The sequence below is a fragment of the Ziziphus jujuba genome, chromosome 5, assembly GCF_031755915.1.
Source record: "Ziziphus jujuba cultivar Dongzao chromosome 5, ASM3175591v1".
NCBI classification, from domain to species: Eukaryota; Viridiplantae; Streptophyta; class Magnoliopsida; order Rosales; family Rhamnaceae; genus Ziziphus; species Ziziphus jujuba.
Window position 1 is genome coordinate 16,552,679 of NC_083383.1, and position 72,089 is coordinate 16,624,767.

General features: G+C 30.1%; 7 protein-coding genes and 1 non-coding gene across 10 annotated transcripts; 5 read left to right on the forward strand and 3 right to left on the reverse strand.

Moving 5' to 3' along the window:
• Nucleotides 1-2,721: 2,721 nt before the first annotated feature.
• Nucleotides 2,722-3,641, forward strand: LOC107421197 (uncharacterized). The gene has a single exon (XM_016030380.3). The coding sequence runs from the start codon at nt 2,722-2,724 to the stop codon at nt 3,562-3,564; it is 843 nt and encodes a 280-aa protein (XP_015885866.2). The 3' UTR covers nt 3,565-3,641.
• Nucleotides 3,642-8,304: 4,663 nt separating this feature from the next.
• Nucleotides 8,305-11,306, forward strand: LOC107421198 (probable L-type lectin-domain containing receptor kinase S.5). The gene is made up of 3 exons (XM_060817287.1): nt 8,305-8,599; nt 9,224-9,928; nt 10,495-11,306. Exons 1-3 carry the CDS (start codon nt 8,305-8,307, stop codon nt 11,304-11,306), a joined length of 1,812 nt encoding a protein of 603 aa, XP_060673270.1.
• An 875-nt stretch (nt 11,307-12,181) lies between these two features.
• On the reverse strand, nt 12,182-12,253 carry TRNAG-UCC (transfer RNA glycine (anticodon UCC)). Its single transcript has one exon. It is a non-coding gene; the product is annotated as a tRNA-Gly (tRNA).
• A 1,667-nt stretch (nt 12,254-13,920) lies between these two features.
• LOC107421213 (uncharacterized) lies at nt 13,921-25,446 on the forward strand. Of its 2 annotated transcripts, XR_007241528.2 has the most exons (28): nt 13,921-14,268; nt 15,465-15,705; nt 15,943-16,104; nt 17,376-17,541; nt 17,672-17,788; nt 17,893-18,026; nt 18,138-18,288; nt 18,697-18,758; nt 19,207-19,293; nt 19,391-19,506; nt 20,016-20,190; nt 20,280-20,390; nt 20,495-20,573; nt 20,709-20,852; nt 20,961-21,074; nt 21,714-21,835; nt 21,920-22,002; nt 22,089-22,213; nt 22,297-22,417; nt 22,550-22,687; nt 23,079-23,175; nt 23,278-23,403; nt 23,887-23,979; nt 24,059-24,164; nt 24,282-24,424; nt 24,506-24,589; nt 24,730-25,055; nt 25,186-25,446. XR_007241528.2 is itself a non-coding variant. In XM_016030401.4 (27 exons), the coding sequence occupies exons 2-27, from the start codon at nt 15,550-15,552 to the stop codon at nt 24,856-24,858; spliced, it is 3,141 nt and encodes a 1,046-aa protein (XP_015885887.2). In that variant the 5' UTR covers nt 13,921-14,268; nt 15,465-15,549; the 3' UTR covers nt 24,859-25,446. The 2 variants fall into 2 exon arrangements, 1 of the variants encoding a protein (XP_015885887.2); XM_016030401.4 differs by having other exon boundaries at nt 24,730-25,446.
• A 17,230-nt stretch (nt 25,447-42,676) lies between these two features.
• LOC107421203 (probable sugar phosphate/phosphate translocator At5g25400) lies at nt 42,677-44,378 on the forward strand. The gene has a single exon (XM_016030386.4). It carries the CDS (start codon nt 42,921-42,923, stop codon nt 43,968-43,970), a length of 1,050 nt encoding a protein of 349 aa, XP_015885872.2. The 5' UTR covers nt 42,677-42,920; the 3' UTR covers nt 43,971-44,378.
• Nucleotides 44,379-49,470: 5,092 nt separating this feature from the next.
• Nucleotides 49,471-51,931, reverse strand: LOC107421208 (pentatricopeptide repeat-containing protein At4g21065-like). Its single transcript, XM_048476637.2, has 2 exons — nt 50,086-51,931; nt 49,471-49,990 (listed from the first exon to the last, which is right to left on the reverse strand). The coding sequence occupies exons 1-2, from the start codon at nt 51,838-51,840 to the stop codon at nt 49,967-49,969; spliced, it is 1,779 nt and encodes a 592-aa protein (XP_048332594.2). The 5' UTR covers nt 51,841-51,931; the 3' UTR covers nt 49,471-49,966.
• Nucleotides 51,932-55,609: 3,678 nt separating this feature from the next.
• Nucleotides 55,610-63,713, forward strand: LOC107421201 (uncharacterized). Of its 2 annotated transcripts, none has more exons than XR_007241617.2 (14): nt 55,610-55,872; nt 55,990-56,126; nt 56,228-56,370; nt 56,931-57,076; nt 57,340-57,419; nt 57,578-57,835; nt 58,575-58,685; nt 58,944-59,066; nt 59,938-60,059; nt 60,133-60,202; nt 60,806-60,898; nt 61,536-61,596; nt 62,158-62,299; nt 63,242-63,383. XR_007241617.2 is itself a non-coding variant. In XM_048476227.2 (14 exons), exons 1-14 carry the CDS (start codon nt 55,734-55,736, stop codon nt 63,359-63,361), a joined length of 1,812 nt encoding a protein of 603 aa, XP_048332184.2. In that variant the 5' UTR covers nt 55,613-55,733; the 3' UTR covers nt 63,362-63,713. The 2 variants fall into 2 exon arrangements, 1 of the variants encoding a protein (XP_048332184.2); XM_048476227.2 differs by having other exon boundaries at nt 55,613-55,872; nt 61,469-61,596; nt 63,242-63,713.
• Nucleotides 63,714-64,376: 663 nt separating this feature from the next.
• Nucleotides 64,377-65,940, reverse strand: LOC125423105 (EG45-like domain containing protein). The gene is made up of 3 exons (XM_048476506.2): nt 65,756-65,940; nt 64,858-65,137; nt 64,377-64,752 (listed from the first exon to the last, which is right to left on the reverse strand). The coding sequence occupies exons 1-3, from the start codon at nt 65,889-65,891 to the stop codon at nt 64,746-64,748; spliced, it is 423 nt and encodes a 140-aa protein (XP_048332463.2). The 5' UTR covers nt 65,892-65,940; the 3' UTR covers nt 64,377-64,745.
• Between the last annotated feature and the right edge of the window lie 6,149 nt (nt 65,941-72,089).

Genomic DNA, 72,089 nt, shown 5'->3' on the forward strand with positions numbered 1-72,089 from the left:
CCCTTTATTTTCATTTCTGTTTGCTTTGCCAGAATTAGTACTATTTCATTCAACATTTAATTAACATGACAAAATATTAAATCTAATGCATTGCTTCTCAACTAGGCATAATTAACTATTAATATAATTCATCTGGGCTAGACTGACGTAAGGAAGTTACTATATATAGAACTACAATTAGAATAAGTAAATTACCATTTAAGCCAATATACACTCTTTAATTTAATTAAAAGAAGCAACTACAGATAACAATAGAGTGATTTTTTTTAGTAATAACAACAGAGCGATGTTGTTATATATGTTTGAATTAGTTTTAAAATAGTCTTACTTATTTAATAAATATTATCACATCTCTTACATCCATTTTTTTCTTTTTCTTTTTTTCTTTTTTTCTTTTTTTCTAAAATAAAAATTGATATATTACTTATGTTTTATTAGTTTAATCATATACGTAGTTATAGAAAGTATACTCTTTTCCTGGCTACTACGCACGTTGCTCCCTAGAATTCTTGTAAAGAAGCTAATTTTGACAGGCTTTATCTTATTTTCTGAGCATTTTCTATCAAAATATTATTTGTTAGACTAAATAAAGATTTTTCACCATGATTGTTCGCCCTTATTACTTTAGTCCATGAATTATTTTTTGACATTACCTAAACTTTAAGAATGGTACTTTTCACTATATCTATATATATATATATATTATGGTCCTTAACACTTATTATTAGTGGTTTGGAATCTTTTTTTTATTTTTTTTATTTTATATGGGCTAGAAATTGTAGTGAAGGGTTTCAATTTCAAGAAAAATAGTTCATTGATTGAAGTGCAAATTTAAGAGAAATTCATGAGGCAATTATGTAAAAAAGCTCCTAAAGAATATTATAGTAGTATCATATTAATGCTATTACCATTGTATATAACTTTTTCAAATGCCATTTGAATTATATTAATGTTGGTATTTTTCCTATATATAAAATATTTGTTTTCTATGTGCGCGTGTATAGCAGGGTCGTACACAATGTCATGGACATAACCATTTAAAAATGAATTTAGACAAAATTATAAATCTAACACAAAATAAAATGGAACATAAAAAATTTATATGGTTCAGTCAAAAAAGTTCCAGCATCATCTATATACGAAGATGATGAAAAAATTCCGCTATAATTAAACGGATAATACAAAAGAATTAATAAACTCTCACAAATCCAAATCGCATATACACCCAAAATACTCTTTCGCACAAATAAAAAAGGATGAAACATCCAAAAACAAAAAAGAAAACCAAAAGAAAAGTATAAAAATATTTTTTCTATTTCCAAAAGGATGCAACAAAGAAAAGCTTCACAGCTGTTCAACGGAAGTCTTCACAAAGAGCTTTAAAAGGATTTCTTTAGCTCCACAAAGGAAAGAATGATGGTGCCAAAGGCTAAAAGACTTTTCTTTTGTGAGATTAGGTAAGTTGGCATTTAAGCTATATGTGCAATACCAAATCAATATACTGTTATACATATATTTTAGGCCACAACAGTATGATAAAATAAAATTCTGTTTAAATGTTACCAAAAGAAAATAAAATTCTATTTAAAGTTACCCCATACATGCTTAAATGAAATTGAAGATTCTCCTAAAACATCGGAAGTGAGAAATAATCATTGCATTCGTTTCGAACAAGATATGACAATTAAATTTCTTGACACCAAAAATATGTAAAACATAATTATAATAATAATAAAAAATGAAAAAAATGGAAAAAAAAAAAAAAAAAAAAGCTAGTTCCCCAAGTTTGTTTTGTGATAATAATTAGGGGAAAAGGGTTATATGGTACATGACTACTACTGCTATTGTACAATTCAAAATTTAAGAGGCATTATTAGAATTATTCCCCCAATAAAAGAAAATGAACATGAAGGTTTAATAGAAGATCATTCACCAAGTTTGAAATCCAACATTGTTCAAAATCAAAATCTCTACTAGGCAAAATATAGGGAATTTTTGTCATTTCCAATAGAGCTAACTAGGTTCATTAATTCACTTGAGGCAAATAAAAAAACCAAAGTTAGGATGTCATTAATTCAAAACCAAGACATTGAAGCGGTTTTGTGCATTTAAGAGACTATAAACATAAACAGGAAATTTCCAAGAAGCAAGTAATTAAAGGCTATTTTTCAAAAATATAAAATATAAAATAAAAAGCTAGAGAAGAATGAGTTGTCCTTCTAATCCACTCCTTCACTTTGCTCTTCTGACAAACTATAAACCATAGTGTATCAGCTAAAGCCACGTTAACAACATGTAAAACAAAGTACATGGTAATTATATCTCTTTGGAGCATAAATAATATCAATAATAATAAAATAAAAATAAAAAAAATTCACCGTTGCCTTCTTCAACTTGTCTTTTAGCTACAGAAACATCTTCTTGCTTACTGCTGAAACTGAAATAGAACCTACTAATACCACCTCCTAATACCACCTTTCTCAAACTTTCTAATTTCCAAAGTTTCGAATCCATATATATAATAATATAATATTATATATATATATATGACGCTATTTTCGGTTATATATGTGTATATATATATATATGACATACATAGTCTTATTCCTCAGTGTCATTGCCAAACAACAGCAACAATCTTCTTATTTCATATCTTGATTTTCTCATTCTTCTCTAGCCTCTCTCTCTCTCTCTCTCTCTCTGTTCATTTTTTTCTCAAAAATGGTGAGTATCAGCCTTGAAGAGCTCCATCTTTACCACAAAATAGACCGTGAAATCTTCTCCCGACTTGTCATTCACTTCATGAGAGACCCTGCAGAATCTTTGCTTGTCATGGCTCTCTGGCTATGGCTTGAAGAAAAGGGTTACCCTAACATTATCATGAGAATGATTGGGTTGCCGGATCCGATAGTGAACGCGTTGGCCGACGAAGCTGTTCGATGTTTGAAGTGCTTGGAATCCACCAACTTTCGAATATTACAAAACGGTGGTGGTCTTCCATTAACGGCAAGAATTCTTCAAACTCAAATCTCACTGCACATTTTCAATCAGCATAGATTTACAGCCATCAGTGGGATAAAGATCTTCCTCAACAACGTTTGCGCTAGGGTTTTTGCCGATATCTTAGAAGCCGTTTTGGCTGGTTCATCTTCCCAAACGGGTACAAACCAGCCTATTGTGGTTCCAGGGTTTCCACACCCTATGTTTGGTGCAGTCAATGTGATGACTCAGCCAATGGATTATGATTTTCCAACGGAGGAGCTATGGGGTTGGCGTGCCATCGGGGAGGTTTCTGAGGATGATCGGACCATGTTCTTGACGTTTTCGAGGGGGTTTCCGGTGTCGGAAGCCGAAGTGAGGGAGCTGTTTACAGGGATGTTTGGGAATTGTGTGGAGAGCGTGTATATGGGAAATGGGACGTCTAATAATGACCAACCTTTATATGCCAGAATGGTTTTGAATTCTGTCGTAACGGTTGATCGGATTTTGGATGGAATGCACATTTCCAAGTTTAGAATCAATGGAAAGCATATTTGGGCTCGGAAGTACGAACGCCGAGAATAGATTTCCGATCACTACAGAAAGGAGTTCGTAAATTAATTCCATAATTTCTTAGATATATATAGATGAGATGCCTCTCTCTCTCTCTCTCTCTTTTAGTTTCTTAAGAATTAGGAATGTAGAGAGCTCTATATGTATTGAGTGGTACGTAGGTAACAACGAAGCTCTAACTGGATGGAGGTTTAGACATGGATACATCTTTGATCTTTGTATTAGGGCATAACTTGCATCTACCCTCCATGGATAAATGGATATAGGTATATAAATATAACATAAAGTATGGCATTACTACTAATCTGTGGGTTTTATAAATTCATGACTTGGAACATCCCTTGTATAAACTTTGGCATACTTTTTGTTACCTTACATCTTAGTTGTCACTTTTAACTGCAAATGAGGAAAAAAAAAAAAAAAAAAAAAAAGATAAGGGAAGAATTTATGTGAGATTGTAGATTTAAATAATCAGAAGAGATAGAATTGCTGGATAAGTTCCAAAAAATACAGAGTAGAGGACATTTTTATGAGATTGGGATATTATACTTGAAAGTGAAATTGTACATTTAAATAATAATGTTTAATAGTACTGAACAATTTGCTATCTATATAGGATTCCCCCTCCCCCCCCCCCCCCCCCCCCGATTGAGGGCTTCTATAATGCTTTCTTTCATTGCAGCCCTTTAATTTTCAATTTGATTTAGTGCAGGTCAAATTGCCAAATTTGTTAGCTGAATCTAATGAAATCCTAACTCCCACCATCATTATTATTATCTCCCTTCTCCCACCTTCCTTTGTCACACTATTACAACTATAAAGTTTAACAGCAGATTTGCAAAACATAGGTCAACCTAGATAGAACTAAGAAAATCCTACCTTATACGACAACACTATAAACTGCATGATATTATTAGGGTTTAGGTTCATAACATTACCAACACGTACGGTAAGATAGTTAATGGGTTGTTAACAGTAAATTATAATAATAACCCATTAACATAATAAGAAAAATATTTTTGGAATATATATTATATTTATTACTTGCTAATATTATACAATATTATTTTCTTATACGAAATATTTTAATTCATCCATATAATATTTAAATTTTTAATTACAATTATTTTTTTTGTAAAACTAATTATTAATTAAGTATAATCTTGTATCAATTTTGGAATTCATTTTATATTTATTTAAATATTTTGTCATAACATATATTTTTTATTTTTAAAAAAATAAATATTATAATTGAGTTAATTGTGTTATGAATTATACTATAATTTAATAAATAGATTTAGATTTATATATTCCAACTCTGATACATTGTCAAAGTACAAAGAAGACGTCCAAGTGCCACCACATCCTCTTGTATTACTATATTAATTGTCTGATGACATTGAGGATCTAAACGGTCTAGATTCGACAAATCATGGTAGCATAGTGATAAACGAAAGAGACGAAAAGGAGCAACAACACAAATGGGTGTAATTAGAGTTTTCACGACCAATTTGTTTATTTGCAATATAATGAATTTAGGATGACAATTAGGTCCATTGGACCTGATCTTCATCTATGAGCCGGTTGAGGTGGGCCCGGGGTGAGAATGTTTGCTCCAAATCGGAGCCAAGTCGGTGTTGGGAAATGGAGCCCCGATTCTGAGTTCACCCAGGTATATTTTAATATTTTATTACTATCTAACAGAAAGTATAATTAATGTTTTATACACTTTTAATATATTTTTTGTTTTATTACTGTTTTACCAATAAAAAAACAAAACAAAATAAAACATATATTTAATGTTGTATACATTTTAATATTGTTTTTTTGTTTACTACAGTTTAAAAAAATGAATTTACCCTAAAATAAAAAGAAAGAGAGGAGAAACTCTATCTCAATCTTTGCCCAAAAAACTGCTATCCGGTGTTGCTTATATTCATCGTCTTCACGCTTTGGAGGTAGGAAGCTGTTCTTAAAGATCTCAAGAGAGAAGAGGCATATCTGAAATTTTTACTCATAAAAAGCCCTTTTGAATCTGTGTTTTCTTTTTTCTTTTTTTTTTTCCTTCTTTAATCAGAGTGATTCAGACATCTCAATATCATCTTCATGCTCTCTCTCCCCTTTTTTTTTTTTTTTTTTTTTTTTTTTAATCTTCACTTTTGGATTGAGCGATGTTATTATCATAGGGAAGCCCCACTACCTTGGCTATATTTATGGTTGTCAAACAGCGAAATTGAAAAAATAAAATAAAAAAAATGTAAATGGGGCTGCAGGAGGCAGGGAATTAGGTTTCACCGTCCCCTCCTTAGGGGCAGGGATTAAATTGGAAATTGGATGTTTAATGTCCCGGGGCAAGGACGGGAATGGAAAACCGCCTGTCCAACCCCATTGCAATTCCTATATTGAATGAAAATACAAATCAGAGGGTTTCAACTGAAAAAAAAAATAAAATAAAAATTAGAGGGCTTCAAATGAAATTGAACGAAACTAGAAGGTATAAAGTAGTTCTGGTTAAGTATTGTTTTGAATTTTATATATATAGTACTATGTTTATATAAAATTTAGTTAAATCAAATATGATTTTTTAAATTTTTATGTAAAAATAAATAAATCTGAATTTATTCAAACAGTTATTATATTACTCACCACCTAATCTGCTAACATATTAAAAATTTATATAAATTAAAAATTTAAATTTGATATAGCATTTAAATAATAAAATAAATTTTTTTATTAAAAAAATTTATAAAGAAATTTATTTGTTTTTAGATTTTTTAAAATTAAAATAAAAAGGAACAAATTTATACATATTTAACAATAAATTATTAATAATAAATTAAATAACTTTAATATTATAAAATTTATATAATTACAAAAATATCTGTTATTAATGGATTTAATGGATTTATCGTATATTATCGTGTTTTATCCATTAAAATTCGTTAATTTATTAGATCTTATTAAGAGAGGAAAATTATCTTCTTCTGTTTTTCCCCTTTTCAGTGAAGGTATAAAAAAAATGTTAATTTGATGAGAGGGTGCCCATGATATTAATCTTTTATATACCATTAAAATGCGATTATATAATTGCTTTCTTATTCCGTAAATTTTATTTTTTCATTGTTTTTTAATGTCAATAATATGTTTATAATTTTTCCAGGTTTTGCGCACCATTGAGAATAAACTTTTAAATCTAATATTTAAATCTTGATCAAGATGATAATCTTTTCTTTCTCAAATTGTAATAAAGAATGTTTATAATTTTTCCATTATTTTTTTTTCACTGTGTATTAGTATGTATCCTCTAGTTTTAGAATTGCACTTTTGGCTTTCTAACTTAATAAATTGCATTTGAGACCATCAAATTGCAATTAATTTGTAGATTTTAAGAATCCAAAAAATAACATAGTATTAAAAAAAATAAAATAAACAAAAAAAGAGAAAGTTTGATAGTTCAAACACTCATTTTATGGATACGATACCTATTATAGTGAAAGATATCTATGTTTATTTGAATAAGATGTATTGCTGGAAGGTTAAGCAAGTGCCTGAGAGCATAACAAAGATGCTGAAAAGGTTAGTAAAGCTATTTGAAGTAAAAATCTTTTAGGTGGATGGTACATTGTTTTACCTAATGTTTTTAGAAATATTTTATTAATTATCTTTAATGGTCTGATGTCTTTTGATTCACTTTAATAAAAGTATTATTTTTTCGAGAAAAAAAAAAACCTTTATAAATTGACCCAAAAAGAATGTTAAAAAAAAAAAATCTTACCTTTTCTGACATATATATATATATATATTTTTTTTTTTTTGGGGGGACCTAAGTTAAATTAGGTAGAAATTTGACCATTTATAACATATTTTAGGAGAATTATAATTAGTGTCATTGACAAGAATATATAACTTAATTACAATATAATTTCAGTTCCCAAAAAAAAAAAAAAAGAATATAATTCATTGAAAACAAAACAATATAATTAAATATTTTGTGGTTTCGTGTTTTTTCCCCCTCAGCATATACATATACATATATATATCAAATCTACACCTAAAATTCAGATTTAGGCCTCAATTTTACATCTTTACCAATTTGAAAAGAATTCAAATTAACTTAGCCACATATAAAGTTGCCTATGATGATACCTATGGCCAATTGTTTGAATCCTCTAATTCATCTCCCACCTACTTTATTTGGAAAAAAAATAAAAAATAAAAATAAAAATAAAAATAAAAATAAAAAAGAAGGATCTTTGATATTTGATTTGTCCTTTTGCAATCCATGCATTGTAGTGGGCCGTTGCGAATAAAAAAGCTTTCTAAAGGGCCAAACAAAACGACAAGAAGTTGCACATATAGTTAATAATTTGTATGTCATACTCGTAGGTCCTCAAGCTAAAAAACCTACAAAAGATGGAATATGGATTTCCTACAATTGCCCAAAACTCTGGATTAATGATATTCTACCTGTTAAACACAACGTAAACTTCAAAGGAGGGAGGCAGAATAACAATTTAACTTATATTTTCCATACAGACACACACACACACACACACACACATATATATATATATATATGTATGTATGTATGTATACTGTTCTTGAATCTACTACGCAATGTTTTGTCTTCTATTATTATTCCTCTCTTCCTTTGTTAGCCAAGCTCAAAGTACAAGCTCCTTATTCCATCCCACCACCTTTTCCTTCCCTTCGTTCAACATTGAGAGTTGTAACAATGGTGAGCTCATTTGCATGGGGTCTGTGATTGCAGGCAATGGCCATTTGAATCTTACGCCCGAGCCGGAGGATAACAATTCGAGTACTTCATCACTATCAGCGTTCAATAAAGTTGGCCGTGTTTTGTACCGCTATCCGGTGCTTGCATGGCCGGCGATGATCACCACCACTTTCACAGTTAGGATTTCCACCTTCCCTAATGCAACTGGGTCAGGAGATGGGATGGCATTTGTTATAGCACAGGATAATCATCCTTCTCCTCCTGATAGCTATGGTTCATACCTTGGACTTCTTGACCGCTCAACTCAAGGTGTGTACATATGTATATATATTTTATTTCTCACGAAAAAATGAAGTTCTAAATTTCTTGTATCTTTCAATGTTATGGTTGATTTCATTTTAATATCTTTGCTATCTTTAGTTTTGGCAAATTGCACTTTAACCATCAATTTAAACTTTTTGGTCTTCTGATTTCAATTTATTGTATTTTAGTTTGATTAAAGTTTTGGACTAACAGTGATTAACAGTTCCATATCATGTGACTTCATCTGACCAATATTAAAATTCAATTTGGTTTAATTTGGTGAAATTTATAATTTAAATTTTAATTTATTACTATGTAAATTCTTTATTTTTTAAGATTTGCATTTTAATATCCTTCAACCTTCAACTATCAAATTGGATCAACATATAATAAATTGGAAATTTGAGATTTCAAAATGTAATTTACTGAAACTAAAAGGTATTAAAATTCAATAAACGCTTAACTCTACTTCCTTCTTCTTTTTTCTTCTTTTTTCGTGAGAAAAAGAGAAAAGGAAGTTACCCAATTTTGCCAAGAAAAATATTGATGTGGGAAATTGATTGGTTAAAAATATATATATATATATATATATTGCAGGTGGTGTGATTCAGCAATTGGCTGTGGAACTAGATACTTTCATGAACGAATTCGATATAGATGGGAATCACATTGGCATTGACACAACAAGCACAATTAACACCGTAGCATCAAAAAGCCTCAACAGTACCAGAATTGACCTCAAAAGTGGAAGAGATATTAAGCTCAAAATTGACTATGATGGTCTAAACCAAATGCTCTATGTATATGTAAGTTATAGCTCTCAGAATCCACCATTAACGAGCTTTCTGAACCATAAGATTGTCATGTCTCATACAGTTCCACAATGGGTTTACGTGGGATTTACTGCCTCAACTGGGACTCTCCCTGAAAGCCATCAGCTTCTTGATTGGGTTTTCACCTCAGTGCCATTGCCATTGCCAACGCCATTTCCACATAGCAAGACAGATTCTCATAAAGAAAACAAGATGATCAAGACCATATTAGTTATTGCTATTCCTCTTTTCTTGGGTTTGTTAATCCTACTTGTTTATTTGCATTTAAGAGGTTTATGTAGAAATGAGAGGAATGAACATGGAGATGATATAGAAAGCAGGTCGAGGATTGCTGCAAGTGTCCCGAAGTTGTTTACTTACAAACAGCTTTCCAAAGCCACAAATAAGTTCAACAAAGAGAATTTGTTGGGGAAAGGTGGATTTGGAAGTGTCTACAAAGGCATCATATCAGATCCTCCACAAACCATTGCTGTTAAGAAGATTTCTGCAACTTCTGAACAAGGTCTATCTTCTTTTCCTTGCTTTCTGTCTCACTTGTTGTTATCGCACTGAACAGTTCATTTGGGATACACTGAACTAGATTGGACTGGATCCCCAACCAACCTTAAGGACACAAATTGCAAGGATTATAAAAAACATAATAGGTTAACTAGTTGCAATTTAGTACATTTTAGGCCGAGAAAGTTTTACTTTCAGCCTTTTAGCTTTTTTGTATTTTTTAGAAACAAAGGTTAATAGTTAAGATATTAAAATGTAATTTTTAAAATAAAATTCTAAATAGGACTTAAAATTGTGACAAACTAAAATTAAAAACTGTAAACTGCAATAAATTTTATTTGAATATTGATTATGTGGGACAGTTTTAGTCAAAAATTTCAATCAGAATAAAATGTAACAAATTGAAATTTAAATACTTAAATTGCAATATTTTAGAAGTAAGAATCGAAAATATTAAGTTTCTAAAACTAGAAGGTGCTAAAGTACAATTAACACAAAAATAATGTCTTCTAACATATTTATTTTCTGAATCTACATTGATAACAATTTTCATGTGCAATCCTTTCACAGGAGAAAGGGAGTATTTGGCAGAAATATGCACCATAGGGCGACTGAGGCACAAAAACATAGTGAAACTCCTTGGCTGGTGCAACCAAGGCAAACACCTTCTCTTAGTCTACGAATACATGCCTAATGGAAGCCTTGACAAATATATAGGAAAAGTACTTCTGGATTGGAAAACCAGGTACAAAATACTAACAGGTTTAGCAACAGCTTTACTCTATCTCCACGAAGATTGTGGAAGCCCTGTGGTTCACCGAGACATAAAACCAAACAACATAATGCTAGATTCCGATTATAATGCTCATCTTGGAGATTTTGGATTGGCAAGGTTGCTCCAAAATGATAAGGAAAGTGCCACAACCATGCTAGCTGGGACACCAGGATATTTAGCTCCAGAAGTGGGATTCACAGGGAAAGCCACGCCGGAATCCGATGTCTATAGCTTCGGAATGGTGGTCCTGGAAGTGGTATGTGGGAAAAGATCAACTGGTATGATGGAAGAAAATAGTTTGGTGGACCATGTGTGGATTTTACATGAGAAAAATAGTTTGGTGGAGTGTGTGGATAAAATGATGGAGGGAAAATTTGAGGAGAAACAAGTGAAGAGGTTGTTAGTTGTTGGGCTTGCATGTTTGCTTCCAGACTCCATGGCCAGACCAAAGATCAGGAAAGTTTTGCAAATTCTTCTGAACCCAAATGAGCCTTTGATGGATTTACCAGAGACTAGGCCTAGTTCAGTTTGTATTGCAGTGACTCCTTCTGCTTCCACAATTACAGATTTAGGGCCTAAAAGTGGCTCTGTAATATTTGGCCAATGAAAAAAAAAAAACAAAATTAAAGTGTCAGAAATTATTGTGGATTGTAATTATTATGATTATTTTTTGAGGAGTTCTTTTTGCAATGCAAAATAAATTTTATACAGTCCCATAAAATTTTAAATGATCAAAATATCCCTATTTACATATTTATTTATTTATTTTTATTTTTTCTTCCTCATCCTCTACGTCTTCCTCATTTTTCATCATTCTCTCTCCCTCCTAATCACCATTTCTCTACTTTTTCACACTGAATTTTTCATAAACCCAATTAACTCTCTAAAACCACCATTAATACTTTTGATTGATCAAGCAAAATTTCCATTAAGAGGCATAAACTAAAAATTGCAACAAAATGATTTAGCACTCCTTGCCCAATCAAAATAATTCAAGAAAACATTTTTATTTGGGCTTTTCGTTAAATTTTGTTGAACATCTCCCACATCACATGCACATACTTTGCACGGAAACAATGGAAACACCACCTTACGTTCAGTAAAAGGAAGGATAAGTTTGAGAACCACCATTAATACTTGAAGAAGAAGAAGAATAGAGCAAAAATGGAATTTTGTCCATTTAATGGAGGAATTGATGATGAGGAGAGAAATCTCCTCGACCAACGGAAAAGCAAGTGAAGATGGAAGATGGGAGATATGTGAAGTAGAAGGGAAAATGAGTCTACAGTGGTAGGGAGATAATTGAAAAAACGTGATTCCACAATTAATAAGGGTATTATAGAAATTTAAAAGATATGAAACTGTATAAAGTATTTTCTACAGTGCATCTAGCATCTCTCTTATTATTATTTTTTTTAATGTTGTTCCCTGTGTAAAATGTACATCTTTGATTTTTGGAAATATTTATCAAAAATGATTAAATGCGTTTGCCGGGAGTCGAACCCGGGTCTATTGCTTGGAAGGCAATTATCCTAACCGTTGGACTACAAACGCTAAGTGGTTGCTTAGTTTTGTTATTTATAATTTATCTAAGAAAGCAAATACCACTTGAAATTTGTAAACTATAATTATTGATAAGCATATTTGTTTGATAATAGTGTTATGAATATATTCGTAACGTTACAATTACATTGAATCATTGTAATTGTATTGCCTCTTTTTAATTAAAACATTTTTTATTTTTTATTTTTTGGAATATGTAACATTTGTAATCTCTTTCCAGATCCATTGATTTTGGTGTAACCTTTAAGTACTACGTGTGAGCTTATATACAGAAGTTGGTGACATGAAGATAAAATATAAGCAGGTTATTGCTTTAATGTAATATAGTTTGTTTGGTTAAAATTTCGAATAAGAGTAAACTTAACAGATTTAATGAAATTTTACTTTTTATCTCATAAAGATTTCGATACATTCATCCTTGTACTTTTTAATTAAATAAGAGTTTTATGCACAAAATAAATAAATAAATAAGTAAGAGTTCAAAATTAAAAGGAATTTTCATGTAAATCCTTTTAAATTTATAGTAATTTCAATTTAGTCTTTTAAATTTTAAAAATTACAATTAACATTTTTATAGTATAAATAAAATTATTTTGAAAGGTATGAATTAAATAATATGGAAGAAAAATAAAGATTGTTTGCAATCTAAACGAAGATAAATAATATTTTTAATACTTTAAAAATTAAATTAAAATTAATGTAAATCTAAATGAGTTGGAAGAAGATATAGTTTAAAATATCGAAATTTTTTGAGAAAATTTTCACTTTTCAAACACATCAAAAGAAAATTTACATTTTAAATAAAAATGGATATAATTTTCATAATATCCATTAAAATTTTCAATATTTTTCCATAACTTCCATAACAGATTTCATCATAATATCCACAATAAATTTTTCATAATTTGGTTTAAAAATCCATAATTTCCATGAAAATTTTCATAAATTTTCATACAAATTTTGAAAATATCTATAATTTTTTTATAAATATTATTAATATTTAGTAAAAAAATTTATCAAATTAATATTATTTATAGTTTTTTTACCTTTTAATTGTCTTTCAATAATTAAAAAAATAAAAACAAAAAAATTCATATTTAATAAACAATATTCAAAATTATATTAAGTTTACCTATCATATTCTTAGAAAAAATTAATATTATAAATTACAAATTTAACTATCTATTATTATTATTTTTTTACAATAATAAATTTAATATTTGTATAAATATTATAAAGTAAAAAAAAAATTAGAACATAGATAAAAATTAAAAAATATACTAGAAATATATTTTCTGCAATAATAACAGTTTTTATGTGCCTGTTGGCTTTATCTTTTCTTAAAAATATGTATGTGCGAAGTTCAAATCAATATAATATATATTTTAATAATTATTTTTTATATTTTATATTTTAAATATTTATATTGATGTAAACTATTAAAATTTATTATGAACCGATTGATTAAAAAAAATTATATTTATTTGATATTTTTATAATTTTAATAGTTAATTTAATAATTAATTAATTAATTAAATTAATAATAAAATTGTTATTTTTAAAATAAACTTTTATTAATTTTTATAAATTTTATCAATAATTGTTTTCATATTTTAGACGTTTGATACACTTTCAGTGAAGATTTCCCAAAATAAAAATATTCTTTTGGAAACATATTTCTGTCTGACTCTGACCGCTTTCTCGTCTCCTCTTATAACCCTAAAGCTGGGGTTTTAGCGGCACACTGTACAGCTCAGACTTAAGGGTTTAAAGCGGGGTTTTAAGCGAGACGCTTGTCTGATAGCCGCCCTTCTCTCGCCATTGACGCCGGTTTGCATAGGACTGAATAAGCCAAGTTTTCCACTGTTTTCTTCAACAACGAAGAGCGGACAAGGAGAGATCCATCTCTCATCTGCACCTACCCGTCTCTACGGCTAGTCTCACCTCCACCGTCTCACCGTTGCCGTCGCCGTCTCAGCTGCCGATTGCTGTTTTCTTCTAAACAGGTCAAGATCCTTCTGTCATCGTTTTTTATTCTTCTTCTTCCTTTTTTTTTTTTGTTTTTTTTTTTCCGAACCACGCACCTCCATCTCTCATTCTGAGACTACGCCATTGTCCCCTATTTTCTTCTAAAACTCAATTTCGTTTTGTTTTCACTCCATAAATGTTGGTTTTCTAATGTCGTGGTTTTTTGTTCCATTTTTAAAAAAATGTCATCTTTTTGGAAACTTTTCATTCCTATTTGACAGATAAATTGGAAATTTCCTTCTATGAGGAAATTGCATGAAAAAAAAAAAAAACACACACACACACATATATATAGTGCTCCAACATTAATTCATCTTTTTTTTTTTTTTTGTGTGTGTGTGTGTGTGTGTTTGTGTGCCTGTAGTAGAGAACTCAGAAATAGTTGTTTTCGTAATTTGTTGAACAATTGGGTATTTTTGTATTTTTACATAGTAGGAGTATCTGGCCAGAAACTTAGGAATGGGATTTCAGTGATTGCCATGTTCTTGCCTCAGTTTATGGTCTTCAGTATTTGAAAGAAATCAGATTTATAAGGATCAACACGTGAAGCCCCAATTTGGTTACCCTTTTGGTCTTTGCCTTAATTTTCATTTTGGATAATATGGTGGTCCTTCATGTTTGTCTTATGTGTACCCTTCAATCTTATCTTTTTCTTACTGGGATCTACTTTTGTTTCTGGTGAAATTCTCTTAAGTAATTATGATGAAGACATGGTCCAAATATATCAAATGGTTTGAGGGATTCTTTCTATCTCTAGGCGTGTGTATAAATTAAATTTTCATATTTTGCCTCAGAATATATTGTACTCATTTACATGACTAGACTTGTAGACTTTATTTTGTTGAAATTATTGAACGTATCTACGACTAGATCAGATAATTGCTGAAAGAACTGCGTTAATTGCAATTTCATATTACCCAAAAAATAAAAATAAATAAAAAACACTGGTTAACGAAAGCGGAAAAAAAATATATTTTCGGAAATTAAATTGCTCGGTATGGATATCTCCTCATATTTTGATTGGTTAGGTACATTAACGAGATATGTTTCTGAAAATTGACCCTTTTTTTATATATATTTAAATGTTATATATTAGTTTATGTTTATTTGGCTTCCATTTGTTTTAATGATATTGATGATATGCAACAATTTGTTGAATTGAATATTTTAACAGTTATTGCGAAAGAGGGGAAATCGGCCACATTAAAATTACCTTCTGGGGAGGTTTGTTTGCCTAAAGAAGTTATAGTGGCAAACCGATGGATTCTTATTCATCTTCAGATCCAATGGACCTCAAAGTGAGGGAGCTCTTAAAAGAGGTCCAACTGGATTACTCTCCTACATTCACCAAGCTTGTTGACAACACGGTTTCAGCCATTCAAGAGGCCATCGATAAAATCCCTGAAGACCTCCAGGTTAGTTTGTTTCCACACTTCTGTTTCCAACAAACCCTTATCGTCAGTTTGTTTGCCTATAAATAGTGGTAATTTAAATTTGCTAGTGTTTGTTTTGGTTCATGAAGTGAAACTAGAAAATTTTTTGCCACATTTCAACACTGGGAAATTTTAAATGTGTTGAAAATTTAAGACCATCAGTTTTAATTATTGCTTGAACTCATTTATGTGCTGGTTGTTAAATTCAAAATTGGGCAGATTGAAGCGGATTTAGCTCTGGGCTTTGTCAGAGACATTGGAGCAGACAAAGTAGAATTCAAGTTTAAGAAGCCAAAATCAATACAAATTGGTGGGAGTTATGCCATAAAATGCATTGTAAAGCCTTACATCAACGTGGATCTCTTTGTTCGGTTGCCCAAGGTATCCAAATAGTAAATCTCCTTTTTCCATTTCTTATGTTGGGTTGAGAACCAATAGAAATTATTACCTTGCATTACAGGCCTTTATGAATATGGTTAGCAAATTGTCTATACAAAACAGAAGATGGCGTTGAAGTTGTCTTAGCATAGTGGTAAAGCATTTGTGGGGTTATTAATATCATTAGGAATTTTGCTCTTGGTCTAGAAATAATTTGATTTCAAGGATAGTTGATCACAATAACTAGATTGGCATATATGATCCAAAAAAAAAAAAAGGGACAGTCATTTGCAATAACTAGATTGGCATATATGCCTACTTTAGATTTCAGTATCTGGGTACTTACCTGAGAAAGATTGTTTACATTATGCAGACAATCAGACCACATGCACAGAAAACTATACATATAACATTCAGGGGTGGAGCCAGGACTCCATCTTTGGGAGGAGCCAAGTTGCAATTTTTTTCTTTCTTTTTTTTGTTTTTGAATGTTCAAATTAAGTTACAATTTTTTTATTTATTTACGTTTTTTTGAATGTTCAAATTGGTATTGATGATATATTTTTTCTATTATATTTATAATCCCTAAAAAAATTGATAACTAATTTTTATAAAATTTCATGTAATTTATTATTTTAACATCTAGATAAGTGTATTAGAAAATTTGATTCGGTTTGTTCAAGAAAAAAAAAAATGTCTATTAGAATAATATGGGAGAATATACCTAGTGAACACAATTGATAACATACAAAAACTAAAATATTTGTTTTAAAAATATGATAATCAAATAAAAATATAATTTAACAAGTAAAATGTGAATAATAAACTATAAAACAGGAGCAATAAAAGATGAAAATATTACAAAATACTACTTAAAATAAATATTAATTATGAAAGGAAATAACATTAATACTTTCCATTAGACCATAGGTATACCATGAATGAAAAATAATATCAAAATTTTCATTACTTTAACTAAATTTTCTAATTATAATGTTAAAAAAAACAAAAAAAAAAAAAAAAAAACCCAAAGATTGTAATTTGGAATAAAAAAATAATTTATATAGATATTGTAATTCAATTTTATGGGGCCAAATATATTATGTAAGACACTTATACAGTTATTATGCTAAAAAAATATTCAAAAAACCATATATATTAAAAAAAAAAAAATTTAAAACCTTAGGGGGGCCATAGGGTAGTTCCGCCACTGATAACATTGTTCAGAGTCTTCATATTTTTAGACTTATTCTTTAAAATTCTCTCTTTTGTAGGAATGTTTCCATGAGAAAGACTATTTGAATTACCGATACCATGCCAAAAGATGTCTTTACCTGTGCATAATTAAAAAGTATTTGACATCTTCTTCATTAGTTCATAAGGTTGAATGGTCCACCCTACAGAATGAGGCACGGAAACCTGTACTAATAGTCCATCCAGGTAGATTTTCCGTATAACTATTTATTAAGTGTTGGAGTTAATTGCTTCTATTCTGCTTGCTTTTTCACATGACAAATTTAAACCTTTTTCTTTTTGTTTTGTTTTTTTTTTTAAACTGTTCTTATTATAGCTGCAAAAGTTGTTGAAATTCCTGGATTTTCTGTAAGAATTATTCCTATAGCAACATCCCTGTTTAACATTTCAAAACTGAACCTGGAGCGAAATAATGTCCGTGCTTTGAATCAAGGTAACATGTAGCCTCAGTTCAACTATGCTATTTTATTGATTAATTGTCCTTTATTATTTTTTATTTTTAGCAGGAAGTTTATATATTTTGTAATTTTTTTTAAGGGGGCACTTCTTGTGCTACACCTATATATAATAGCAGTATATTGGAAGACATGTTGATAGAGGATAATGTGGAATTTGTCAATAAAATTTTTCTTGGATGGAAGGAATTACGGGAAGCGTTGATCCTGTTAAAGGTATATTAAAATATGGCATTTCTACTTTAATTCTTAACTGAATAGCTTGGTAACAATTTCTCAATATAAAATAATAGCTTGGTAACAAAGTTTCTCTTATGGTTTGTGTAGGTTTGGGCTCAGCAGCGAACTTCAATATATGCTCATGATTGTTTGAATGGATTTCTACTTTCTGTTATATTGTCATACCTCGTGAATAAAAAACAGATCAACAAGTCTATGAAAGCACTGAAGATATTCCATGTTACATTGCGCTCCATTGGTATTTTCCTTTCACCCTTTTTTATACTTAAAATAAAAAAATAAAAAAATACATAATTAGAAGTTGGAATTCATCAAACTAGTTAGAAGATTGGACTCCTCATTCAGCCTCCTGTTTATTTTTATTATTTTTATTGTTATTATTTTCTTGTTTGGGGGGTTTGGGGTGGCGGGGGGCATGTTTAAGGACAACTGTATGGAGAGAGGGAAATGAGTTAAAAAGTTTGAGTATGAAAACATGAAGTTTATAGTTTGGTAAAACATATGGGATTTTACTTGTAGTTGATATATTTATGGTAAGGTGGCACTATAATAGTTCAAGTCAAAAGGAGTATGTTTTGGGCTTAACATTATTTGATGATACATTTTATTATAATGATATGTACTTACTATGGCTATTCATTTGCAGCAAATTTAAAGTTTTGGGAAAACGGTCTTTACTTTCAGCAGGAGGAAAAAACTATTTTAAAGGTGTGCTGTTTATTGTTTGCTTAAGTTTTTAATGTATGATTTTCACAAGTTGTTGTATGTTCTTGACATCTTGTTACATTTATGTCTTTTTCCCCTCCAAATCAGTGGCCATAAAGAAAAAGGAAAAATAAAAACTAAAAGTAAATTAGCAGTGCGAAACTGAGATCAAGGAATATACGTGTTTGTGAATTTCACTTTTAGCCAAATCTTTACTGTCAGCCTGGTGACCTAGTTGTTGATGCTTGACAGACTTGGTGCTTATTGGAGAAGTCCAGCAACCTCTCTCGTCTGTTGAATATGTTTCAATATAACTTTTTTAACTGCTGAAAGAAGTTCCAAGTGTTTTACTAGCATTATCCATGGACTTTTATCTCAAAAATTGTGAAAATTGTTCTTCCTTTTGTTGAATTATTGTGGATATCTATTCATTACGTGCTTTGAATTGCAGTATAAAGAAATATTTCCTGTTGTTATATGTGATCAATCTGCCAATATCAATCTGGCATTTCGAATGACAGCCACTGGATTCAGTGAGGTACCAATTGGAAGCAATTAGCTTTTGATTAATGTTACTATTATGTAGCAAAAATTACACCACAAGTTAAGAAATAACATTGTTCTCAATATTTCAGCTCCAAGATGAGTCTGCTCTGGCACTTAAATGCATTGAGGAATGTAGAGATGGTGGATTTGAGGAAATTTTTATGACTAGGGTTGACTATCCTGCAAAATATGATAATTGCATAAGGTATTAGCATCATCATCATCGTCATATTTGTACATGACCAGTGCTAATATACCAGTGCTAATATATTTAGAATAATGTTTTCCCACCATTTGATGACAAGCAAAAAATTGATTCCTGGAAATATATTTAGAGAAATATATATCGATGCCTCATGCGAACCTACCTTTAAAATTTATAAAGAATTGTGTAAACTGGTAGTTGATAAAATATATTATGTTAGGGTTATAAAGAGTTAAGTACAAGGATAAATATATAGCTTTGTGGAGGGGATGGATTTTAAATTATGTGACCTTGTGACCGGTGCATAAAGTACACATTTGCCAAGTATATTGTTAGCTGACTAGAAAAAAAATGCATCTTTAGGCTCCTGTATCACGATAAGAGGGATTTTCATTCTGCAATTTCTTTGTTATTTATTGCAGTCTTGGAATCAATTTTATGAGCTTTTTCAATTTTTTGAGTCATAACATATCTTTATTGCTTTATCTTTTGCAAATTATCTCTTTTAGATTGAACTTGAAGGGAAACAGAGAGGTTTATGCATCGGGATTTTGCTTGGATAATGAATGTTGGAGGTTGTATGAGCAGAAGGTGCATAATGTTCTAACTCAAGGACTCGGTGATAGGGTGAAGTCTGTTCGTGTTACTTGGAGAAACACGCCTTCAGAATGCATTATCGAAGATGTATGGGATAAAGCATTGAACTGTATATTTTTGTCTAAAATGTTTTTTATGTACTTATACTTTGTTCCAATATTGGTTCATGACTACAGGGCTTGTCAACATTTAATTCTGAGCCATTGATTATTGGAATTTCACTGAGCTCTTTAGAGAAGGCTTTTAGGTTGGTTGATTATGGGCCACATCCTGAAAATAAAGAGGAGGTATATGAGTACCAATTTTGGATTATATGTCAACTAAGTCTTTTGGAGATAGTATTTATTTACAATTGTGGAGATAGTATTTATTTACAATTGGTATGCATTAGGCTCTCAAATACAGGAAGTTTTGGGGGGACAAGGCAGAGCTTAGGAGATTCAAAGATGGTAAAATCACAGAGAGCACAGGTGAGGCATATGCTTCTGTTGACTGCTGCATTGAGCTTGGTTGTGTCATGATGATTAAAGTTTTATTCTTGATTTGCTTTGCTAAGATCAAGTATCAAAATGTCAACACTTTTCATTTTTTGTCCGATTTCTTAGTTTGGAAATGTGAGCAATGGGAAAAACATCTCATTCTAAGAAGAATTGCTGAGTATGTGCTTCTGCGGCATCTTTCTCTATCGAATGAGAATATCACATATATTGTTGACCAACTTGATTTCGCTTTGGTTCATGGTGTGGGAGGTAGATATATAGCAATTAGTTACTGTTTAGCTTTTTTGATCTCATTTTTAGTCTCTTCTGCTCTTGAGTGCTATACAATGCTGAGCTAAAACAACATTATTTTCTCAGATCCTATATCATCTTCTGGAAGCTTGCTGAGTGCATTTGAAGTTCTATCAAATCACCTACGACTTATCCAAGATATACCCTTGAAGGTTTTTGCTGTGCAGCCTTTGGACTCAGGTTTTCCTTTTCAGTTTTCTTAGTTGGAAATTTTTCCTACGTTTAAGCACAATATATACATATCTATATATGCACAAATATATTTGTCTCTTGAATTTCATATCATAGCATGGTACCCTGACTTAACATATCTAAGGAAGACACCAAAGGTTACCCTGTGGAGGGTCTTCCTTTTATCCGTGCAGGAATAATATTATAATATATTTCATCCCCAATGAAAAATATTGTTGGCTCTTATGTTTCTTTTAATGCTCTTATATCCATCTCAAGATGTATTTATTTTTTTGTGCCTTATGATAGTTGAATGAGACCCTACTTCTAGTCATATCTTTCTTGTGAAAAAATGGTTATCTTATCGTATTCTTCCTTTTTCCTTGTCTGTTTCATCAATCATTATATTTTTTGGATACATATATCTTTTTAGAAATTTAGCTGGACAACAAACTCTTATATTATGGTTTTTTACACAATGTTTTCTTCATGTGCATATCCATTCACCCTCACACATTTTGATCTGAAATGACAGGTTATAAGTGCAGTCATTTTACTGTTTTCTGCAATTAAGGTCTTTAGTTGAGATAGAGTTTTCAAATTAATTCTTCTTAACATGTCTCGTTGTGTGCTTATTTTTGTATACAGCTTTCAGATTTACATCTGTCTTCCCACCTGAACCTCATCCACTGGCTAATAAAAAGGGTGGTGTTCTAAGACTACATAAGTTCACGCCATCTTGCATTCAGCCTTTGGAAGTTTTGATCCAGGCATGTACTTGGCTTTCTAGTCATGCTCAATTGAAGCATTTTTATATTGTTAATGTCTAAAGATTTTTACTTGTTCCATTTCAGTTGGAAGGTTCTGGAAGCTGGCCAATGGATGATGTAGCAATCGAGAAAACAAAATCTGCATTTCTTCTTAAAATTGGAGAGAGGTGAGTCAATCTGGGATTCAAATTCATGAAACTATTGTACTCCCTTGAAAAGTTTATTTGATGATACAGTCATACTTTAATGGCAGTCTCCAGAAAAATTGGGGGATGATATGTACTGCTACTGAGGATAATGTGGATGTTTTTGTGTCTGGATATGCATTTCGTCTTAAAATTTTGCATGAAAGAGGCCTCAGCTTGTTGAGGAAGGAAAGTAAGAACTCTAACTCACATATATGCATAGCTTGTTTGTCAAATTGTTTGATGATAAACTTATAAACCCATTTTCATTCGCAGCTGGAAGTTATCAAGTGAAGAGGGTCTCTTCTACTGACAAGGAACTTTTCTTTCGTGGTCAGCATGCTAGCATGATTAATGGATTACAGCATCGTTATCCAATATATGGGCCAGTTGTTAGGTCAGCATTCGCTAGAACTCATGAAAAAAGCTCGGGGGTTCACCCCTGAAAATAATGTGGTGTTGGATTTGTATTTTGATTATATTTTGAAATAATATCTGACTTTGATAACTTGTTTGGTTTTATGTGAAGGCTTGCAAAACGATGGGTTGCTTCTCATATGTTATCAGCGTGCTTGGTGGAGGAAGCAATTGAGCTTGTGGTTGCATATCTTTTCCTTAAGCCTTTACCATGTTCTGCTCCATCCTCACGAATCACTGGATTTTTAAGGTTGAAGTTCCATTTCCTATTTCAAGGCATAATGAATAGATGTACTTCTGCAAGAAGATATCAAAATAATAAGAAAGCATAGCATGCTTGTTATGACATTCAAGATGAATGTATAAGCTCTATTTCCTCATTAATTAGTAATTATAGTTGAAATCATGTGTGACATTGGTAGTGGTGGTGGTAGTTGAGGCTCCTGCAGCATTTGTGTGAGAATAAATATATATGCGTCAATGGCTGGACCAAAAACAATTAATTTTGTTATATAGAATAATTCGCTTCTGTTGGTTTCTTAAACAATCCGTTCAGTATATAGTGGGGAATTTCATATCTGGGATCCATTTTATATTCTTGAGCTAACAGTAATTCTTGTGCATGACAAATTCATTAACAGGTTCCTGCGGCTGCTATCCGACTATAATTGGACATTTTCACCCTTAATTGTAGACATAAATAATGATTTGAGTCCAGAAGATGTGAAAGAGATAAATGTAAGTGTTACTGTTAAGGAAACTGAAAGATCTTGACCAATTTTGGTCCTTTTTCTTTGTGAATTTGTTTTGATTGCTACTAATTGTAAAAGAACTTTGCAGGACAACTTTATGTTGAGTAGAAAAGATTATGAAGCAAATGGACAAACTGTCAACTCACTGATATTCTTAGCTACAGCATATGACAAGTTGTCTGAAGCATGGAGTAGATACTCACCAAACTCATCAGTTAGTAGTTCCTTTTGGTTAAATTTTACTGCATTATTTTCCATTAAAGAGATGTTCATGCTTGGAAAATTTTGCTATTTTTCCAGTTTATGGGACCCTATTCACTGACATTTTATTATTTTTATAGCAAAATTCTTTTTATTTTCTTATCCCAGAATATCACACTTTTGAAATTTACTTCACATGCAAACATTACTGACATCATTGGAAACTCTTTTTTGTTTCATCTAGTTTTTGTGTGCTGTCCAGTAGTATTAAATGAGATGTTCAGTGAAACGATTATGTGGAAACTTAGACGCAGAAAATTACCAACAGATTTTCTAAATGTTTCGTATTGGAAATTAGCTGTTTTTGCTGGCAATCTGGAATATAGATAACTCTACCAAATGCTGTAAATCTCATTTATAAAGGTGCCATGTAAAGGATTTATACCAAAATATTCCTTCTCATTTTCTTATATATTTGATTTTGATAAATCTAAAGGAGCTTAAAAGGCTGGTGGCTTATGCTCAAAGTAGTGCAAACTTGTTGACAAAACTCATATTGGAGGATCATGTTGATTCTTATAGATGGGAGGTGAGTTTGAACACATTTGTCAGGTTCTGTCAACTTGATTTTTTCCAGGAACATTTACAGCACAATTTTTCTCTTGCAGTGCCTTTATCGAACCCCTTTGAGTAACTTTGATGCAGTGATTCTTCTACATAGGGATAAATTACCTTACCCCCAGCGTCTTCTTTTCCCATCTGAACTAAACCAAGGTATGTTTTGGTACCAGAAATTGGCATGGTTACTGGCTGTCTAGCACTAACTTTTTCTGTTTCCCTTCTCAAAGAAAAAGGTTTTTGTTATGGAAATTTATTTGCTGTATTGGACAGGGATACGTGTGGCACAGGGAAATGCTAGCGAAGCTTTTCATCCGTTCCTGTTACCTGGAGACTTGAAACAAAGCTCAGATGAACTAAGAAATAAGTTATTGATAAATTTTGATCCATTAAGGTGCTTTCTTGGGGATCTAAAGGTGCGTATTCTAATGGACTGCCTTGATATTGAACTTGATAGCAATTCCTTTTTTTCCTTATATTTTCTCTCTCGTATGTAGGAAGAATTCTCCAACACATTCAAGATTTGGTATGATTCTCTGGGTGGTGATGCTGTTGGCCTAACATGGGGTGCATGTTCAAAGGTATAACTTAGAATATTATACCAAATTAGCAATGAAAATACAATGTACCATTACGTGTTAAGATTTTTTTTTTTTTTTTTTTTTGGGGAAAAATCCCAATTAACTTGAATCTTTGATGTTGTAATTTTACTTCCTTGCAGAAACGGGACCGGGAAGAAGCAATTGAGGAAGTAAAAAATCCTATTGACATGCTACGAGGAGTTGGTGAAATTGGAAAAGGGTTTGTGAGAAGTATTTATTGTCTCAAAGCCCCGAGGCTAGCAGGATAGTCGTTCATATTTTCAGAAGGTCCAAATGTTCCAGGGTTGGGAAGTTTTTGCTAATGAGTTAATTGTATCATTTCGGTTCCATTGGGGTATCTGAACCCCATCTTAACAGGTTACAACGCCACAGTTTTGAGGAGGTTTTTCCATTCAAATTTGGATTTTTCGGAGAAGACACCTGTTATGTCATTTCACCATTATGGGTACCTTAAGCCTCTTTCTTCACATATATATATATATATATATATTTTTTTTTTTTAGGTCCAAAATGTAATCAAGCACATTTGGGAGCTTAGGGAGAATTAGTAAAATGTTCACTGATAAAATTTGCAGGTGATTACAAATCAAGCAAAAAAGGGGAACCTTTTGTATAGTCTTACGACTGTTGCCATAAGTTGATGATCTGAAAGTACGTTATGATTCTAAACTGGAATGAGCCAGTGAGATGTACAAGGGAAATTAAATATTATTTAAGTGTAGGATGCAACTTTTTCAAGTCCATGCAAAGAGTAAACCATTGTTTTATTTCTGTTGTAAACTTAATAGTCGATTCTGATTTGATATTTAAAATTCTCTTACTGTATTTGATCTTCAGGCAAGCTCTTGTTCTTATGTTATGATATATATCACAATAACTGGTTACATTACGTATGCACAATGAGATTCTACTGGTACAAACCTAAAGCCAAGTTTCATTAACCAAATTGAGTGGTCTCATTGAAGTGCATCTAAGTCGCTATAACTCGTTGCAATATTTGCAGTCCAATCGATTTTCTTAGTACAGATTGATAATCAAGTTTGCTGACCATGAACTGACTATTTGCATGGAGATGCAGAGCTGAAAATTTTTGTACTTCTTCTCACACACTTGAAATTATTTGTTAATGTTGCTGGTTCCAAAATCCCAAAATGAAAGATTTGGAATTCATGACCTTTTCAAAGGAAAAGTTTTCATTGTTGAAGGTTGTAATAAGACCCTTGTTGAGACCGGTCAACAAACAGGAATATTTGAGTTCGTGAGTGGTTTAACCTCAATTGTTGTTATATTGAAAATGAATTATTGTAGGGTCCGTTGTCCATGACTAAGAAACAGCATTATTCGTTGATTTTGATTGTGTGCCAAACTCTGTTTTGTTGTTTTTCTTTTAACATGCTAGTTTGTCGTCCATCAGATGCACATATTGGCGGTGACACAGAGTCTTTTTGGTGAAAAGTTGATATTAATGTTTCCTAACCTTTTGAGCATTTTATACTCGTGCAAGTTAATTTCGTCACCATGGATAAATTGGTTTTCAAACATGGAATGCTACAGGAAACTGAAAATAAAAATAGAGAGTAAAAAAATAAAATAACATCCTTGTATTTTGGTAAAGCTGGTAATACATGTCAAATTTGGTATTTTAAAGAGGTCACTACTCCACTGACTAGTCTGACATCTAAAAAGCTTTTGAAAAATTCTGATGATTTAAAAAACAAAAACAACTCAAATAAACAATTCAAATGGTTAAAAAACAATAGTTTGAAAGATGTGAAGCTACAAATAACAAATATTATGTTTAACCATTGCATTATCGAAGATGATAGTTTAGTAGAAGGAAACGTTCAGTTAAAAAATTATGATGATTTTAAAAACAAAAACAACTCAAATAAACAATTCACATGGTTAAAAGAATTTTTCAATTGGTGAAAAAGCAGTGTTCGACAAATATCTTGTTTAGCCTAGGCAATGAATGCAATCATGAGGCTCTTTTTTTTTTTTTTTTTTTTTGGTATATTTGTTGAATTCAAAGATGGGTATTATTACTCACATACAATAGTCACGTTATCTATTTTAATCCAATTTATTATATTTTCAATTTTCTTGATGTTCTTTCTTTTTTTGCTTTTTCTTTTTTATTTTATTTCTGGTTAAGAAATTTATTGGTTAGAAGCTGTGCATGCAATTTTTGGACCTGAAGTTATCGACCCAGTAACCCTAACCTGGCCCATTCTATCTCTTTTTTTCTTTTTTTTTGGTTTTATTTATTTATTTTTTCCTTGTGACTTGAAAGTGGAAAAGCTTTTTAGATACTTCATTCACCCAAATGCACATTAAAAAAAAAAAGCCACAGGATAAAGAAACAGCAATTCAGTGGGAAAGACAAAAAGAAAAAGCACTTTACGAAAGGTAAAACAGCCAAAAGGAAACTTTATAACTTGATGTTGTCAAAAACCCATTATTCATAGTAGGAGGCCAACATTACTAGGAGAGAAAGTTGGATTGCCCAAAACCAACACATGTTTGAATAAAAGCTTTCTCAGTGGAAATCTGATATTAAATCCAATGATGGACCTGCCACATTAATTATAAGCTACCCAAAAAAAAAAGGGGTTAAAATTGGTCCAAATACTTACTTTTTGTGTCTTGGTACCAAAAATAACCAAAAAATTTCATCATTTTAAACATATTGAGCTGTAGAGGGTCATGGGATTCTTGCATCCTCCATTGGTTGCCTTTCTATCTACCAATTTATTTCTAAAGTTTTAACTTCATTAATTTCATTTTGTCAGCTTCACAAATCTCATTGCTTTGCTACACTTGCTTAACTGTTAATCAAAGATAAAGCATTTTCTCCATGTGTCTGTTTTTCCTTGTTTTTTACACAAAGTAAACTCAAGGTTTTTGGAGTTATAATGTGTGTCTGTATATTTTAAAATATAAACATTAACAGTTACTAAAATTACCTTTCTTTTTTCTTTCCTTTTTTTTTTTTTTGAGATTTTAATATGGTTTTTTAGATAAATGCAATTTCCGTTTCTAACTGTGTGTTTAAGAATTTTTTTTGTTTTTTTTTTTTTGTTTTAGTATTTCCAAAATTAAAAATAAGAAGAAAAAAAATCAGTGGAATACAACTCATCCAATAATTTAATTGGCATTTGCTATGAGCTTTTAACTTTTCACCTAAAAATTATAAATCCCAAATACCAAAAGAAAGAATTTAAAAATGACCATTGAAATGGGAGCAAATTCTTCCTTGTACAGGGATTGGTATCTAATTAAGTAATGAAAAAGAGGAGGAAACCCTAATTAATAACAAAATGAAAGAATCCAAGTCAAAGACAGTAATGAACAATTTAAATCTTCTAATTCCCAAGTGAAAATTATTTCTACTAGGCTATCCTCGAAGGGATGACTTGTTTGGTTCTAACGTATTATTATATACAAACAAAACAGAGTATAATTATGTCAAATTGAATAATGCTATATATTTTAATATATAGTAATACGTTATTTTCATATTTCATGTTTAGTTTTTGATGCACTAAAATTATGGATCGGTTTTTATAATCATTGATACTGTGTATGGTAGGCATGACATAAAAATTAAATTTTTGGCTACCTACTCAACAACAATCATGTTATCACCAACATAGTAACGTAATGGTGATTTAGTTTACATTGTTTTAGAAATTAGATTCTTATCAAAAGTTATAAATATATAAGTAATCTTTCTCCATTATGAAAAATTTTAGTTATTAGCAAAAAAAAAAAATAATAAATAAATAAATTGACTTTATTAATAAACACAAAATGTAACAATGTTAAAAGATTGTAAAATTTATCTAAATTTTTTTATATTTTAATTCAAATAACAATTATCAATGTATTAAATAATTAAATACTTATTGGGGAGTCAGGATAAGACAATTATTGTACACAATCATGTTCAATTTTTTTTTTTTATTCAATTGAATGCCTCAATTTCACTTTGTTTTCAATTTAATTTCTCTATTTTCAATCGAGATACTCAATTTTAATTTTCTTTTTTCAATATAGATAAAAAAAGAAGAAGAATATTTTGATCAAATATAATATCTTATTATAAGTATTAATTTTTTATTAACATAAAATATTAAAAAATTGAAAATAACATTTCCTACGATAAAGTTCACTATATGCAATGCCCAGGAGAAATAAAAGTAAAATTGATTTCAATTGGTAAAAATTAAAATTAAGGGCTTAAATTGAAACCAAAATGAAAATAGAATCACTCAATTAAAATTGAGAGCAAACTAGAGGGTCTAAGTTGCCCCCCACCCCAACCCAAAAACCTTCAAATAAAATAACATAAAAAAACCTAACTAACTACAGGGTCTAAAAATATAGTTAACCCAAAGTTTTTTTTTTTTTTTTCAATTGATGAATAAGAATTTCATGCATTGCAAAAATTACAAAGAATAGATAGACAATGTACAACCTTCAAAACAGAGAGTTTTTCTTAAGCTGGTGGGAAAATCAAAACAATAAATATAATCTTCACCTATAATATCCCTCAAACCCCATTTATAAAGCTCATTAGCTACAAAATTTATCTGATCTTGGAATGATAAGAACTTACAAGACTAAAAAACAAAAAGCAAGATTTCTAATATAATCAATAAACCCTTCACATTCCCAAATATTGCAACTTTGTGTCCCACATAAAGACTTAATAATAGATTGAGCATCAGATTTACAATTCACAAACAATTCTAGTTCATCCTTTACTTCTTACAACTATCAAATCTTTAAAGGTTGCAAAAAATTCAGCCACCATAGGTTCATTTGTATCAACTATAAAAGTTCACATCCCAACAATTTCTCCGTTCTCATCACGAGTCACAACACCAGCCACCCATGCATTAAGTGAGTATTCTTATTTTTAAATTTAATACTTAAGATATATTTTATTTAGTTTTTACTAGAACTTTTGGCATTTCATTTGAAGTTTTTAATTTTTAATTTTTTAATTACTCATTAATTAATGGATTTTTGTTATCAGTGGAGTTTTTATTTTATTCATATTTGTTGTGCTCTTTTTCTTATTGAACTTTTTGTACCTTAATATTTGATATTTGTGGATGTCTTCCATTTAGTTAAATAAATATATTTTATAACATAATATATAAAAAATAAAAAAAAATTCTCTAATGTTATTGTTATTTCTATTTTAATACTCTGTCCAAAAATAAAATGATTATGATGTCTTAAAAAAAAAATACCATCTTTTTTTTTTTTTTTTAAGGTAAAGAATCATACAAAATTTGGGTGTATTTAAACTTTTTATTTTTTATTTTTGGTGGATTATAACATGGTCCCTCTTATGGATATTCCTGGCTCCACCCCTACTGGGAGCATCCAAACTTGTTGTACAGAAAATACGAAACACATTCTACCATGATTTGGAATTTCAAAAATGTTCTAAAATTTCCCAAAAACGATTTAAAAATTTAAAAATTTCATCATTAACATTCATCTCATGTTTTTAAATGGACAACTTCATTTTGAAAATGCTAAATGTAATGCCCCTACTTTTTTATTTCATCGATATTATCCTTCATTTAGCGACAACATTTCAGATGGTATGAAATTTTTGTTCAAACTTTTTCTTTAGAGGTCGCTCGTAATCCTTTCAAATCGTGAAAACAACTCTTCTAAAAAAGATTTTAGTGTATATTTTATATTTGAACATCATCATTTCACACCGAAATGATATGAGAATTGAACACCAGGTGGTCTTTACTAGTAAGATAGCCTATCGGTGTCTCATCCCTGCCCATACTTGTCCTGTTAACATTACATGGGTTAACCCATGATCATCACTATCCATCCAATGTATTATCCATTGATTTGCCTCTTCTTACCTCGCATTTATCATGGTTCACAAATCTTATCCTAAACTTGATAAATCAAAATTGTACCGCATAATGAAAAATTTAAACATGATAATCTCACCTCTATGTTATCAAAATTAGGAAAAATAATAAACTTTCCTAAGTCCATGGAATTTTGGAATCTAAAAGAGTCAATTCTAACTCTCCATGGACTATCAAACCAAAGAGGTTAGAGGACAAAAAAAAAAAAAAATATATATATATATATATATATATATATATATATATATATATATATATATATATATATGTAATCTATTTTTCTCTCTTTCACCACAAACAGCATAATATCGATTAATAGGCATATTGCCTTTAAGAAAAGGAGAATTAGATATCAAACTCCAAAAATAATCTTCAGCCGCTCATCAATTTTACCCAAAGTTTTATAATAAAGAGAGTATTACAAATAATATTATTTAAACCTTGCAATATTATCAACATTGCCATTTGGTTAAATGTCAAATCCAACCTTAAGTTCTTCTCAAACAAAATTATTGAGGGAAAAAGACAACTAGAGAAAGAAAGGTTTTGGTTGGTAGCCACTAAGAAGTTTTGGCATAGACTATGTCAATGTCTACATCTATACATAATAAAAAATTATGGATGGAAATGTATGCGTGAATGACAAAATAGAAATGGTTGGGGTTTGGTATTAAAGTGGGGCTACTTTTCTATTCTCTGTCTTGCATGTTCTTCATTTAATCTTCCATTAATTTGACAACTAATTTTAACATTAAATAAATACTTTTTGATTTTCACAAAATAACTAAATAAATAAGTATACCTTTCGATTTGTCATTATACAGACTTTTTTAAAATTAATAAATGTAAGATACAAAGCAAAATGCTATATCACCATCTACTAGCAAGTCAAATGTCTCCATATAACAAAACAAGACCACATCTACATAATGCTTAGTAGTCATTTACTTGGCCAGCTCTCTACCTACTTTAAAGATACTTTTTATTATTATTAAAATATTGAAAAAAAAAAGTTTGGTCAATCTAATTTAATATTTTGTCTAGATAATGGTTTGAAATTTAATGACATATTATTCTAATTTAAATATGAACCATCTGATTTTACTAATTAAAATCAATTATAGTGATTCCCCCCCCCCCCCCCAAAAAAAAAAAAAAAAAAACAGATTTATATAAATGGTGAGCAATATGACAGTTAACATGTGAATTTTATAAATATAAGCATACGGAAAACTAGTGTAGATTTTATCGATAATAAACAAATGCAATTATGTCTTAAATATGATTAAAATATCTATAGAATATAGAGGTGCGCAAGTTCATATAATACAGGCCCTCCCTGGTGTATAGTATAGTTTAATGGGAATGGTCCTGGAACTTAGCAAAATAAATTGTTTGGTAGATTCTTAGTAAAACAAATAAATAAAAGCAATTTGTTTGGTAAATTATAAATAAATTAAGAAATTTTATTTGCAGCTATCCTCTCGTTTTGACAGTGTCTCGTTTAGTATGCTTTATAATATATGGTAACGTGTATGAGATGTCTTTCTTTTCATTATTTTTTTAAAATATTAAAGTTAACTAAATTTAATTCCTTCAATCTCCATTTAAATTCTGTTTTTGATGAGTTCAAGAGTAATACTAAAGGAAGTAGCTAAATTTATCAACATGTATATAAAGTATTACGTATTAATATTTTATTAGTTAATATATTAATATAGTTGAGTTATGTATGAATAAAAACCCATAAAAAAAATATAACTCAAAATAAAACTAATCAAATATTAACAGGTGATACTTATATACATCTTAATGAATTTATTTTATAGCTCTAGCATTATTCCTATAAACTTCGATTAATTGGTGCCCTGTTTGCCATATGATGGTTTGACTTGGCTTTCCTCTCAATTAATTAGTAGGCCAATAGTATGCCAAATTGGAAGTTTGTTAAGATAAATTACAAAACTTCACTACTTTTGAGTTATATTTTATTTTACTTTGGAATATGAGGATTTGGATTTATAATTATTAATTACGTAAACAATGGTTTTGTCACTAAAATCCACCTTCGAGTTTGTCTCAATTTTCAATTTTTTCAAAGTTTTAATCGAAATGCTTTCATTGAGATTTGTTATTATTTCAAAATTACCTCTAACATCAAGTATTTTTTGCAAACATTTGACGGCCATCAAACATTCAACCAACCAATATATTTTTGAGTTGGAGAATTTTTTGGGAACCAAATAGAGTATATCTTTGCCATTTATCATCAATTTGTGGAAATTACTAAAAAAAAATTAATTTGTGGAAAAAATTATAATTGAAAGAAATATTGTCTATATAGCTACATATATTTGAATTTTAGCTATTAAATTGTAGGGAAAAAAAAAAAACTTGATAAAAAAGAGAAAGATATTTATATTATTTCCTACAATTGAAATTTGGAAAAATCTTTACAAAGATAAAATGTAATTAACACTAAAGTAAAATAAAAATAAAAAAATAAACTATTTGTTACCCACTAATGTTATAGATATCAAAATATTTATCAAATAACACATATTAAAATATTATTGATTTTCATATTATATAATTTAAATATAGATAAATGAACATTTAAATAGATAAATGAATAAAAAAAATAAATCAAGCAATATAAATTTTGATACTTATCACTACCGGTGAAATCATCTCCTTATGTGACAAACTTTAATTGCGGCATTTAATTTTATTATTTTTTATTTCAAATTTCTAAAAATAAACCCTTTAATAGTATCATTTTAAATTGCTAAGCAAACTCTATTAACAGTCACTCCCTAATAGCAACAAATAGTATTTTTTATTAAATATTGTCATATTATTTGAAAAATATTTTTATGACTCTAAGAGCATCTAAAAAAAAGTTTTGCCACATCATATTAACAAACAGTCTTTTAAAAATGTTATCTCCAATGATACTGTATTATGGAATACCTCTATCAAATTGATGTGACATTATTACAGGTATCAAAATATATATCAAATAACATATATTAAAATATTATTGGTTCACTCATTTATATAATATAAATATGAAAAAATAAATCCTTAAATGAATAAATGAATTAAAAAAATAAATCAATTAATTATTATTATATCATCTACTACATTATTTAGTAAATAAATATGGTGAACATTTTCATAGCTATGGTATTATTGTTAAAAAAAATAAAAATAAAAATAAAACTAAAGATGCCTAATAAACTTGTGAAAGGTTTGTTAGGCAATGTAAGTAACAAATTAACTCTTCTCTCTCCTCTCTTCTCATCAACTCACAATCTCTTTTCTTTCCTCTCTCCTCTCATCTCTTCTCTCAACTTGTCAATTCCTTCCATTTAAAATTCTAAATAAAATTCATTAGAGAACAATTTTAAAAAGATATTGTTTATTAATAAATATTATACCATCTAAGTATCAACATCTTCCACATCCTTCACTACATAAGTTCAAATGGACAACACCGTTGCAAAATACTCTAACATTATCATTTGTCACCATAAGTGACATTACTAGTTTTTAACAATAACCAAACTGATATAGATATAATTGTTTTTTTAAAAATGATCCAATCCAATCCACTAGAGGTCGATTGGATCGGATAATTTAGTTGTTTTTTAAATATTATATGAAAATAAGAGGAAGAAAAAACTAGATGACCAAGAAAAATTCAGAAGACCTATAAAACACCATTACAAATGATCAAGAATAAAGCAGCATAGCTCTAGAAACATCGAGGAAAAAAAAAAAAAAGAAAACAGTTAGAAGCTAATAATACAACTGGAAAATCAAAACTCAATAAAAATGGAAAATTCGATTAAACAAAGCAAAAGGACCTAGTGAATAAACAAGGGAAGCCATCCGAATCTGTAACCCAAAAAAATTAAATTAAATTAAAACATGTATAGAAGATGAAAAAAAATTAGATCGAAACAAACAATAAAGTAAATTAAAGCTTTAATCAACAATTCAAGGAAAAAAAATTAAAAGAAGAAATGTAAAAGTGAAGCATATCTGAAGCTAAGATAATGAACAAAAACACTTCCAAGTCCAACTCAAAGCAAGCAAATCAAATCTAATAGAGGGTTTCTAGGTAAGCAGACGTTGTGGGATGAGGTCGGCCGACGTGCAACGAAATCGGAGGTGTTTTTGTTCATCAAGTGAGTCTCTCCATCACGTGTTTCTATTCTTGAGACTATCCATTGGGTGGTTTTTTGTAATTGATTAAAAAAAAAATGGAGAGGCTAAATGGGTGTGTTGCCCTATTTTATAAATAATCTCATACTATTTGACTCACAATAGATTAGTGAGCTCACCCAATAAGAATAAGCCACATATTAAAGATATTTATTTTTTAAAATCATTCATATAGTGAGGTTAGTTTGGTTCGGTTTTCTCATTTTTTAAGTTTATTAACCGATCCAAATCTATGTTTCAAAAATATCGACTAAACCAATCCAATTAAAAAGTTAAATAATCAAGATTGATTATATTGGATTGGTTGGTTTAATCCCTTTTTCTAAAACCCCTAAATGGGACTATGCTATTTGGCTATTCAAAGTGGGACATATTTATAGCTTCTCAAGTTGTAGAAGGGAAAAAAATAAATGATATAGAGGGAAATATTTAAAATTATTTGCTACAATTGAAACTAGGAAAAACCTTTATAAAGATAGAATTTAACTAAAACTAAAATAAATATCTTGCAAAAAAATAATAATAAAAAAATGTTATTTTTAACACTAGTGACCATTATTAATGGAACATACATATCATTGGTTTGGCATATGGAATAGATGGTGGAATAGAATAAGAATGTCTAAAATTTTTATATTTTTTTATTTGGTTGGATTTTTAAAATTTGTTTTATCTGTTCTTATGGAATCCTGATTTTTTAAAAAAAGGAATTGTTATTCCTTCTAAAAAGCTTAGAATTTGTATTTCCTAAAATAAAGGAATACAAAATACGCTACTTTACGTTTGTTTGTTTTTTATTTTTATTTTTTATTTTTTTAGTTTCATATTAACTTTTTGGTTTTTTTTCTACCAAACTAAATAATAGGAATATATATTCTACTGCACTTTTTTTATTCCTAGGAATTATTAATCCTTAATTTTAGAAATAACCATTCTTTTAACCAAATTACTAATCCTTAATTTTAGAAATAGCCATTCTTTTAACCAAATTACTAATCCTTAATTTTAGAAATAACCATTCATTTAACCAAACATAAACCTAGTAATTTAAGTAACTACTTAACAGAGTTTATTTTTCTAAATTAGAATTTTAAAATAAAAAATTATACATAATTAAATATTGTTTATTAGTAGTTTCCATTTCAACAAAAGTCTTACTAATAATCATCACACACCGATGATAAATAGTAAAACTAAAATAAAAGAAAAAGAAAGCAATGTGACAAGATCGCCCCCGAAGCCCTTTCCAGGCATCCAAGATGATCCTATCTAGGAAAATCCCACTGAATCCATATCGAGAGTTTAATAGCACCTTTTCTATAAAATGGATATAATCCAATAGCATAAAAGAGAAAAATAATAACTTTTAATAGGAATTCTAAAAATCATATTCATACCTATCAAGGGTTCCAATTCAAGAGAAAGAAAAATAGAAATACATATACATATCAGGTCAATCTATCAGAACATACTAGAAGAAAATAAATGTGTCCAAACATAAATAAAACAAAATATAATAGTCTTATGGAAAAAAGAGGAAAGAGATAATACATCAACAGTGAAAATGTGTGGAATGTGAAGATGCAATACTGATGAAATACATGAAGGTGATGATGATGGAAGTATGCACCAACTGTTAGCCAAGACTTAGGGGAAACAATTTTAAAAAAATACAAAAACTCTAAGACAAGCTAAGTAAGTGAATAGTTACAATATTATGAAAACAAATATTACTTTCACACTCTGAAAGTTCCTCTGTTTTGATAATAGTTTTTACAAAACCCTTAATTTTAAGAAAATTTAAAATTAGACAATATCATCTATCTTATAATAAAATAATATTTTTATGAATTATAAATTATAACTATCGTAAATCAAATATATAAAAAAACATATATACTATAACATAGTATAACAACAATAACCATGTGTACCATATCCATTACCATAACCAGTCTTGACCATACTAATGTGCCAATGTGTCGTCGACTATCGAAATAAGGAAAAACTATTAATGAGACCCTTGGCGTCCCAAAGGTGTTACAGACCAGGACCTCCTATCCAACCTAAAAAAATACATGATCAAGCAAGAGACGATTAAATAAGCGTGCATAATCACAATCCTACAAATCCATAACTATGATATAATTTGGTATATAATAATCCACAATCTAGTATATAACTCATAACCTATATATATATATATATAATTTATTAAATAAGACCCATAATTATCATATCAAAATATTCTTTCAAATATCCATATACGCATAAAAAATAATATAGTCATATATCTAAATTTATTTATGCAAATCATTCTTTTTAATATACCATAATTTAATAAATCAAAATAATTCTTTCATAGCATAAAATAAATCATATAATTTTAACTAATTCCAAAAATCATATATATAATATATATAATCAAGCACATGATTCCAGAAAACCATTTAAAAAAATAAAATTCACTCACAAATCATACTAGATTCTCCGTCGGATTGCCTCCAATATTAGTGCTTAAAATAATAATAAGATATTCCATAGGCTTCAAAAATTAAACTAAAGATATTGGATACATACCAATGTCTCAAAATAATTTTAATAAATATAAAATTTTTAAAATTGAATATCGAACAGTCCAATTATACTGTGAGCCCTAAATATCTAATACTCAAAACTTAGATTTTTCATTCGGAGGCTAATTTATTAAAATTAAACCTTCTATTGGATTCCACTAACACTTAATTTCATTAATCCAACTTCAAGTTTGTCTTGTTTATCCAATTATGTCCAAAAACAGTCCAAGTTTATTTGGTTTAAATTAATTGGTTCAAAATTAGAAAAATTATCAAACAATGTCTAGAATTTATAAATTTTATATAAATGAAAGCTTGTGGAATGGATAACAAGAATTTAAGTTCATCTTAGCTCAAAAACATCGTTGGTGGCTTGAAAACACATCGGAAAACTTAGCAAAATTTTAATGTTGATAGATCTCTCAAACCATGCAGAATTTTGACAAATGAAAGGTGTCAATGGGGTCCAAAATGGGGGGAAGGGTATATGAGTTGAGCTAAAATAGCCAAAAATTCAGCTAACCCTTCGGCGACCCACAACGACAATGTCGCAACTTCACTGATCCGATTCGGGCTCATCCGATAGAGTTAGACTATGAAATTTGGTGGTTTTGGCCGCTGTTCAATGCTCTATTATGGTTACTGGCGTGTGTAGCTAATGGTGGTCAGAAACAGAAAAAATCCAACCAATCCAGTTTAGTGATAGAACAAATTAGGTTGATCCGGTTCGAGTTCTATGAGTCTTGATAGGATTTTTTGGACTTTTTGGATATTTTTCAATTTGTTTAATCAGAATATAGTTCTCAAGGTATATATGAACCTTCGATTCACTAAAAGATGAAAACTTGAACTGGTTTTGACATAAATAAAATACTGATGTTTAAAAACTTTTTTAGAACTATAACTTTATAATCGTAACTTAAAATTAGGCATACCGTCAGTCTAAAAACTTATATCAATGAGTTTTATGCTATATTATATTGGTTAAAACAAAATTATTAATCAATAAAAAATCAAACTTAACGTTCACTAATAGTCCAACTAATCAATCTCAATAAAACCAAGTAAATTTTAAGTTCAAATTTTTAATATTAGGATGGATCATCATACAATGTGAAATCTTTTTATCAGTTATTTAATTTGGCAAGTATTTTTATCTACTGTTCATCATTTACAATATTTTTTATCACCTCAATATCTTGAACTACGATCTTTTAATTGTAAATACGAGTGGTTTACTAATTAATCCAAGCTTATTTTACTATTTACAAAAGTAATTGATTGGAAAATTTTAAATAAATAATTTTGGACTTTAAATCGGTACATTTGACGTTGCACGAACAATGTAAAATTATAGGTAATTAAAGTTATGATTTCCTTTTTTCAAAAAAAATATATATATATATTATGAACTCTCTTTAGGATAGCTTAGCACTATATGTCTCTAGTGAAAAACAAAAAATAAAAGTTATGATTTATACACTTTTAGATGTACTTGTCTATTGATCAATATAATACTTACCTTTGTCAAATATCTATGTATATGGAACCAACCCCTTCATTAAAATTTATATTTAAAAAATATTTTATATATATATATATATTACCCAAAAAAAAAAAAAAAAAAACAAAGAAAAACTCAAAATGGTTTCACTGGTGAAATGATACGAGACTTTCAGTAGCTGATAACTTATCCTTGCCACTTACATTTTTTTTTTCCCCCTTTATGTCAATTTTTTTTTTTTCATAGAATAGATTTTTTTTAAAAAAATAAATAATAAATAACAATTATATTGCCACCTTAAATGCTAATATACAGAAATGCTGATATATTGTCACTTTTCAGAATTGACAGTGACAACCTAACAGAATTACAAATATATGGTAAATATTGCCAATCAAAATGGAATTAAAGGCTATATTTATCATGCAATGGATGAAACAAATCATCCATACAGTTGAAAGAATATCGTATTACATATTTGTCATCGATATCCATGATTATAAATATTTTCAAATATCAACCCCAAAACAAAATAGACAAACAACATTTTACTATTGAATATGGTAGTTTAGTAAAAAAAAAAATTTTCAAATCATTATATTTATGAATTTAAAAATTATATTTGAATTTTAATAAACTTTGATATTATCTTTTGATTGATTGATGATCCCATACTGCAACACTGTATTATGCAAGATTATGGCCTCTTATATTTGATACCAAGCAAAAAAACAGAAACAGAGATTTTTTTACTTTTCAATTTTAAAAATAATTAAAACCGCACGTTCAAATTGGGTTAGAAAAGTTTGCCCAAAAACATAAAAAGTGGAGCAAAAAGACAGACTTCAGCTAAATGGGATTTTAGTTCTAAGTAAATTTTCCAAGCAAAAATTTGCCTGCAGATGTTTTTGTACCAACCTGCCGAACCGGGGTCCACTAAAAAACCTGCAAGGGTATTGGAATAATTGAACCGCTGGGAATCTTCCCCAAAAAAACTAAAAGAGTGGAGGTAAATGTAAACGTTGCAATATGTGAGAAAATATAGGGACAAAATTGGAAGTAAAGGGTTCAAAATGTGCCGGAGTTTTGTGAGATGAGGAAGCAGAAATTAAAATAGATTTATCTACGCGCACGCCACGTGGTGCGGACGGTCAACATAACCCCCACGTGACGAATTCTACGAGACTAGCGTGCACCTTATTTTATATTGTTTCCTTGAATCCGAATCTATTTCTTTGCCTCGGACTTCAAACCTCATTTTCCAATTCACTTAATTTTCATTAAAAAAAAAAAAATATATATATATATATATAATTTTAAACTAATAAACACAAATGAAAAGTAATTACTCTATCGAGTCCTCCTAATGATATTTAGTGGGTTTGACAAATAAACATACTCTAATTAAAAAAAAAAAAAACTACTCCTTTCTTTTATTTTGTAATGTATTAATTTTGTTATTTCTGTCATAATTTTTTTTTTGGTAAATTATTTTTGTCCTATGTATTGATGTATGATTTATTTACTTCGAATGTTTATTAATGGTAATTAGAAATTTTTTAGGTGTCTCAAATAGTTATAAATTTCAAAGAGCAAAAAATAAATAACAACCAGATTGTTTTTAATTTTTAAATTTTAAAAAAAAATTTGTAGTTAATTGAAAAACCTAATAAACTACTAATACTCTTACTAACTAACATTTAAAGTAAAAAAAAAAATTATAGTAAGCAAATTGCATACCATTAAGTAATAATAATAAAAAAAAACTAATATGTTATTCTACCAACACCGAATTTTAATTTCAGAATGTTTTTCCATTTTGCCATATGTTCAAATGATTTTGCAAATGTAGGACTTCCTTTACTTACCCCATGAAAATCTGTGTACAGGTTTGGCATTACAATAGTAAAAGAGACCGATACAAATTAGTTTTATTTTTACGTTTTTCTTATTAAATTTTAAAAATAAAAAAAGTAATTAGATAAAAAAACAATATGGATTTTGCAAATTATATTTAAGGGAGAAGATATCAAGGGTTTCATAATAGAAACACATTTCCAAATATTATCACATTCCATTTGAATTTTTAGTTTTATATGATTGATTGAGAAGCAAATGCCATATTGCCAATTATAAACTTGAAACATATATAGATCTCATAAGAGCCATTCTCTAATGTAGTATGGATTTTTTTATTAAAAAAGTATATTAATTAAAATAGTGTAGTATTTTTATGTTTCAAATTAACTTCAACATATTTGATCACATCACCAATGAACAGTAAAAATATTATTTATTATTATTGGAGACAATTATCAATAACATTTACAAATTATTTAACAATTTAAATCATAATTCAAAAGGATAAAAATCAATATATAATTAAATGCAGTCAATTAACAATTGTAATATGGTAATATTCTAATCACCACTACTGTTAACAAAAAATAATAGATGAATAATATATATCTATATATATTTTAAAAATATTTTTTGTCATCATTATTATTGCGATTCATTTATTATTTGATAATTTAATTGGTTATTTCAAAAAGATTGATTTTTTCTAATTAAATTTTTAGCATAAATATAAATATATAATTAAATGCCTCAAATTAGTATTTTCCATTTGAATATGGATCTTAGTGCTAATCATCATCATTAATAACAAATAATAAATTTTTTTTAAAATAGGTATAGAATCATATATATTTCTAATACACATTTAATGAAAATTTCTTGATTACTTACCTATTTAATTGGATTGTAAATGAACATCTTACCAAAAATCGATGCCCATTATGAAGAGCATTATAAAATTTCGTATTTAATTACTCTAACTATTAGGACAATATATATCCTAATATATATACTTTTCATATGATCTAGCCTAATATTAATTAGGAAAACATTTTCTCTTATTAATATGACATGATAATAATTAAATCACTCACTAATTATAGAAACATACGCTATTATTTATTTAGAAAATATGCTAGTAAAATTCAAATACTTCCCATAAACATAAAAACAAAATCTAAAATAGAAACTAAATCAAATTTAAATCAAATAGTATTGTTTTTATGAACAATTAATACTTTTAATTAACAAAATATTTTTTAATAAATTATTTAACCAAGCTTTTGTCAGTTAAAAATATGTTTCCAACATAAAATTCTTACCCTAACAACAAAAAATAAAAAAATAAAAAAATTATCATGTTATATATATATATATATATCTTCTATAACAATCCCCCACAATTCCCTGCGTGTCATCCCACACTTTACAAATGCAAATATTAAGGATTTATTAATTGAGCTTCATTTTAACTAAATAGGTGTTCAATATCTACTTTCCAATGTATCAACATATTTTTAGTTAATCTACTAAAATAAAATTATAAAATAATATATCAAGCCTATGCAACAACAATACTTTACGATAAAAAGTTGGTTAGTTTTGGTCAATACTCAAAGTAAGCAACAAGAAATGAATAAATTACATGAAATTACTTAAGCTTATAAATAACACTTATAAGTTATAGAAAGTACATAAATAAGAATACCAATGAATTCATTTTCGGCGGATGGACGCCAATGACTTAAAATAATCATAAAAATTAAAACTTAAATATTAAATGTTATTATAGTAATTCATGCTAATTATATCATATTACTAATTTTACTATAAAATTAAAAAAATTAAAAAAAAAGCCCAGATTGAAGTGAAAGAGAAAGGGAAAGCCCATACACTGTTTCCAGCTACCAGTTCCACATCAAGCCACCACACCACTGTTTTTTTTTTAATATAATTTCCTTTCAAATAGTTTTTATGTGTTTGCATTTCACTTTCTCAAATCTAACCCTTCCTCCTTTGTCTGTCTCTTTCTCTCTCTCTCTCACTAAAATCCAGTTATTAAACACACACACTCTCTCTCTCTCTCTGAATCTGACCCTTTCTTCTTCTACCTCCTCCATCCTCTCCATCTCCATCCCTTATCCTCAACCTGCCTCCTGCTTATCCTGCGCACACCTCCATTTTCACAAAAAAAAGAAGAAAGCTTCAAAAACACAAAAATGGGAAAGGGTGGGTCACTGAGCGAGAGCGTGGTGAAGAAGATCGTACTCTCATACACATACGTGGCCATATGGATCTTCCTCAGCTTCACGGTCATCGTCTACAACAAGTACATCCTCGACAAGAAGATGTACAACTGGCCATTCCCAATCTCCCTCACCATGATCCACATGTCCTTCTGTGCTTCCCTCGCCGTCCTCCTCGTTCGCGTCTTCAAGCTCGTCGAGCCCGTTTCTATGTCTCGGGATCTCTACCTCTCCTCCGTCGTACCCATCGGAGCTCTCTACGCCCTCTCCCTCTGGCTCTCCAATTCCGCCTACATCTACCTCTCCGTTTCTTTCATCCAAATGCTTAAGGCTCTCATGCCCGTTGCCGTCTATTCCATCGGCGTTCTCTTCAAGAAAGAGAGCTTCAAGTCCGACACCATGCTCAACATGCTCTCGATCTCCTTTGGTGTCGCCATTGCCGCTTATGGGGAAGCTAGATTCGACACCTGGGGTGTCATTCTCCAACTCGGTGCTGTTGCTTTCGAAGCCACCAGGCTCGTCATGATCCAAATCTTGCTCACATCCAAAGGGATCTCCCTCAATCCCATCACTTCCTTGTACTATGTGGCTCCTTGTTGCTTGGTCTTCCTCTTCGTTCCTTGGATCTTCGTTGAATATCCTGTTTTGAAAGAGACCTCGAGCTTCCATTTCGATTACCTCATTTTCGGTACCAATTCTTTCTGTGCTTTCGCTCTGAATCTCGCTGTGTTCTTGCTTGTTGGGAAGACCTCGGCTTTGACCATGAATGTGGCTGGTGTGGTTAAGGATTGGTTGCTCATAGCCTTCTCTTGGTCTGTTATCAAGGATACTGTGACACCCATCAATTTGTTCGGCTATGGTCTCGCATTCTTGGGTGTTGCTTACTATAACCACTCGAAATTGCAGGCTCTTAAGGCCAAGGAAGCTCAGAAGAAAGCTTCTCAGGCCGATGAGGAAGGTAGCAGATTGCTGGAGGAGAGAGAAGGTGATGGATTGGGGAAAAGAAATGATTCCCAAGATTGATTTTACAATATATCTTATTTTGATTCAGGGGGAATTGGATGAAAGTCATGATAATAAGAGCAAAATTTGGAAGATGAGGGGAAAATAGACAAATTGGGTTTCCAAATGAGGTCAAAAGAAATTGAAAGGTTCAAAGTTATTTTTTTTGGGTCATTTGGATGGATGAATTCGGGTTCGGGTATGATGTTTTAGATTTCGTTTCTTATGCTAGCATTGGCCTTTCTTTTTTTTTTTTCTTTCTTATTTTTTGGTGGTTTTATTTACTTTTCTAGTACTACTACTTTACTTAATATCAGGGATTTGAGATTCGCATCTGTTGCTTATATTGCGAAACCTGTATGCTAGTAGAGTATGAATCTCAAATGCCCCATTGCCCCTCCATTTATATATATATTTTTTATCTTACTACTTTTCAGTTTTACTATCTTTTTTTTTTTTTTTTGGGTCTCTGTTTTATGATTATATAGGAACTTCATTATTCAGGTTTTAATGCCATTTATGCATATTCGTTATGTTACTATTGATGGTGCTTTCTATTTGTCATCCACATACATCAAGGAATCACATTTTGGGATTTTTGTGATATACTATGTTTTGGTCTTTGTGAAATTTTTGTTCTTCAAATGTATCTGGAATTATACTTTCTTCTTTGTGAAGATGAAGAAAAAAAAAAGAAGGTATCTTCATATAAAGATTTTGCAGAAGTGCGATTGAGCCATTTGGGGAAGAATCATAATATACGCTATAAATTGAAATTGTTTGTGGAGCTGTGGTTTAGCTTAGACATTTCTTTGCTTCTATGAGGAAATGAAATTAGAGCTTGTAAATACAACTGGTTTTTAGAAGATTTGGTTCAAAATGATATCCTATTCTGCATTATCCGGAATAAACTGCAAAAAAAAAAAATACACTTTACAGTGGCAGTGGTAACTCATTGACCAGTTATTACCCCTCAAAAAAAAAAAAAAAAAAAATCATTGTCCAGTTTTAATTTTTGGATCTAAATTCCTCCATGTCTTCTTTAGCAAAAAGGGGTTTGTGGTAATTTGTAGATTTCTTGGTGAAAATTTATCAAGTTGAAACTTTGTAGCGGTTTTGCTTATGAGGAATGTTGAAGACAGGGAAATCATTCAGAAGCCATTTCTTGATTGCTTCAGTTGAAACTTCAACGTTATTTGCTTAAGAGGAAATGTAACTCAGGGAAATCATTTCAAAAGCATAGCCACTAATTACCTTATCAGTGTATTTAACCAAAATGTGAAGAACTTTTTATTACTTGATCGAAATGAACTAATTAGTTTTCTATGATTTAACTGAATGGTTGTAGAAGCTGAATGACTTGACCGCATTCTGTCTTATATTTTCTGGAATGCTATGTGTCCTATATTGATTTGTTTTGCATTGCTTTTCAACCATTAATGCTTTACGTCTCAGATTCACCTTCCCATAATGTCGGTGAATCCCTCTGTGAATCATCGATAGTGACACCAATTTTCTCAATTTATGTTCTTTCTCTTCTTAACATCGAAAAAAGGTGAAAGATTCAGAAGCTATTAATTTGCAGTGAAATTATATTAAAATCCCATTATATGTTATGAATGGGATTTGTGTTTTGACTTAAAAATAATTGTGTAATGAGAGGGTGTCTGCATAATTAATTCCATTGCAGATTAAGTAGTTTTGTTTATTACGGAGCATGTGAGCTGTCATGTATATGTCCCTGTAAATTGCTTGGTGCCAATTTATGCAGGGGTTTATGAAATAGGGTAGGCGTTTTTCTGTCAAAGGGGAGTAGCGGTGAGGTGCTGTTTGTGCTATACTTTGTGGTACGATATTATTTTATATCTCGAATTATGACACATTTTTCACTTGGCATTCCAAACTATACATTTACTCGCATTGTTTCCCACACTATTGACCCATTTATTTTATTTTATTTTATTTTTCACTTTAGTCCTCTGTGCTATTTGCCTAAAGAAATTGACCAAATTAGTCATGTACACCATACAAAAACAAAATAAAACATAGTACAATTATTTATAAATAAAGTTACACAGGCTGTGTGAGGATAATTTTATCAAATTTATTAGTTGGAAATATTTTATTGAACTAAAATTTACATAAAAATAATAGTTTAAGGGGCAATATGTGAGCATCTATAGTTTGGGGCGTAACGTTAAAAATATGTCATAGTTTAGATATAAAATGGTTAAAACCGGTATTTTTATTATTCTTCATCTTAATTGAATATTCTAGCTCAAAGAGAATCTGGGTGTTCAGAAGAACCATGGACATTGTATAACGGTTACTCTTCTTATAGTCTTGAATTAGCAAATTACAGTTTAAGATTCCAAGTTTATTACGGATTGTTTCTTGAAATCTTGGGCATAGAGTTTCTCAAGTTTCCATGGAATCCTCATAAAGTACAGAAGTAAACAAAATACAGGGCCAAAAAAAAAAAAAAAAAAAAAAGCATAGCTGCTTTAGCACTTTTGTGGATTATCAAGTGCTATATCTTTTCCAAGAACAAATTGTGGGTGATAATATTTTAGCAAAGAGATGAGCAGGTGAACCAGCTTTTGGATGGTTGAATTCTGTATGAAGCCAAAACAAGCTGTGGAATTCTGAGGCTGAGTTAATGAAAAGGGAAAAGTAGTATCCCTGTGAAATGAACAAGTTTTTTAGTTATTGGTATGCTCCATATTTACATCATTAAAGTAAATACTCATTGTCGGTAGATGTCCCATTTCATTAATTTCTCCGACTTTTGTTGTGGGGATGAAGAAAGGAAATGCATTAATCAATTGATGGAAACTCTGCCAGATGGTGAATGTTACAGCAGGAAAAAGAAGAAGAAGAAAATTATGAAAATGAAGATATTTTAATGAGGCCATTTTAGATTAGCTTTTGGTGCCAAGGGGCTGCCAAATTTAGTTCTTATCATATTTTGATGAACCAAAAACCAATCTAGTGTAGTAGTAGTAGTAGTACATTCTGTTAGGTTTAAACTGAGTTCGAAACGTTCCATCAAAAAACAACTGGATCTTAGAGGATTTTTACAGAACCTTTCTTCTTCTTCACCCTGTTATTCAGTAGCATATACAAGTACAACTACATAATAAGGGAGTGCAAAGATAGAGTGCCCAAATAGATGTGGAAGTCTCACTTGATCATTTAACACAGACTGCAGTTAAAACATAGCCCAAAAATTAATAAAGTTAGGCACCGTCAGTCTGGTTAGAAAAACTTATTAACGGTTACACCACATAATCTATACAATAATCAATCATAAGTTTGTGCAATGTCAAAATAAAGCATATGTGTCATATAATTTGTTGAACTACATCATCGGTGAAACGATTATGTTCAAGTTTTTTCCCAGTCTTGTGGTCATTTTTCACACATCTTTGGAGCTCAAAGATTGATTTTTTATTTTAATTTTTTTTAATTACAAACTCAAAGAATTCTTGCATAAAAAGAATAACACTCAGTCAAAACAGAGTACTACAGGAATTCATTGGATGGAAGAGAAATATATTTGTTTCTCTCCAAGTGTATATACATATATATAATAATTTTATGATATGGATATCTATATAATTTATTTTTGCAAATATTTTTAAAAAACGATGATTTTGTTAAAAATTTATGTGATATGTAAACATCTTGATGATAGTTTTGCCAAAAATCAATCAATTTTTTTATTTTTTTTATTTTTTATATCCACACTGTAGAATAATTTTATATGTATATATATATATATATATATATTATATTTAGTTTATATAATATTAGTATAAATGCACCTTGTGTCTTCAAATTCAGGAATGTTATGATGATGATGGCGAAAATGTGACTGCTCTTTAATGACAGTATGCTCATATTCCTTCCTTTCTCCTACAATAATTTTCAGTGCAAATAGGTAGTTGGAGGGCCATATAATCAGGTGTAACTCGTTGCTAAATGTCTCATTTCCATGACTAGAAACTAGTTGAAATCATTGACTTAGATATGTAGGTATGTGTATGAGAACTATTTGTTAGCCTATTGTTTGTTGTTTTAGAAAAATATATATTTCTCGTCTCAATCAAATTTTCAATAAATCTCTAATGGGAATCAAATTTCAACTTTAAATGAATATTGGTAAGATTTATAGATAGTCTATCAAAGTTACCAAAGATAATGGGTTAAAGCATGCGCCACTTCACTTGAGACTTTGCACTTCACTTGATCTATAATTTTCAATAAATCTATGATAGGACTCAAAAATATATTTCACCACAAATAAAATAAAATAAAGTGTATTTAAAATGCAATGTAACCATTACTACCTCCAAGTGAGGGGGCAAAATAATCTGCTATTCCCATTTCAGTATTTGGTAGAAAATGTAAACACTCAGAAACACTCAAAAGCATTTAAATAAAATAGACTGAAATTCATGCAAATATTGGCTCATAAAACTTGTCAGGAAGAAATATTTAGAAAAGAAAATCAGTGAACTTAAATGTAAAGTCCAACCAAAAAGGGAAAAGAGAAGAAGATGCAGAAAAATAAAGACCATTACGAACACTAATTTTAGCTGAGGAACCAGTAGAAGCTCATCCTCTTTATATCTCAATGCCTGAAATTAAAGTCTATACTTGAAGCTTTTGGTTTGACTAATTGTGCATGATCGACATATGGCTTAGTTCAATTAGGAGTAGGCAATAAAACATGTATGGATCGTTAGTGTTTTGTAGCGGAGGAACCAGAAGAATCTCATCCTCTTTATATCTAAATGCCTGAAACAGTCTATACAAGCTTTTGATTTGATTAATTCAGCATGATCGACATATGGCTTAGTTCAGTTAGATTAGGCAATAAAGCATGCTCACCAGGAAAGAACAAGAGCATGTTTACAATCAGATTTTCTTCATTAGTGTTCATTCATCATCAAAAAAGCTATTTTTTCTTCTGAACCTGTCTTGTTCTCACAAAAATTTTACCAAAGGATGCCAAAGACAACAGTTAGTTTGTTATCTTAAAATTTAATGATAACAAATTGTTCTATATTTATGCATACTGAGAAACAAAAACTAAAATCGGACTTATATTAAAATTTAATGATAAAAAATTGTTCTATATTTATGCATTAAAATTGGACGTATTTTTCATCTTCCTTCATACTTGTTTACCAATGGCAATCCATTGATTGACTTGCTAATCGTATGGTAGATACTGTAGATGACAAATATTATTTTGTAGTTAAATATCAGATACTCAACTTGTCATAATGCACTGGGAATAGGTTGAAGTGTTGCTATCCTAAGAACCAAAGAGCTATAATATTTTGACACCCCTTAAGTTCCCACCAGCATCCATCGAATGAAAATAAATGCTAAATCCATGTGCTTTTTATAGATTACAGTTTCATTAATCACAAATAGAATAAAAGTTCATAGAGGTGTCATTTCATGAAAGAAAGTTCTCCAAACTTTGTTATTTCATGAGAATAATGAATCAACTGTGTAGAAAACATGTCTTCACATTAGCTAATTGTTTGTAATTTATGAGTCATTATTACAATACTATGAGATGAATTGTACATAGATTGAAAGTTAGTTAGCCTGGTCTTGTCTCATAACAAAAATTGCCCCTGCTGAAAATAATCCCTTCCGTCTTGTAGAAGATTTACATGATCAAAAAGCTGAGATTATTTGCAAAGATCAAAGCTAACAAAGGACAAATTTCTAAGGCAGCATATCCACACATCAAGCAGTGAATTTAGGTCAGCAGCATCAGCATATACATTTTAATCACTCACCATATGGCACATATCATGTCTCATGTATTCTTCAGACAAATGATTCCTCAACTCCCACATTTGTTGTTTCAGAGCAAAGGAACGTGTCCAGTAGTGCCAGAATTTTTAGAGGATAATGGTAGCCTTTGAGACCATCTCATTTTGCAAAGGATCACGGGGCATCATTGGACAGACAATCCACCATTCTAGATATCAACTGTGTTTCAATGAATGAATCTTCAAATGTGAAAGAACTAATTAGTATGTCACCAAAAATCTTTACACGAGCAGAAACCATCCTTGAAATGGTGAAACCGGTTTCTATCCCTTACCACTATTTCTCGATTATAGATCTTAGATATGAACTTGGTAGCAGAGTGGCAATCACTACAAACTCTCAAATTCTTCACTATTCGAATAGGAGTTCCTGGTGGTGAATTCAAGAGGGCAAAAGCAATAGCCAGCTTTTCACTATGTCTGTTCAGAGCATCTTCCTTGTCCTCTTCATCAATATCTAGCAACACCTCTGATGTACTAGGAACGTAACCAGCCCTTTTCATCTTCCTTCCCATCTCATCCATCATCTCATAAATTTCTTTATATTGCTCATGTGATTTATCTCCGGCCACAAATTCATAAATTTGATTATCTAGCTCAATCATAGTGCTCCCGGGGATTTTTTTCATTCCTTTCTTGTCCATTGCTTCTCTAGTCTTGGTTTTCTTCTCCCAGTGGAACATTTTTGCATAAATGTTGGAAAGTAGTACGTAGTTTGACTCATGCATAGGTTCATTCTCAATTAGCAGTTTAGTGATGCTTTCTCCAAGCTTGAGCTCATCATGGACACGGCAAGCACTGATTAAGGTTCGCATAACTATCGGGTTTGGTTCAATGGGCATTTTTTTAACAAATTCCAGTGCTTCATTAACAAGCCCAGTTCTGCATAACATATCCACCATGCATCCATAGTGTTCTATCCTAGGTGCAATACCATATTCTTGTGTCATTATACTGAAAAAACTTTTTCCTTTCTCAACTAATCCAGAATGACTACAAGCAGAAAGCAAACCTACGAAGGCAACATGATCAGGAGTTACCCCTTTTCCTATCATTTCCTCAAATAAAGAAATGGCCTCCAAACCACGACCATGCATTGCCAGTCCAACAATAACAGAAGTCCAAGAAACAATCGTTTTCTCACTCATATTTCTAAACAATTTCAAAGCTTTATCAACATCACCGCACTTTGCAAACATGTCGATGACTGCATTACAGAGCTCCACAGTTTTCTGAATTCCTTCTTTCTCAATGTAGGATTCAACCCACTTCCCAAGCTCAAGAGCACCTAAATCCGCACAAGCAGAAAGAACAGACACCATAGTAATTTCATCTGGACGAACTCCCTCAATCTGCATTTTTCTAAACAACCCAACAGCTTCCGTCGACAATCCCAGACGCGCATACCCTCCAATCATTGCACTCCACGAAACAGAGTCCGACTTGGGCATTTCTTCAAACACTTTTCGACCACACTCGATACCCCCATCACAGCAACAATACATGTGAACCATAGTATTCAGAACATGAACATCATCATCAAATCCATATTTCACTACCGACCCATGAACCGATTTCCCTACATTCAAGTCTCCAACCCCAGCACAAGCCTTAAGGACAAAAGGGTATGTGAATTTATTGGGCGAAATTCCAAAATGAAGCATGCCATTGTACAAACATAAAGCTTTGTTCTTCGAGTGACTGGTCTGCGCATAAGCTCTAATCATAGTATTGAAAAGGAAAGTGTCGTAGAGACGAGTATCGGCGTCAGGACAGAACAAGAAGGAAGAGGCATAGTCAGTGGCCCCAAGTTCGGAGGATGTAGAGGTGAACTTGGTAAGAACCAGCGGGTTGTTTTGCAGACCCAGTTTGAGAATCCGAGCATGGAGTTGAACGACTTTAGCGACAGTGTTGCAGGCTTGGAGAAGGGACAAGCAGCTCTGCTCTGCTGCTCTATTATTGTTTGTCGTTCTGGTCGTTGACGCATTGACTGTACGGATCAGCTTAGCTGCAATGGTCGGGAACTGCATTTAGCAAAACAACAGAAGCAGTGAATTAAGACAGTAGAAGATCGTAATTCATTAGGAAAAGTTCAAAATAGTAATTAAAATGCATGCAAAATTTCATGTGGATTCTTTAATTTTACCCTTGTTGCATTTAAACACTAAATATTTTCTAAAATCATTATTGACCTTTAAAAATCATTTTAGTGTTTTATACCGATTAAAATATGTCAATTTATCAATTTTTACTAATTAATTTTAACAACCAAAAAATACTATTGCAAATTTGCCTTTTTTTTAAAAAAGAAACATGAATACTTCAATTACATCCTCTAAAATTTAGTTTTTGATTGGTATAGATTAGATAATGTATACTATCTTATTGTATTCGTGTGAAATTTTTTTATTCAAATCCGATTTGTTAAGTTTTTGTATTAGAATATTTAAATACAAATCCGTTTATTAAATTATCATGTATTCAATTATTTAAAATAATAAACTTAATTATAAAATTATTTTTAAAAGAATAAAAAATTATCACAAAAAATATTTAAATAAATAAAATCAATAAAAAATAATAATTGACCAATACTTGAGATGATAATTACAAAAATAAATATTCAATAGATAATACAAAATTAATCAAATAAATAATAATAATAATAATAACAATAACAACAAGAGAAAAAAGGAAAACACACACACCTACCTATATCATTTTACAAAAAGTTCAATAATAATAATAATAATACTTAGTACCTATTCAAAAAATAAAAAATAAAAAGCACACACACAAAATATGCATAAATACATACATATATATTCAGATATATAAAAAAATTAATTTTATAAAATCAAAATATAATATAAAAAAGTCATGCTAGAGTAAAAATAATTAATTTTAATTGTATCCTAACTTTATAATAACAGAATATTTGACTACATCAGAATTGTATATCTATATATCTAAGAGATATATATATATATATATATATATATACAAGATTTATATCAATACGATTAATTATGACATATCAAAATTTGGCACCAAAGTTGAATATTCATAATATAAAATATACAAAAACATGCTTGTATAGATAATTTTGGTAGAATATTCATAATATAGAATATATAAAAACATACTTGTATAAATAATTGTATATAATAATGAATTAAAAGTCATGGTCAAGATTTTATTTTAAACCTGTTTAAATCTGTTAACACAACAAGTCATTAACATGTTGATCCGTTATTAATCCGATTCATTACACACCAACCCAAACCCTCAAAAAAGCAGATGGATTAGTATCGTGTTATGGGTCATGTTGAAAATTGTTAGGTCTAGTTTATTATAGTTTATTTTTTAGCAAAAAACACTTATTAATTGTTATAAACTTTTTTATTTAAAAAAATAAATATTCAATTATATATTAATAAGTGCTTGTTGATAAAAAAAAAAATATAAATAAATAAAAGCTTTTTTAAACCAAAATGAAGAAGTTAAAATTTTGGACTTTTGCAAAAAAAAATCTACTTTACGCTTACATAAGAAGTCAAAAGAGCATTAAATGAAAGTTTAAAAACACTTTCTAAATTAATAACTAAACATTCATTAAATTTTCAATAAACTTTTTTCTTACATAAGTTTTATTAGAAAAAAACTCTATAGCCAAAAATTCTTCTTACATAAGCTATATCAAATAGATCTTTAAAATAAATATAAATCTAAGGTTAAAAAAAAATCAAAATTTTAGTGGAAATTTTGCTGAAATTTTTATATTTTTAAATAGTAGATAGGATATTTTTGTTCAAAATGGAAAATGAAAAATTTTTCAAAATTTCCACTAAATTTTCCTATATTTCCACAAAATTTGCATTAAAAGTTCTGTTAAATGTCCACATCAATTCTTTCATACTTTTATCAAATAATTCATAATTTTCATAAAATTTCCTAAATTTTTATATAAATTAAATTTTTTTTTATCAAAAATTAATAAATGCTATAGATTTTTAACTGTCTGTTTAATTTTTTTTTATCACAATAAATTTAATATTTTTATAAATATTATAAAGTAGATATAAATTATAATATATACAAAAATACAAATATACATGTAAAATAAATGATTAACTATTATATTATTATAAAGTAGATGAATATTGTATAGATATGCAAAAAAAATATTATCTGTAAATGTAGTTAAATGACTTGATAAAATATTTATGGAATGTTTTTAATTAGTAATTTATGTATACAATTTCAAATTCAATCATTAGAAAATAATAATTTTGCATATAATGAACCAATATTGTATAATGATTATCAATAAATATTTATGTTTGACATATTAACAATTACATGCAAAAAGATATACAATTTTTAATAATTAGTTATTATACTTTACATCTGAAAATAAAAATGAAGAAGAAATAAATCATTTTTATTCACCCAAGGATTTTATATGATATTAAAATGATATTTTACGGTATATAATATAATTTTAATAATTGTTATTTATATCTTAATTAATAATTTTTTTTTATCAAATATGTATTTTTGCATATTTTTTATATATGATAAATTTATAACCATTAACATTTACTATAAATTAGTGACTAAGAGAAATATAAAATTTATTTAATATTTTTACAGTTTTTATAGTTAATTTGATAATTAATTGATTAAATAATTTAATCATAAAGTTTCAATAAAATTTTCATTTTTTAAAAATAAATTTTCATCAATTTTCATTACTTTTTATTAGCTTTTATTAATATTCAATAATTTTTGATATTTTCATTGATATTTCTGTAATTTGGAGCTTTGATATTTTGATTGATATTGATTTTTTGAACATTTTATAAGACATCCTCAAAATCTCTAATAAATTATCTCCATCCTCTTTGACAAACTAACTTACCTTTATACTCTTAATAAAATTAAATCATCTCTAAATGCTTTGTTTTTCTTTTCTTTTTGCAAAAATAATTTTTTATGATTTTGAAAAGTTAATTTGAAAATTTGAAAGCTTTGTTAAAATAAATTTTTAATTAATTTCATTTAAACTATGTGATAGTTTTTCAGTTTAAATCATATAGCCTTTTTTTTTTTAACTAATTATAATTTGTAAAATATATTCAATTAATGTATTATAATTTATCAATATATTTAATAAAATATATTATAATGTATCAAATATATTTTATTAAATATATTATAACTTTTTCAGTAAAGAAAAAAAATTATAATTTATCAAATATATTTAAAAAATTTATGTAGTTAAAATTATTATATTATTTTAGATAAAATTTAATTAAAAAAGAAACAAAACTTTGAAAATTTTAAATTAATTATCGCAAAAAAGAAAGGAATTTATGAATTATTCAACTTGAACGAGGACATAAAGAACCATTTTAAAAAATGAATGATTTATTTAGAACTTGTACTTCAGTTGTAAATGAAACATTTTTTTAAAAATAATAATAGTTTTTCAAAAGGTGTAAATGATTTATTTAAAACTTGAACTTCAGTTATAAATGAAATATTTTATATTATAAAATAATAATGATTTTGCAAATCAAAAAAAAAAAATAATAATAATAATGATTTTTTAAAAAATATGGAAGGTAAATGTAATAAAAGGAAAAATTTGAGTCTAAAACGACACTATCTTTTATGTCGTACTTGGCTAATCTGTTTCGTGTTTACTTGTCCAAACGACCCTTTTATTTTCTCTAGTAAAAGTTCGCTTTTTTCCACGTGGCTGGCTGAATATCAGCCACGTCACTTAACCATCAACCTCTGGCATACTAGTTCGTTATTTTCTCTCCGCGAGTTTCAGAGAGAAAAATCGACAGCGACGCCGTCGTCAGACCTCCGTGATCTCGACCACACTCACTGTTAAAGAGGGAGAAGAGCAATGAGAAGAGCAATTTCAATCTCAATGGTTCCATTTCGAGGGCTTGTTCGCGGTCCATCATCTTCCAAGTACTACAGCTTCAATGCGCTTCGCTCTTACTGCGAATCTCCAACCTATCTTTCTCAACCAAAACCTCCAGGTTCTCTTCTCTCTCTTTCTCGCTCTACTTTTTTTTTTTTTCGTATTTAAATTTAAATTTTTTTTTTTTTTGGAATTTTGGTTCGGAGATTATGAAACAGATGTTTTAATCGTTCAGGACCACTTTCGCAATATAGGAATCTAATTGAGCAAGGAAAATTGCAATACGATGCGAATCAGGAAAGGGTTGCTTCGGAGCTTGACAAGTTGTTTGGGAGGTTGGAGCAGTATGAGAAAGAAATGGAGGAATATCATGTACTGTTGTTGGATTTTCTGGTTTTTATTTGGCTTTTAAAAGTAGTTTCGGAGATTTTTGGTTAATGGTGAATGGTTTTGATTAATTAATTTTTTTCCAGGAAAACCTAGCCAAGTGGGAAGAGAAGAGAGAAAGCGAGAGGCGCAAGCTTTTAGTGGGGGAAGCTGAGCTGCAGCAGAACCAGGACGTATGGTCATCAGTAAGCAAGCGTCGTGCAAAACTTGTTGAGAGATTGATGTTCAGGCAAGCTTTTTGCTCTTAATACAAAATTTTAATATATATATATATATATTTTTTTTTTTTGGTCAAGGAAAAAAAAAATAAAACGAAGAATTATTTGATTTATGAAATTGTTTAGAGTTCAAAGTAGTCACCCAATTTTCTAAACTTAAAAACCATATTGTTTTGTCAGAAAAAAATTTGATATTGTGTCTAGTTATTTATTGTTCTTTGAGCTTTTTATATGTTTGTGTCAAATGCAAATGCCAAAAAGACATGCTTAAAATTCGTTAATATTTGGGATGTTATCCACAAGTGATGCTGCAAATGCATATGCTGTTGACTCTTAATTACTGTCAATACTAAGTTTTTGTTGTTTTTATTTTTGGCTAACGCTAGAAATATAATTATAGGTGCTCGTTTTTTAATATGAATTTTCTTGTATGAGGTTGTTCTGTCACGTAGTCCTGTATCTGATCCTCTCCAAGGGAGTTTTGCAATTATGTTTTGTTATTTATTTGACTAGATATCATGCACACTTTTCTGGATTCCTTTCGATATCAATTGAGTTCTTTTTTATTCAGGAAAAAAGCTGGAAGTTTGGAACCCGGAGTGGGAAAATGGGTTTCATACCTTAACCGAGAGAAGAAGTTGGATTCACTTGTTGGTCCTCGTCCAACTGCTCCTGCGGCGCCTAAAGGATTGTATATATATGGCAATGTTGGAAGTGGTATCGTTCTATATTGTATATTTGTTTACCTGTGAACAAATATGTGCAAATCCAGATTGAGATTTAATTTCTCATTGAGTTATATTTACTTTTCTGATTTAGCAATTTTGTCAAACTTTTAAAGGTCAATAGATTACAGTTGATACAATGTATCTGCTGCTTCTTGTTTGTATGAGCTAGGTATGCCTTACATTTTGTATGTAATTTGTAGTTTGCTATTCCCTTACTAATGCAACTAACTAGAGAAATCCTTGATACTACAGGAAAGACAATGCTTATGGATATGTTTTATGGTGCCACTGAAGGAATTGTTAAACATCGAAGAAGGTATCACTTTCATGAGGTGGGGTTTTTATGAGAACTCCAGAAAGCTTACTTGTTTATATTCATACGTATCAATTTCAGGTTAGGCTTTGTAGGATATGCCTTGTCTTATTTGTTTGACATTTAAAATAGATGAATACATGTGTAGTAACTTATGTTTACCATCCTCATTTGCAGGCTATGCTTAAAATTAATGAAGAAATGCATAAGATATGGAAAAATCAAGTGGAGGAAAAGCCTTTGCAATCGAGCATTTCTAATTGGATTATGAATCTTCCCCTTGATACAAAAATTAAGGAGTGGTTAGCTGCAGAAGAAAAATATAAACAAGAGGTTCAGATGAAAAACATTCTTCCAGCTGTAGCAGATAAGCTCCTCATAGACTGGAAGTTTGATAAAAAAGGAGCTAGCATTCTCTGTTTTGATGAAATACAGGTGATATGATGTTTGCTAAAAGAGGTTGTCCTCATTGATATAGTTGTTACATTGCAATGATAAATAAATAGACTGTAATATTCATCAGTAGTTTATTTATTTGGGATCTGTGTTTGATTGTTACCTTTTAACTTATAACCTGTGTATCAAGCAGCCTTACATGAATTCACCTAGATGATGTATTTGTTGATTGCCCAGTCAATAGCTAACGGATATGTGAGAGTAAAACTTTTGACTATTTAATGTAATTAGTGATCTTAGAATTTCTACTGCATCTATAGTTTGATATATTTATTGATTTTCACTGCTGTTTGTTTGATTCTGGCATGATTATCATCTCTCCCTCTGTTAAAAGGCTCAAGAGTTTTGTAAAAGTGTGAAGGACTTGTAGGATTATGTATATTGGGGATACAAGAGGGTGAATACAGTAAAGATCGTGACTGCTACTGCTACTGAATCATTCCCAAGTGGAAATATATTACCTAGACAAATTTAATTTTTAAAATGTGTAGAAACAATTGAAGAAAACTTAGGACATGTGCAAATTACTGATAACTGCTACACTTGTAAAAAATGATGGCTTTGATGTGATAAAAGCAATAATGACATATCAATCTATATGCTATAATATACTTATCAATTAGTAATAACAACGAACTCTCCATGTGCAAATACACTTTACCAGCTTATGGAATTTGCAAATTGTTTATGACTTAGAATTTCTTGCTTTGTATTACAGACTGTTGATGTATTTGCTATTGTGGCCTTATCTGGAATTGTAAGCAGATTGTTAAGTACTGGAACTGTTCTTGTAGCCACCAGCAATCGAGCACCAAATGACTTAAACCAGGTGTGTTTCAACTAAATTTTATGAAAGAACTTGAAGATCCTCTGCCATGTATTTTTAAAACATGAATTAAGGTAATAATTTGTCCAAGTGTAGCTGAAGGCAATCAAAGGTTAATGGTTGTTTTTCTATTTTTATTTTTTTTATTTTTGCAATGTGTTTTAAATAATGCTGTCCTTCTTGGAAGTGTTTCCAGGGTTAAAAGAAAGGACAACTTCTGTACTGACTTTTAATATTTCTTCAACCAAAACTTGCTTGCAGGATGGTATGCAGCGGGAAATTTTTGAAAAGTTTCTTGCGAAATTGGATAAGCACTGTGAGAGTGTTTTAATTGGAAGTGAGATTGATTACCGCCGTCTAATAGCAGAAAGATCTATAAACCAGGTGAGGATTAAGCAACTTCTGTTTTTACGTCTCTCTGCTTTTGGACAGATTACTTATTATTTAAAATATTTGCATGACTTTCACAAGTAAATAATTTGTATGGGTTAAGGTAATAATTTAAGTTCATAAGTTCATGTTTAATAAAGGTTTTTCATTGTTGTAATTCTGATAAAGAAAAGTTAGTGTGAAAGTAAATTGTATTGCTGATTTCTTTTTTACTTATGAGGATATGCCTTATTCTAACTGATTCGGGAAAGAATCCATGTCTATATAGATATACTAAATTTTATGCTGGCTGCCAACCTGCCACAGCCTCCTTTACCTTGCCTGGGAGGCTGGGACTGACTGTCTGAAAGTATCAGATATTTTATGAAAAAGTCGCAACACACACACACACAAAATGTGCGGTAGTTGATGTTTTAGATCCAAAGTCATGTAAAGAAGTTGAATGGATTAGGAGTAGATTCTGTATCTTGCCATTGTCTCAGGTTACTCCACACATTTCAAAGTAATACAAAAATATTACTTTCTCCTTCAACCAAACTATCCTACAACTATTTTCTCCTTATCCTGTCACATAATTATACTTTCTTTTTATTCTCATATTTTCCTTTGTAGATAAAATTGTGGCTAGACTTTAAGTTTGTTGGACATGTGCCAAATTCTACTTTTGGACTTCAAATATTTGTTTTTATTTTCCTTGTATCTGAATAATCTTTCAAGATAAGTTTATTTATCACGGCTAAGGTTCATGTCTCTCGTATTTCTTTTATATTTAATGGATATTCATTGATGATAATCAACTTATATGCAATAATAGACTTAGCTTGAAAGTTCTAGGGTAATTGAAGTTTTACTTGCTGACATTCAGGTTCACTACTTCTCTCCTTTACATAGCATTGCCATTGAGAACTTTGAGAAAATGTGGCATGACGTGACAGAACAAGTGGGAGGACAAATAACCTCTAGTGTTCTTCCAGTGATGTTTGGGCGGTAAGAATTAATTTATCAGTTTAATAATTTTATATATCTAGTTTAAAAATACTTCACTTGCATTTTATGCCAGAACTTTGGAGGTTCCTGAAAGCTGCAATGGAGTGGCTCGGTTCACTTTCGAGTATCTATGTGGTCGTCCGGTATTATTCTTTCCTGTCTGATCCATTGATTATATGGTCGTCCAGTATTATTTTTCTAATTAATCCTTTATTTGGCTATTGTTGTGCATCCCAGCATGGTAATTAAAAGCTTTGTTTTCTGATTTTCACAAGTCTCTCAATTAAAAAGTTGATCTTCTAATTTTTTTCTTCTACTGCCTATGGAAAATACATTTAGCATATGACTATTTCAACCAATTTATATTTGAAAATCAGTTAAATTAATAGTCTGAGCTATAATGAATAGCCAACCAATGCATTGTAATGGAAAATATAGAAGTTCATGGTAGAGAAAATTTAGAAGAAATAAGTCGGATCAACTTTGTGAAGACAAAAGAGGCAATGAGGCCTGTATATGGTGGAAGTATGTGAATGAATGAAGTAACTATATACACACAGTTGTACACACACAAAAATAGTCTTGTAAGTTCTTGGTTGCAAAAGGACTTTTAATGCTATTGTAAATTTGAAATCAAAGCTAAAGGGATCTGATTGAAAATCATTTCCCTGTGACCTCTAATACTTGCCATTGTTGTTAGAAGTTCGATCTTTTTTTCCTCTCCTCTGTTAAATAATTGATTTCAGGTAGGTGCAGCAGATTATATTGCAGTAGCAGAAAACTACCATACTCTCTTCATATCTGGTATTCCAATGATGAGCATGCGAATTCGTGACAAGGTAATTACCATTTTTTGACATGCAATGTCTTGTCCAGGTGTGCATGATATGAGTTAATTGTCAGATGTATTTAGGCATTTGATATGTCTTCATGTTCTAGCAAAGTTGGTTGAACTTCAATGATCCCCAATTTAGTAAAGTGATTTGAGTTGGTACAGATCATGGTTCATTAATCTTTGCTGTCATTACAAACAAAAGAAGAATGTCTATAAAAGAATAGGATTGCAGTGACCATGTTAGTGTGTATTTGAATCTTCAATTGGCAAAAGAACCAGAGAAAACAGAGTAATGGGAGGGAAGAGGGGCATGTAAACAACAAATCTGATCCTGTTGACAGGGCAGGTAAACAACACATTTGATCCTGTTGAAGTAGTTATGTGGTCATAGTGCCCTGGTCCTGTCCATCTCTCTTCTATGTACAGAGTCATAAATTTTCTCTTTTTTATTAATACATGTTAAATACAAACTATATATATGTCTGTCTTTGGAATAAGAAACTAAAATCACTATGTATTTTTGGTTTATGCATTTTCATAGCCACTTTGGATAACAAAGTTGTTCTCTTCTTAGGCACGGAGGTTTATCACTCTCATTGATGAGTTGTACAATCATCATTGCCGCCTATTTTGTTCTGCAGCTTCTTCAATTGATGAATTGTTTCAAGGAACTGAGGAGGGTACACTATTTGATTTGGAGAGGCAAGTATTTTATATGTTTAGGGATTCAACAATTATATTTAATTACTTGTCCAGATGGCTTTTTTTCTTTTCTTCATGGTAATCGTGTTCTCATATATTTGTCACATCTTTAAGTAGCTATATAAATTTTTTGTTTCTGCTTGAACACAATTTTTTGTAAATTCAGCAATAAGGACTAAAAGAATTTCACCCAAATGTTTTTTCACCTTTAACTGTAAAATAGGATAAAGAAGATAATTGTGCATGATAAATATTGTTATGTTCAGAATGGTTCTAGTTTTTAGATGTTCTATTGCATGGTGATAGATCCTGGTGTATGCTGAAGAGTTCTGTTTGGCAACTTATTGATGATTTTCTTTAATAGGATTTTATGCTGGCTTACAACATAGTAATAGTCAACTTGTTTGTGACTTTTTTGGTTTCCCTCGTAAGTTGACATGTGTACATGATTGATACTTTTCAATCAATTTCTGAAAAGGTTTCTATTTATGCATGGTTGGTAGGTAATTCAATTCTCTTAGTACCTTTAAGGCTGAGCATGTTCGCTTGGTTGTTTTCCAGTTTCCAATTTGAGACAGAGACAGAAGGTTCAAAGCTTCGTCGAGATGTTTTGGTGAAAGGGAATGTGGGATCTGGAGGTGCCCCAACCGGCATAAAATCTATGTTATCTGGTCAAGAAGAGATGTTTGCTTTCCGTCGGGCAGTAAGTGGTGTTAGAATTAAAAGTACAAGTTTTCTGGTATATATGTGATACATGTCTACTCATCAAGATAGTAACTGTGCCTTAATTAGTAGTTTGTTAACACAAGCATATATTCTTTTTATGGATGGTGCAATATTTCTTTACAGATTCCATGCACCAACCCAGCAAATGGTGATTGCTAAACATGACATCCGTAACTGTAGCTTTTGCAATCATGTTGTGTCTACAAAGCACTAGAAAAAAAAAAAAAAAATTTGTCTACAGAGTTCATTTGGCAACATATTATAATTCTAACAACCAGTAGTATGTTTTTATAGAATAAATTGCATGGTGGAAGAATGTTATTTGTTAACATTGGAATCAAAGATGTATTTATTTTATTTTACTTTTTAATAAAGAAGGGTATGTGCCAAGGTGATCCTGCTGATATACAGATCTTCCCACCACCAGCCAAAATAATCTAGCCGACTATTTTGATTTATTATTGTTTTATTAAAGTGTCTTGATAACCTAAAGGGATTGGCTATGTAAGTCTATATGTCTATAACTGCAACAATAAAGAGATGAAATTCCGAAAGAATGCTTTTAGATATTGAATCTTCATTGACAATGTTAGAAATTTTTCTTTGCTTCTGATAACCATAACATCTAGCTCGATAGAATTGATTGCCATATTATGCTTATGAAAATTAACAGACTGTGGTGTTGTTACATTAAAAAACCTCTATCCCTCATTTTGCTTATATGTTGTCGTCAAATCAGAGATCTATTAGATTTCCTCACTATGCATTCAAACTTTTGAAACTATATAAGAAAAATGATAGATTGTAATTTATTTTGTTTAATTTTATTATTATTTAGATTGTAATTTATTTTGTTTAATTTTATTATTATTATTTTTTTGCAAACATAGTGTTTAACATCAATGAGCTGTTTATGCAGGTATCCCGCCTGATTGAAATGCAGACACCTTTATATCTGGAGGGAGTACGTCTCCTTCATCCTTATTTCCGGAGACAATGCCAAGAATTTCATAGCTTACAATCTCAATCATCATTCTGAGCATAATTAGTGAGCACTACGTACTATTCCCCTGTTATATAATTATAATTTACAATTACACCATAGAATTGATTCTTTATTCCCTTTTAAGGACAATTAATTTGCATAAAAGCCAACCAATTGTAGGGGCAGTACGAGGATTCAAGATAATTTGGTTTTCATGCTTCAGCTTTTACTTGGTAAAAATAGCGCCATAGCTGGGCTTGGATAGTACTACTAGTATTATATATACATTTTGTTTATTATGTACACCAGATAATTTTTGCTTTTTAATAAGATACTAAAGTTTTTATTTGTTGATCAAATTATGATATTAATGAGGAAGCATATGTAGAGGTTTATATAGTTGTTATGCAGGTGAACATGCATGATGCATCTCTATGTAAAGGTAAAGAAATATTCTATTGGGTGAAATTGTCCTATAGTCATTGATTACATATACTTCAGCCATGAATTAGATGTAATCAATGGGCTTCGCCCAATAGAAAATAACATATGCAAAGTTACATGTACGTGTGTTATCGAAAATATTCCAATTTAATTTATCTTCGGGAGAGTAAGAGGTAGGTAGTCTAGTGAAGGGAAGTTAATATCCTAGCATGGTTATGTGTTAAAGTAATAATTTGAGCTATTTCAAAAAGGGTAATTCAATTCAATTTTAATTTTTTTTTACGGTTTGCAAGAGGTTTCCATATAAATTGGTAACATATGGTAAGGATCTAAAAGGGTGTTTTTAAGCCATTTATTTCACAAGATTCATTTAGTTGTATTGGTAAATTAATGGAAACAAGATTTAAGAAAAAAGACATATAAGAAAGGGACAAACTAGCGTGAGTACAACATTATTTTATTTTATTTTTTGGGGTAATACTAGTGAGAGTACAACTTTTATTTTCGGTGAAATAGTACAACTTGTACAAGCAACTTCAAAGCCTAGTGCATATATTAGGTTAGAGCTTGTAAATGGACACTAACATGCAATAAATATATATCCACCAATGGGAAAGTGGTAAAAGAGAAGATAAAAGATTGTATTCATTTATTAAATATTTCTTTAGTTCTGCTTTTACACACCGCCGTTACTACAGAGCTAATATTCAAATTATAAGCTGCACGCCTTTTTGCTTCTGTATCTATCATGGGGATGTGGCAATCACTACTTGAAAGAAATGTCTTCATTTTTCATATAATACATTACATATATATAATTTTATAGTTCGAACATCCATATTGTTTTTAAAAAATTTATTACCCTTGTTAATAGTATTGATCAAGAGTTTTTTTTTTTTGTTTTTTAAAAATGATTATTTTTCAGACGTTTCGCACCATAAAGAAAATTATATATATATATATATTACATGTGTTTGAACGAAATGTCTTCCCGTCAAATTCTACACATAAAAATGAGTGTATGTATCATCATATGCATGTAAATTGATGAAACACAAAAAAATAGAGATAGAGATTGTATATATATGATTAATATTTATACTTACTGCGCATATTCAAGGTTGATCTTGACTTTGGGAAATCTGGAGATGGCATCGAAGGCTTTGGTAGAGAGGACAAGTGTTGAAGGGCAAGGATCCCTTCTACAGAGATCAACAACCTCAGCAACAATGGAGCCTACCCTGCACGGCCGGTTGGGCCTGCTGATGCACCGCAACTGGTATCTCCGCCCGCAGGCTGCTCCGTTGTCCCATAGCCCATCGCTCACCGCCACAAAGTACCCTCCCTCTGGGAATTGTTGTGGGTCGTTTCCTTTGCATTTCGTTGCTATTTATTTCATTATTTAACACATTAAAAACCATCCGTACATCAAACTCGCCCAACAACAGGAAAACAAACCTAAAGACTCATGACATAGACATATATATTTTTGTTTTATTTTATTTTTGGTGGGTTTGTGGATTTTTACTCTGGTCTAGTCAAATCGATCATGTTTTGTTTTTGTTCAATTCAAGTGCCATGCAAATAATAGCCAGCATTTGCAAAACCATACTTTGAAGTCAACTTTTTGATTACCTTCGCAATTATACATATGTACATTTCAAATATAAAATTTCAAAAACCAACTTAAATTAATGCGCCATTATAAACTATGACCTGCATGGTGGTTAACATGTATATATATAGTTTGTTTTTATTTTTATTTTATTTTATTATTATTTATTGAGCAAGATCGGTTTGCCTGAGGCCTATCAATTAGTGAATTTTACGTCTGAATTATATATGTAATTAATGTGCTGTCAGGCAATATAATGTCTCTGATGTTACCCAATAAAATATTTCTTTCTATATACGAAAATAATAGCAAAATACTATTACTAAATTAGAGAAATGAAAGAGTAGTCATTAATGATGCAACATATATATAATTGTAGATATACATACGCAAGTATGGAGGACTATAAGACCTGGCCGTCCCCACGTCCCCTAAAATTGGAAGAAAATGAGAGAAAAATAAGCAAAAGAGAAGTAGCACGGATATGGTTGCTGTGAGTGACCTCATTTTAAGGGTTATGGACATTTACAAATTACAGAGGGAATAACTTCGAATATATAGATCAAACCCAAAGCCTTTTTTTGGGTTTGTGGGAAATGTGTCAATTTGTCTATTATTTATACTGAGCGAGTCTAGATCAACTCCATCGTATTGGTATTCTCCCCATATATCACTAATCACTTTCTGTGTTTTGGTAGCGTTCTTTATTCTTATTTCGGCAAAAAAAAGCATTCTTTATTCTTAGCTGGAGTTGATGTCATTGGGTTTTTTGGTAAGCATGTAGGAATTGAAATTATCCGGCTGCTAAAAGATATTGGATTCTCAAAATTCACTTTCTATTTCCTCCCCAGTTTTTATATATATATATATATATATATAAAGTCACTTTCTATTTATTTATTTATATATTGTGATTTTCCTCAACTGTCCTCCCTTTTCAGCTTGTTCTTAAATATGATAGGACATAATAATACAGCACATGTCTCTTATTTTTATTTGATTGAATTATTATAGTTATTGTAGTGCATTCCACTTTATGTCTTAAGGAGATTTCATTTTGACAATTTTAATTTTATCCTAATTATAAGATTTTGTATTTTAAAAAAATTATATTTTAGATTTAGTGTTCTAAAAGGTCCACCTAGATGTTGCTTTGGTATATAGGCTCTAGGCTTGGAGAAAATGCCTCACCTTTGAGCAAGGTTTAGATAAATGCAGTTAAACGTTTTGTTGACTAGCTAATGTGCACCTGACACCATAAAGCATGAGTCTTTTTCCTCATTTCTTTAAGATCAATTTTTTGAAAGAAAACGAGCTAAAAAGGAATTCATAGGAAATTAGTGTTAAAAAAAGCATAAAAATATTTGGTAAAATCCTTAGGCACCCGTACTGCATAGTTCATCTGTTCAAAATGAGAAAAAATAATAAATTATAAACATTCAGTTGCATATTTTTAAATTCGATAAAGAGATAGACATGACTTGGTTAGACTATAGTTATATCTAAATTTATAAGAATTATTGAATAATAATGAACTTATATCATATATGAGATTAAATTTTTGTTGGAAACCTAAATTGATGAAGTTTTCATGAATATATGATAAATAGATGTTTGCTAATTTTTAGTTGAAAACTTAAAATTTATGAAGTTTCCACAAATTCATCATGAATATATATTTGCTAATTTATGTTAATTGCATATATTATAATGATATAAACTTATATATATTTTGACTTTCAAAATATTAATTATTTTATTTATTTAATGGTTCTATGTAATTAAAATAATAATAAAAATAATGAAATCTCTTTTTAAATCTAGGCTTATAAGGTTTAAGGTTTGATCTTGCCGTCTTGCCATGCTTTATACCTTTTAAAGCCTTGTTTAGATTCTATTGATCAGTTTTTAGCAATTAATTTTAATAGTTAAATTTTATAATTATATTTTCATAGTATAATTCAATCATAAAATGCTGATTTTTAACTTTTATATGGCCTTTAGCCATAAAAATTAACTAAAAAACTAACAAATGGGTTTATTTCGATAAATATAAAAAACTAATGGAAGGTTAGTGATGACTTTTCAAAAACCCTTCTATATTGAAAATCTCATCATTGAGGCTCTGACCATAAGATTGCAGTGGTTCATCGATGCCCTGAATAATGGACAACAAATGCATCATGGGTTTCTTCAGTAGGCATGTACCTTGGAATTCTGTGACAAAAGCGTCTTCGGGCGAGAGAAACATTGCTCTAGATGAGCGAACTAGGTCCTAGCCGTTCCCCCTAAAATTAAAGGGAAAGTCCTACACATGATCACATCCTTTACTCCATCTAATTCCATCCTGATTTGATATGCACCTAGGTGATCACGGGGGGTCACCTCATCCTTCATACTTATCAATGGTTAGAAACCTGAAATGCATCACGAATCTTACGATGCTTCCTTTCCTCCTCATCTAGAGCTCCTATCCTTCTTTCCAGCTCAAAGAAGTTTTTCTAGTCTCCGAGTAAGGTCGTTAGATGTTGAACATGCTTCACTCTTAGAATACACTTTGTGTTCCTTGCTCCCCTTGTCATCATGAGCTATCACCTTGGTTTGACAACTCCTTCATGAGCTACTACAATGGGTCTTGAATTATCCGTTTTATAAGCAGGTTGAGAAGTACTTCACTGCTTATTCCCTTAACTCATCCCTGAGCATCACCCCTTATGCCCCCTTCTTTATGAGCTAGCGACTTTCTTTGTACAAAAATGTGGCTAGTTTGTAGAGAATTGTCAGGTAGTTGAGTGAGGTCTCTTGCTTCCTATTTTGGATATAAGCTGTTAGTACATTAAGTTGATTTGTAAAATTACCCATATACTACTCAAGATCTGAAATATGAGCTTGATCTAACTATTTCCAAGTAGCTTATCCTCTCCTTTGTTATAGTTATGTTGATTGTGAAGGAAGCCCTAAATCACCTATGGTGGGCATTCTAGAGGCTGGATAAATGTTTGCTTACCTTGAAAGAAGGCTCACCACGTTCACCCATCGGTGGATTCGATGGAGCTGAGTGAATGGAAGAAGCAGCATTTGTGGTTGAAGTTACCATAGTCATAACAAAATTCTCAATTAAGGATAATAAGGCTAAAGCTCATAGATCCATAATATTTACAATGGAAGTTTTCTAAGAACTACCAGCATGTTTAATGAATGTAAGAATACCACACAACTAAGAATCCACAATCCGCATTGCTAAAATGTGGATAGATCAACATTCTAGAAAATTACTATTCATAAAAATACTAATCCAGAAAACTGAGCAAGACTTGAATCTGAATAACGCAACAAACATAAAGATTGCAAGATCCAAGATCCAAACAAAAAAAGCTTAGATTCAAAAGAAAAATTAGCTCGACTTACAAGTCTACATACGGTGCGAAACTATTGTTTCTAGAATTTGGTTTGCCGCCTAGATCTACACAAGCAAATCCACTTTCACCATGTAAACAAAAAGAACAAAGGAATCCCTTATTAATTCAAATATGGTCCAAATCAATATAGCTGGAAAACAACCTGAAAACAAAGGAAATGGGTTGGGTGGGGGTAGGGATGTCAACGGGGCGGGGCGGGGCCGGTTTTTAAAATCCCGTCCCCGTCCCCGCGGGTAATTTTACATCCCATCTCCGCGATTTTCCCCGTTTTTTTAGGTGCGGGGCGGGATCGGGGATTTTGCGGGGCGGGGACGGGGCGGGACGGTTTTCCCCATTTTGTTTTTTAATTGATATTTTTTTAAAAAATTTATATAAAAAAATTATTTTATGATTAAAATATAAAGAAAATGACTACAATGCAATAAAAATATAATAAAATACATCAAGGAACAAATTTACAATTATAATAAAATACATATTTAGAAAATAAATAAAAAAAAAGGAGAAAATGATTTTACATAAATAAAATTTTATAAAAAAAAAAAATAAATAAATGTATATATATATATCGGGGTGGGGTTATTATTCCCCGTCCCCGGCCCGTCCCCGACTCGGTTTTTAGGTATTTGCCCCGAGCCCGTCCCGCATCCCCGAATTTTCGGGGAAAAACCGCCCCGTTAGGGGCAGTGCACCGCGGTTTCGGGGATGGACGGGGCAAATTGACATCCCTAGGTGGGGGAGGGGGCAGGAGTATTGTTGTGAGTGCAAACCCTCCGATGCTTAAGTTAGGTTTAAGTCTAATCAATGTATTCCCTTGCTTGAGTTGAAGAGAAATTATGGAGGTGGATTTCTTAGAAAGTAAAAAGAAGGAGGATAAGAAGTCCAAAGAAGGAGAGGATTTCAAATCTTTTATTTGTCTTGAACATTTGCGGATGAATGCCTCATGGCTTGAGAAAGCTTGGATGATTGCCAACTAGATCTTCGTTTAACTTCCTTAAGCTTCTTTACCAAGTGATTTCACTTCTACCTTATGATCTTTACCCAGTTGGAGGTTATGACGAGCTGTGTTTGCCTTGGATATCTTTCCTTAGTTACTTATGCCCAGGTGGCATTGGTTGTCCAGATCTAGGCGGCAAACCAACTTCTCATGATAACAGTTAGTAAAACGGTAAATTTTTATACAATGTCTCTACATTCCTTTTTCCCCCTCAAACATTGTCTCTCTATTTTGCACTTTTTGCATAAATGCATTTGCATTTGGGAAAATTTAGCCATGCACTCAAGTTTTATCTTTGTATCAATTTAGCTTGCCTCTTTTTTTTTTTTTTTTTGTTTTTTGGGTTTTAGTTTTTGTCTTCTTTGCTTGTCATATTATGAGCGAACTTATTTATTTATTTTTTTTAACTTAAAATAACAACCTTTGTTGGAAAAATCACATATAGAGGTAGAAATATCTTTTAAATAAATTTAGAAAAGACAAAATATTATTACAACAAATATATAAAACAATTAAATAAATCATAGCTTGTAAGAATGGATCGAGGCACGTGTAAGGCACTGTTAAAGAAGATATACATCCTTCTGCATTGACAATTTTAATATGTTATTCCTGAAAAATAGAATGATCCTTAAGGAATTTTATAGTGCAGCAATAGAAGTTCTCTTGTTACCTTTTGGAATATATGTATTGCTCAAAAAATTCAAATATAATATAGATATATTTAATTCTTGCAAAATATATATATATATATATATATAGATATAGATATTTATAATTTATTGCCTTTGGCAAAATCATCAATAGAGAAAGAATTTTTTATCTAAGTATGAAAGCTTATTGTTGTGTCTTCAATAGGAAAATATAACTCTATTTATAGAGGATCAGATAAAAAGTTTTGTTATTGGTCATCACCGGTAAAAATAGCATTTTCTTAGAAAGAAATGGTTGTTTATATATAGATGTTTTTATGCAACTAAAATAGCCATTAAAATAATGTTAATATATAGACATAAACGTTAAAAATTATAAAAGTATTTAATCAATCCAACCTTTATAAGGTTGCAAAATAGGTAGAACAATTTGACTAAAATTCAACTAGAGATGCAGTCATAAAAGACTTAATCTTCCCGTCCAAAAGCAAAAATTTCCATAAAAATATTAAAATAATAATTTTAAAATAAAAAAATAACAACCTTTTCTTTTATTTATATACAAACAACCTATTTTCAAACAACAAATATTATTTTATTTATTTATTAGAGCCAGGGTGAAGTCGGAAAAGTAATTTAGGGAGGCCATATATAAATAGGGCTAAGTCAAAGGTTTCATTAATAATTTATAACTTTTAAAAAAATTATTATCTATTATCGTTATTAATAATTTAAATAAATACTAACATAAAAAAACTGTTAATTTGATTTTAAAATAATTTTGTAGAATTCTCTAAAAATATCATTTAGATGGATTTTTATTTTTTTGAAAATAATATTGGTTCTTTTTTTTTTTTTTAAATCAATTATGCAAATATAGATAATAATGTTAGAGAATCTATTTATTTAGCCAGTTGAAAGACAAACCCACAAAATCCAAATATTAAAGCACAAAAACATAATCAAATTAAAAGACTACACTATTACAAAAGAAATAAATGATCATTAATTAATAATAAACTAGAAAGCAACAAATCCAAATGTAATACAAAAGTTCCTATAAGTAATAACTAAACTAGATATTAACTAATAATTTTTAATGAAAATATTAAGTTATAAAAATAAAAATATGAATACTTATCCCTAATCACTACTTTTAATTTGAAAGTTATCACTAACCCTTTTAATAATGTCTTATACTTAAGTAATAGAGTTTACAATTTAGAAAAATAAATGATTACAGAAAATAATTATAATGTATATGGATAAGTTAGTTTATATTAGGGGCTCTCTCTCTCTCTCTCTCTCTCTCTCTCTCTCTCTCTCTATATATATATATATATATATATATATATATATATCAATCAATCTGGATAATTTGATGTAAAAATCACTCAAACTTATCATTAGCATTTGAATTGATTTAAGAGCTAAGATTTAAAAAGGAAAATTGATTCGGTTGCACCTCAAATTTTATCAGGTTGGCTCTTTGCACACTAAATTTTTTTTTTTTTTCTACTGCACACTGAATTCACAAAATCCTTGTAACATTGGTCTTTTCGTCAAGTATTAAACAGAGATGGAGTGTAAAGTGCAATTTTATATAGTTTAAAGTGTATATTGGAAAAAATTTAAATAAAGAAATTATTGAAAA

Bases quoted from the DNA above. Each gene is read 5' to 3' on its own strand.
- LOC107421213 (XM_016030401.4), top strand. From the start codon at position 15,550: ATGGATTCTTATTCATCTTCAGATCCAATGGACCTCAAAGTGAGGGAG. The intron at 20,391-20,494 runs GTATATGAGTAC...GGTATGCATTAG, and splicing joins ATCCTGAAAATAAAGAGGAG to GCTCTCAAATACAGGAAGTT. The intron at 21,075-21,713 runs GTTTTCCTTTTC...TTTTGTATACAG, and splicing joins TGTGCAGCCTTTGGACTCAG to CTTTCAGATTTACATCTGTC.
- LOC107421197 (XM_016030380.3), top strand. From the start codon at position 2,722: ATGGTGAGTATCAGCCTTGAAGAGCTCCATCTTTACCACAAAATAGAC.
- LOC125423105 (XM_048476506.2), bottom strand. From the start codon at position 65,891: ATGTCCATAACCCTTAAAATGAGGTCACTCACAGCAACCATATCCGTG. The intron at 65,138-65,755 runs GTATGTATATCT...TGAAATAAATAG, and splicing joins TTATAGTCCTCCATACTTGC to CAACGAAATGCAAAGGAAAC.
- LOC107421208 (XM_048476637.2), bottom strand. From the start codon at position 51,840: ATGCAGTTCCCGACCATTGCAGCTAAGCTGATCCGTACAGTCAATGCG. The intron at 49,991-50,085 runs GTAAGGGATAGA...TCACATTTGAAG, and splicing joins TCTATAATCGAGAAATAGTG to ATTCATTCATTGAAACACAG.
- LOC107421201 (XM_048476227.2), top strand. From the start codon at position 55,734: ATGAGAAGAGCAATTTCAATCTCAATGGTTCCATTTCGAGGGCTTGTT. The intron at 57,420-57,577 runs GTGGGGTTTTTA...CCTCATTTGCAG, and splicing joins GAAGGTATCACTTTCATGAG to GCTATGCTTAAAATTAATGA. The intron at 60,203-60,805 runs GTATTATTCTTT...AATTGATTTCAG, and splicing joins AGTATCTATGTGGTCGTCCG to GTAGGTGCAGCAGATTATAT.
- LOC107421198 (XM_060817287.1), top strand. From the start codon at position 8,305: ATGGGGTCTGTGATTGCAGGCAATGGCCATTTGAATCTTACGCCCGAG. The intron at 8,600-9,223 runs GTGTGTACATAT...CTGTGGAACTAG, and splicing joins TCTTGACCGCTCAACTCAAG to ATACTTTCATGAACGAATTC. The intron at 9,929-10,494 runs GTCTATCTTCTT...ATCCTTTCACAG, and splicing joins TTCTGCAACTTCTGAACAAG to GAGAAAGGGAGTATTTGGCA.
- LOC107421203 (XM_016030386.4), top strand. From the start codon at position 42,921: ATGGGAAAGGGTGGGTCACTGAGCGAGAGCGTGGTGAAGAAGATCGTA.